This window comes from Chrysemys picta, unplaced genomic scaffold (genome assembly GCF_011386835.1).
Source record: "Chrysemys picta bellii isolate R12L10 unplaced genomic scaffold, ASM1138683v2 scaf29, whole genome shotgun sequence".
NCBI lineage: Eukaryota > Metazoa > Chordata > Testudines > Emydidae > Chrysemys > Chrysemys picta.
In genome coordinates, this window is record NW_027052736.1 from 175,978 (window position 1) to 247,345 (window position 71,368).

The window sequence follows — 71,368 nt, forward strand, 5'->3', positions numbered from 1 at the left end:
TAGCTACTTCTTTGGTAGTCATTTTCCTGTTTTCTTGTGCTGGGTCACCCCCTCTGCAGTTGACTGAAACTGGGAAGCTCTCAGCTCTGGCTGCTGCTGAGTTAAGAGAGACTTTCTAACTAGCTACTCCCGAGGATGTAAAAAGAAAAAAAAACCAATTCAGCTTGTAAATTCCTTTTACCCTGTCGTTTGCTCATTTGAACACTTCTCTTAACAAAGGACCTTGTTAAAAAAACTTAACACCTCTGCCTTCAGGCAAGGAGAGAGAAGATATGCATCTATCTCCAGCTCTGCTTTTCAAGCAGCTAGAAAGAAAAAAAAATCTCACTGGCTTTGGGTTTAAAATGATCCCACCTCTACCACCATGTCAAGGCTGTATCCCCACTTTGAACTTTAGGGTACAAATGTAGGGGCCTGCATGAAAACTTCTAAGCTTAACTACCAGCTTAGCTCTGGTCCGCTGCCACCATCCCAAGGCTAATTTCCTTCCCTGGGTAGCCTTGAGAGACCTTCACCAATTCCCTGGTGAATACAGATCCAAACCCCTTGGATCTTAAAACAAGGAGAAATTAACCATTCCCACTTCTTTCTCCCACCAACTCCTGGTGAATACAGATCCAACCCCCTTGGATCTAAAACAAGGAAAAATCGATCAGGTTCTTAAAAAGAAGGTTTTTAATTAAAGAAAAAGGTAAAAATCATCTCTGTAAAATCAGTATGGAAATAACCATACAGGGTAATCAAACTTAAAGAGCTCAGAGGACTCCCCTCTAGTTTTAGGTTCAAAGTACAGCAAACAAAGATAAACACTCTAGTAAAAGGTACATTTACATGTTGAGAAAACAAAGGAAAACTAACACGCCTTGCCTGGCTATTTACTTAGAAGTTAGAAATAGGAGAGACTTGTTTAGAAAGATGTGGAGAACCTGGATTGATGTCTGGTCCCCCTCAGTCCCGAGAGCAAACGCACAACCAAAACAAAGAACACAAACAAAAGCCTTCCCCTCCCCACGGCCAAAGTGATGCACCAGCTCCGCAACATCTGGCACTTGTGCCAGGTGCCTGAGACACTGCAGGGGCTGTTCCTCTGAGGCCTTAGCAACTCCCTCTCCCTGCTGCAGGTACTGCTCTGGCTCACTGTAAATGGGGAGCTAGTGGAAGGGGAAATGGAGCCCCCTCGCACTCACTAAAAGGGAAAGTGGTGGATTCTCCATCTCTTGATGTCATTTAATCAAGACAAGATGCCTTTCTGGAATGTGTATGCCCAAAAAGTAACTATTGTACTATACAGGAAGCCTATGATATGCAGGGGCTTAGATTAGATGCTCTAAAGGTCTCTTCTGCCCATCAAGTCTACTAATTTTGGAAACACTGAGTGTAGCATTGGGAGCAGCCTCTGATGTTTTACTGTTTGGCCGGCTTGCTTCGTAGAATGAAGACGCATGGAGTGGGGTGATCCCCAGAGAGTAGCTCAAACCTTCATAGTGTCAGGCCAGCAGCAGGACATTAGCACTTCAGGGGATGGTTGGGTGTGACAGTGACATCACAAAGGACTTTTGCAGGAGCTCAGCCTATTGGTCAAAGTTGTTAGGGAGGTGGTGACCTCAGAGAGAGATGCTGACATCAGCCAGGCATGACAGGAGCACAGGGCCAGGGAAACCTCAGAGACACCTGTGGCTTTGCTTCAGCAAGTCTCCTTCTCGAGGTCTCTCTTTGAGGACTGAGAGAGAATTAGGGCTGACGTATGTGAGTGCGAGCAGGAGCCTCTTTCGAGATTTCTCCTTTCTCTTTACTGATTTTACTAGAAAACAGACGTCCCTGTTAAGAAGGTAAGAGCCTCGGAGAGGTTTGTAACCTTTTCAGTCTGATCCACCTGGTGCCAGCTGAATTCTAGGCATGGAAAACACTAGCTCAAGGTGGCAGAATTTTATTCCCTCCCTGGGATTTTGTCCCGTGGAATCACTGGGGACATTAGGTTTTGTCCTTTTTGTTTTACCTTTTCCTCCATCCCTCCTTCCTTTCTCTTCAACTCTTACTTCTTTTGTCCTTTCTCCTGTTCCCCTCCCACCACCAGGAGTGGGGTGTGTGTGTGTTGCTGGGGGTGCTCTTCACCTCCCCTTGTGGAAAGTTGATCCAATACTGTGAGGTTGAAATAGTGCTTCGACTCCACTGACACTAGATGCTGCCATCCTGTGGCTTAGCATTAGTGTCTGGGATGACTTGGAGCAAGATCTCAACCTCCCCGCAACCCACTTCACTGCTGCCAGAATCCCTCCTGCCCCCCCTGCTAGAGCCACCTCCCTGCCCAACCTGGGTGGGGGTGGAGAAGAGGGTTTTGATAACTTGAGCTGTGGTTTGGAGGTGGAACAGCTGTCAAGGGCACTGAGGGGGAGGTAGCAGATGCTAATCCTACAAGGATGGGGGTTGGCACTGGAGGTTACCGGAAAGGAGAAGAAGACTCCATTCTGGTGTTGAGGAGGAGAATTCATCACTCAGTGGTGGGCAGGTGCTGGGTGTAAATACTGCTGCTTCCAGGTGGCCTTAATTCCCCCTGATACCTCTGGGCGTTTGAGTCTCTGACAGGTTCTCGTTCCCTTCCAGCAGGAGGACGTCACGGCCAAAGTGATGCACCAGCTCCGCATCATCCGGCACTTGCGCCAGGTGCCTGTGACGCTGCAGGGGCTGTGCCTCTGAGGCCTTCAGCAACTCCTGCTCCCTGCTGCAGGTACTGTTCTGGCTCACTGTAAATGGGGAGCTAGTGGAAGGGGAAATGGAGCCCCCTGGCACTCACTAAAATGGAAAGTGGTGGATTCTCCATCTCTTGATGTCATTGATTGAAGATTACATGCCTCTCTGGAATGTGTGTGCCCAAAAAGTAACTATTATACTATACTGGAAGCCTATGATATGGAGGGGGTTAGATGAGATGCTCTAAAGGTCTCTTGTGGCCATAAAGTCTCCTAATTTTGGAAACACTGAGTGTAGCATTGGGAGCAGCCTCTGATCTTTTACTGTCTAGCCGGCTTGCTTCCTAGAATGAAGACGCATTGAGTGGGGTGATCCACAGAGAGTAGCTCAAACCTTCAAAGTGTCAGGCCAACAGCAGGACATGAGCACTTTAGGGTTTGGTTGGGTGTGGCAGTGATATCACAAAGGCTTTTTCAAGGACCTCAGCGTACTGGTCAAAGGTGTTAGGAAGGTGGTGACCTCAGAGAGAGATGCTGACATGAGCCAGGCAGGACAGGGGGGCAGGGCCAGGGAAACCTCAGAGACCCCTGTGGCTTTGCTTCAGCAAGTCTCATTCTCGAGGTCTCTCTTTGAGGACTGAGAGAGTATTAGGGTTCACGTATGTGAGTGCGAGCAGGAGCCTCTCTCCAGTTTTCTCCTTTCCTTTTACTGATTTTCCTAGAAAACAGACGTCCCTGTTTAGAAGGTAAGAGGCTCCAAGAGGTTTTGGATCCTGCTCAGTCTGATATGTCTCGTGCCAGCTGAATTCTAGGCATGGAAAACACTCGTTTAAGGTGGCAGAATTTTATTCCCTCCCTGGGATTTTGTCCCGTGGAATCACTGGGGACATTAGGTTTTGTCCTTTTCGTTTTACCTTTTCCTCCATCCCTCCTTCCTTTCTCTTCAACTCTTACTTCTTTTGTCCTTTCTCCTGTTCCCCTCCCACCACCAGGAGTGGGGTGTGTGTGTGTTGCTGGGGGTGCGCTTCACCTCCCCTTGTGGAAAGTTGATCCAATACTGTGAGGTTGAAATAGTGCTTGGACCCCACTGACACTAGATGCTCCCATCCTGTGGCTTAACATTACTGTCTGGGATGACTTCGGGCAAGGTCTCAACCTCCCCGCAACGCACTTTTCTGCTTTCAGAATCCCTGCTGCCCCCCCTCCTAGATCCGCCTCCCTGCCCAACCTGGGTGGGGGTGGAGAAGAGGGTTCTGATAACTTGAGCTGTGGTTTGGAGGTGGAACAGCTGTCAAGGGCACTGAGCGGGAGGTAGCAGGAGCTCATCCTACAAGGAGTGGGGTTGGCACTGGAGGTTACTAGAAAGGTCAAGAAGATTCCATTCTGGGGTTGAGGAGGTGAATTGCTCAAAGGTGTTAGGGAGGTGGTGACCTCCGAGAGAGATGCTGACATGAGCCAAGCAGGACAGGGGGGCAGGGCCAGGGAAACCTCAGAGACCCCTGTGATTTTGCTTCAGCAAGTCTCCTTCTCGAGGTCTCTCTTTGAGGACTGACAAAGTATTAGGGTTCACGTATGTGAGTGGGAGCAGGAGCCTCTTTCGAGTTTTCTCCTTTCCTTTTACTGATTTTACTAGAAATCAGTTAGAAGCAACAAAGCACATTTGGTGATTTTTTGATGGTTGGGGTCTCTGGTGATTGGTTCCATATAAGATGGGGGGAAAAAATGGAGTCTCCTTCCTTGGAGGTTTTTAAGGCCCGGCTTGACAAAGCCCTGGCTGGGATGATTTAGCTGGGAATTGGTCCTGCTCTGAGCAGGGGGTTGGACTAGATGACCTCTTGAGGTCCCTTCCAACTCTGATATTGTATGATTTTGTGATTCTATGAAAACAGACTTCCCTGTTGAGAAGGTAAGAGCCTCCAATAGGTTTTGCAACCTCCACAGTCTGATCCATCTGGTGCCAGCTGAATTCTAGGCATGGAAAACACTAGTTCAAGGTGGCAGAATTTTATTCCGTCCCTGGGATTTTATCCCGTAGAATCACTAGGGATATTAGCGTTTGTCCTTTTCATTTTACCTTTTCCTCCATCCCTCCTTCCTTTCTCTTCATCTCTTACTTCTTTTGTCCTTTCTCTTGTTCCCCTCCCACCACCAGGAGTGGTGTGTGTGTGTGTGTGTGTCTGTGTGTGTATTGCTGGGGGTTCTCTTCACCTCTCCCTGTGGGAAGTTCCTCTAAAACTGTGGGGTTGAAATAGTGCTTGGACTCCACTGACACAAGATGCTGCCATCCTGTGGCTTAGCATTAGTGTCTGGGATGACTTGGGGCAAGATCTCAACCTCCCCTCAACCCACTTAACTTCTGGCAGAATCCCTCTTGCCCCCCCGCTAGAGCCGCCTCCATGCCCAAACTGGTTGGGGGTGCAGAAGAGGGTTCTGATAACTTGAGGTTTGGTTTGGAGGTGGAACAGCTGTCAAGAACACTGAGTGGGAGGAAGCAGGAGCTCACCCTAGAACGAGGGGGGTTGGCACTGGAGGTTACTAGAAAGGACAAGAAGACTCCATTCTGGGGTTCAGGAGGTGAATTTATCCCTCAGTGGTGGGCAGGTGATGGGTGGAAGTAGTGCTGGTTCCAGGTGCCCTTAATTCCCGCTGATTCCTCGGGGCGTTTGAGCCTCTGACAGGTTCTCGTTCCCTTGCAGCAGGAGGACGTCACGGCCAAAGTGATGCACCAGCTCCGCATCATCCGGCATTTGTGCCAGGTGCCTGAGACACTGCAGGGGCTGTGCCTCTGAGGCCATCAGCAACTCCCGCTCCCTGCTGCAGGTACTGCTCTGGCTCACTGTAAATGGGGAGCTAGTGGAAGGGGAAATGGAACCCCCTGGCACTCACTAAAAGGGAAAGTGGTGGATTCTCCATCTCTTGATGTCATTGAATGAAGACTAGATGCCTTTCTGGAATGTGTGTGCCCAAAGAGTAACTATTGTACTATACAGGAAGCCTATGATATGCAGGGGCTTAGATTAGATGCTGAGTGTAGCATTGGGAGCAGCCTCTGATGTTTTACTGTCTAGCCCACTTGCTTCCTAGAATGAAGACGCATTGAGTGGGGTGATCCACAGAGAGTAGCTCAAACCTTCATAGTGTCAGGCCAGCAGCAGGACATTAGCACTTAAGGGTTTGATTGGTGGCAGTGATATCACAAAGGTCTTTTGCAGGACCTCAGCATATTGGTCAAAGGTGTTAGGGAGGTGGTAACCTCAGAGAGAGATGCTGCCATCAGCGAGGCAGGACAGGGGCGCATGGCCAGGGAAACCTCAGAGACCCCTGTGGCTTTGCTTCAGCAAGTCTCCTTCTCGAGGTTTCTCTTGAGGACTGAGAGAGTATTAGGATTCACGTATTTGAGTGAGAGCAGGAGCCTCTTTCGAGTTGTCTCCTTTCCTTTTACTGATTTTACTAGAAAACAGACATCCCTGTTTAGAAAGTAAGAGCCTCCAAGAGGTTTTGGAACCTGCTCAGTCTGATCCATCTGGTGCCAGCTGAATTCTAGGCATGGAAAACACTAGCTCAAGGTGGCAGAATTTTATTCCCTCCCTGTAATATTGTCTGGTAGAATCACTGGGGACATTAGGGTTTGTCCTTTTCATTTTACCTTTTCCTCCATCCCTCCTTCCTTTCTCTTTATCTCTTACTTCTTTTGTCCTTTCTCTTGTTCCCCTCCCACCACCAGGAGTGGTATATATGTGTGTGTGTGTGTGTGTGTGTGTGTGTGTGTGTGTGTGTGTGTGTGTGTGTGTGTGTTGCTGGGGGTGCTCTTCACCTCCCCTTGTTGGGAGTTGATCCAAAACTGTATGGTTGAAATAGTGCTTGGACTCCACTGACACTAGATGCTGCCATCGTGTGGTTTAGCATTAGTGTCTGGGATGACTTGGGGCAAGATCTCAACCTCCCCGCAACCCACTTCACTGCTGCCAGAATCCCACCTGCCCCCCCTGCTAGATCCGCCTCCCTGCCCAACCTGGGTGGGGGTGGAGAAGAGGGTTCTGATAACTTGAGCTGTGGTTTGGAGGTGGAACAGCTGTCAAGGGCACTGAGCGGGAGGTAGCAGGAGCTCACCCTACAAGGACGGGGGTTGGCACTGGAGATTACTAGAAAGGAGAAGACGACTCCATTCTGGGGTTCAGGAGGTGAATTCATCCCTCAGTGGTGGGCAGGTGCTGGGTGTAAATACTGCTGGTTCCAGGTGTTCTTAATTGCCCCTGATTCCTCGGGGCATTTGAGTCTCTGACAAGTTCTCGTTCCCTTGCAGGAGGAGGACGTCTCGGCCAAAGGGATGCACCAGCTCCGCATCATCCGGCACTTACGCCATGTGCCTGAGACACTACAGGGGCTATTCCTCTGAGGCCTTAGCAACTCCCTCTCCCTGCTGCAGGTACTGCTCTGGCTCACTGTAAATGGGGAGCTAGTGGAAGGGGAAATGGAGCCCCCTGGCACTCACTAAAAGGGAAAGTGGTGGATTCTCCAACTCTTGATGTCATTGATTGAAGACTAGATGCCTTTCTGGAATGTGTGTGCCGAAAAAGTAACTTTTGTACTATACTGGAAGCCTATGATATGGAGGGGGTTAGATGAGATGCTCTAAAGGTCTCTTGTGGCCATAAAGCCTACAAATTTTGGAAACACTGAGTGTAGTATTGGGAGCAGCCTCTGATGTTTTACTGTCTAGCCGGCTTGCTTCCTAGAATGAAGACGCATTGAGTGGGGTGATCCACGCAGAGTAGCTCAAACCTTCAAAGTGTCAGGCCAGCAGCAGGACATTAGCACTTCCGGGGATGGGTGTGTGTGGCAGTGACATCACAAAGGCCTTTTCAGGACCTCAGCCTATTGGTCAAAGGTGTTAGGGAGGTGGTAACCTCAGAGAGAGATGCTGACATCAGCCAGGCAGGACAGGGGCTTAGGGCCAGGGAAACCTCAGAGACCCCTGTGACTTTCATAGAATCATAGAATATTAGGGTTGGAAGGGACCTCAAGAGGTCATCTACTCCAACCCCGTCCTCAAAGCAGGACCAATTCCCAACTAAATCATCCCAGCCAGGGCTTTGTCAAGCCGGGCCTTAAAAACCTCCCAGGAAGGAGACTCCACCACCTCCCTAGTTAACGCATTCCAGTGCTTCACCACCTTCCTAGTGAAATAGTGTTTCCTAATATCCAACCTGGACCTCCCCCACTGCAACTTGAGACCATTGCTCCTTGTTCTGTCATCTGCCACCACTGAGAACAACCGAGCTCCATCCTCTTTGGAACCCCCCTTCACGTAGTTGAAGGCTGCTATCAAATCCCCCCTCATTCTTCTCTTCTGGAGACTAAACAATCCCAGTTCCCTCAGCCTCTCCTCATAAGTCATGTGCTCCAGACCCCTAATCATTTTTGTTGCTCTCCATTGGACTCTTTCCAATTTTTCCACATCCTTCTTGTAGTGTGGGGCCTGTCGGAGAAAAACAGAGTTCTCACTATTTGTTTAGGTACAGCAAGTCAGATGCTTTATTAACTCTCACAATTGCCCAGAGGGAGAGAGCTAAGCAGGTCTCTCCCAGGTAACTAATTACAGCAAGCATTTATACCTTTCATTACAGAAATAACGAGGGACAGCTGCGTTTTGTTTATACATAGGCCATCTTGATATCTCATTTCTTCACTTGTTTTGACTCTTGCCAACATACAATATTTTCTATACCTTATCTACACAAGGTCTTCTACACCTTATCTATACCAGGTCATAATGACTTCTTACACAGTTCTTTCTCACCCGCCTCACACATTCCTCGCTTCTACAAATCTCGCGTTATTAGGGTTACAGTTAGCCTAACTCTTGCTAACGAACTGTCATGCATTGCATCCCCTTCCTGTCAGCTCTTTCTCTGCTTCCACAGGCCCAAAACTGGACACAGTATTCCAGATGAGGCCTCACCAATGTCGAATAAAGGGGAACGATCACGTTCCTCGATCTGCTGGCAATGCCCCTACTTATACAGCCCAAAATGCCGTTAGCCTTCTTGGCAACAAGAGCACACTGTTGACTCATATCCAGCTTCTCGTCCACTGTGACCCCTAGGTCCTTTTCTGCAGAACTGCTACCTAGCCATTCGGTCCCTAGTCTGTAGCAGTGCATGGGATTCTTCCGTCCTAAGTGCAGGACTCTGCACTTGTCCTTGTTGAACTTCATCAGGTTTTTTTTGGCCCAATCCTCTAATTTGTCTAGGTCCCTCTGTATCCGATCCCTACTCTCTAGCGTATCTACCACGCCTCCTAGTTTAGTGTCATCTGCAAACTTGCTGAGAGTGCAGTCCACACCATCCTCCAGATCATTAATAAAGATATTAAACAAAACCGACCCCAGGACCGACCCTTGGGGCACTACTCCGCTTGAAACCGGCTGCCGACTAGACATGGAGCCATTGATCACTACCCGTTGAGCCCGACGATCCAGCCAGCTTTCTATCCACCTTACAGTCCATTCATCCATCCCATACTTCTTTAACTTGGTGGCAAGAATACTGTGGGAGAGCGTATCAAAAGCTTTGCTAAAGTCAAGGAATAACACATCCACTGCTTTCCCCTCATCCACAGAGCCAGTTATCTCATCATAGAAGGCAATTAGGTTAGTCAGGCACGACTTCCCCTTGGTGAATCCATGCTGACTGTTCCTGATCACTTTCCTCTCCTCTAAGTGTTTCATCATTGATTCCTTGAGGACCTGCTCCATGATTTTTCCAGGGACTGAGGTGAGGCTGACTGGCCTGTAGTTCCCCGGATCCTCCTCCTTCCCTTTTTTAAAGATGGGCACTACATTAGCCTTTTTCCAGTCATCCGGGACCTCCCTCGATCGCCATGAGTTTTCAAAAATAATGGCTAATGGCTGTGCAATCTCATCCGCCAAGTCCTTTAGCACCTTCGGATGCAGCGCATCCAGCCCCATGGAGTTGTGCACGTCCAGTTTTTCTAAATAGTCCCGAACCACTTCTTTCTCCACAGAGGGCTGGTCACCTTCTCCCCATATTGTGCTGCCCAGTGCAGCAGTCTGGGAGCTGACCTTGTTCGTGAAGACAGAGGCAAAAAAAGCATTGAGTACATTAGCTTTTTCCACATCCTCAGTCACTAGGTTGCCTCCCTCATTCAGTAAGGGGCCCACACTTTCCTTGACTTTCTTCTTGTTGCTAACATACCTGAAGAAACCCTTCTTGTTACTCTTAACATCTCTTGCTAGCTGCAACTCCAAGTGTGATTTGGCCTTCCTGATTTCACTCCTGCATGCCTGAGCAATATTTTTATACTCCTCCCTGGTCATTTGTCCAATCTTCCACTTCTTGTAAGCTTCTTTTTTGCGTTTAAGATCAGCAAGGATTTCACTGTTTAGCCAAGCTGGTCGCCTGCCATATTTACTATTCTTTCTACACATCGGGATGGTTTGTTCCTGCAACCGCAATAAGGATTCTTTAAAATACAGCCAGCTCTCCTGGACCCCTTTGCCCTTCATGTTATTCTCCCAGGGGATCCTGCCCATCTGTTCCCTGAGGGAGTCAAAGTCTGCTTTTCTGAAGTCCAGGGTCCGTATTCTGCTGCTCTCCTTTCTTCCTTGTGTCAGGATCCTGAACTCGACCATCTCATGGTCACTGCCTCCCAGGTTCCCATCCACTTTTGCTTCCCCTACTAATTCTTCCCTGTTTGTGAGCAGCAGGTCGAGAAAAGCTCTGCCCCTAGTTGGTTCCTCCAGCACTTGCACCAGGAAATTGTGCCCTACACTTTCCAAAAACTTCCTGGATTGTCTGTGCACCGCTGTATTGCTCTCCTAGCAGATATCAGGGTGGTTAAAGTCTCCCATGAGAACCAGGGCCTGCGATCTAGCAACTTCTGCTAGTTGCCAGAAGAAAGCCTCGTCCACCTCATCCCCCTGGTCTGGTGGTCTATACCAGACTCCAACCGTGACATCCCCCTTGTTGCTCACACTTCTCAACTTTATCCAGAGACTCTCAGGTTTTTCTACAGTTTCATACCGGACCTCTGAGCACTCATACTCCTCTCTTACATACAATGCAACTCCCCCACCTTTTCTGCCCTGCCTGTCCTTCCTGAACAGTTTATATCCATCCATGACAGTACTCCAGTCATGTGAGTTATCCCACCAAGTGTCTGTTATTGCTTCAGCAAGTCTCCTTCTCGAGGTCTCTCTTTGAGGACTGAGAGAGTATTAGTGTTCACATGTGTGAGTGCGAGCAGGAGCCTCTTTGGAGTTTTCTCCTTTCCTTTGACGGATTTTACTAGAAAACAGACGTCCCTATTTAGAAGGTAAGAGCCTCCAAGAGGTTTTGGAACCTGCTCAGTCTGATCCATCTGGTGCCAGCTGAATTCTAGGCATGGAAAACACTAGGTTAAGGTGGCAGAATTTTATTCCCTCTGTGGGATTTTGTCCCGTAGAATCACAGGGGACATTAGTGTTTGTCATTTTCGTTTTATCTTTTCCTCCATCCCTCCTTCCTTTCTCTTCATCTCTTACTTCTTTTGTCCTTTCTCCTGTTCACCTGCCACCACCAGGAGTGGGGTGTGTGTGTGTGTGTGGGTGTGTTGCTGGGGGTGCTCTTCACCTCCCCTTGTGGGAAGTTGATCCAAAACTGTAAGGTTGAAATAGTGCTTGAACTCCAATGACACTAGATGCTGCCATCCTGTGGCTTAGCATTAGTGTTTGGGATGATTGGGGCAAGATCTCAACCTCCCCGCAACCCACTTCACTGCTGGCAGAATCCCTCCTGCCCCCCCTGCTAGAGCCGCCTTCCTGCCCAACCTGGGTGGGGGTGGAGAAGAGGGTTCTGATAACTTGAGCTGTGGTTTGGAGGTGGAACAGCTGTCAAGGGCACTGAGGGGGAAGTAGCAGGATCTCATCCTTCAAGGAGGGGGGTTGGCACTGGAGGTTACTAGAAAGGACAAGAAGACTCCATTCTGGGGTTCAGGAGGTGAATTCATCCCTCAGTGGTGGGGAGGTGCTGGGTGGAAATACTGCTGGTTCCAGATGCCCTTAATTCCCCCTGATTCCTCGGGGCGTTTGAGTCTTTGACAGGTTCTCGTTCCCTTGCAGCAGGAGGACGTCATGGCCAGAGTGATGCACCAGCTCTGCATCATCCGGCACTTGTGCCAGGTGCCTTAGACACTGCAGGGGCTGGGCCTCTGAGGCCATCAGCAACTCCCGCTCCCTGCTGCAGGTACTGCTCTGGTTCACTGTAAATGGGGAGCTAGTGGAAGGGGAAATGGAGCCCCCTGACACTCAGTAAAAGGGAAAGTGGTGGATTCTCCATCTCTTGATGTCATTTCATGAAGACTAGATGCCTTTCTGGAATGTGTGTGCCCAAAAAGTACCTATTGTACTATACAGGAAGCCTATGATATGCAGGGGGTTAGATGAGATGTTCTAAAGGTCTCAGAGAGTAGCTGAAACCTTCAAAGTGTCAGGCGAGCAGCAGGACATTAGCACTTCAGGGGATGGGTGGGTGTGGCAGTGACATCACAAAGGCCTTTTGCAGTGTTGTAGTTAGGGCCCAGACCTTTGGGTAGGGGCTGAGCACACAATTAGCAGTTCGGCGCTCAGGCCTTTGTGCAGGGACTGAGCACACAATCAACAGTTCAGAGCTCAGGCCCTTATGCAGGGACTGAGCACACAATCAACAGCTCCGGCCCTGGGTCAGGGCGGGGAACAAACCAGTAGTCAGTCAGCGGCCCAGGCCTTGTAGCAGGAGCTGGGTCAGTTTGGGTTAGCCCAGGCCCTAGGTCAGGGCGGGGCAGCAAACCAATCGTCAGTCAGAGGCCCAGGCCCCTTGGACAAGGAGGAGGAGAGACTGCCACCCAGCACAGGGTGGCAGGGGGGAACACAGGCCCACCCACTCCACTGTGTTCCAGCCCGGGGCCCTATCCGCAGCAGTCCGTCTGCCGCGCAGTCAGTGGGGATCCTGACCGCAACACACTGACATGGGTTCGGGGTCTGCTATCCCCGGGCCACTTCCCATCTCCTCCTCCATGGGTACCTGTTCCTCCTGAGTTCCATCTGCTGGGTCGCAGATCATGGGCTCCTCCGGGCCCCGAGCAGCAGGTAGATCTGTCACTCCCTCTGGGCCCTTGGCGGGGGAAGCTCAGACCGTTCCTCAGGATACCGGGCTCTCGGCAGGCTCAGGTCCGCGGGAGCTCGGGCACCAGCGTCTGTCCTCTCCCGCTGCCGGCCAGCTACTGAGCGCTGTGGCTTGGCCTTTATACTTCCTGTCCCGCCCCTTGACTTCCGGGGGGTGGGGACAGGCCGCGGTGGCCTTGACTTCCTGGGGCGCCTAGGAGCCAGGCCGCCCCGCTACATGCAGTATATCAGCATATTGGTCAAAGGTGTTAGGGAGGTGGTGACCTCAGAGAGAGATGCTGACATCAGTCAGGGGCGCAGGGACAGGGAAACCTCAGAGACCCCTGTGGCTTTGCTTTAGCAAGTCTCCTTCTCGAGGTCTCTCTTTGAGTACTGAGAGAGTATTAGGGTTCACGTATGTGAGTGCGAGCAGGAGCCTCTTTCGAGTTTTCTCCTTCCCTTTTACTGATTTTACTAGAAAACAGACGTCCCTGTTTAGAAGGTAAGAGCCTCCAAGAGGTTTTTGAACCTGCTCAGTCTGATCCACCTGGTGCCCGTTGAATTCTAGGCATGGAAAACACTAGTTCAAGGTGACAGAATTTTGTAGTCCACACGGGATTTTGTCCCGTGAAATCACTGGGGACATTAGGGTTTGTCCTTTTCATTTTACCTTTTCCACCATCCCTCCTTCCTTTCTCTTCATCTCTTACTTCTTTTGTCCTTTCTCCTGTTCCCCTCCCACCACCAGGAGTGGGGTGTGTGTGTGTGTGTGTGTGTGTGTTGCTGGGGGTGATCTTCACCTCCTCTTGTGGGAAGTTCATCCAAAACTGTGGGGTTGAAATAGTGCTTGGACTCCACAGACACTAGATGCTGCCATCCTGTGGCTTAGCGTTAGTGTCTCGGATGACTTGGGCAAGATCTCAACCTCCCCGCAACCCACTTCACTGCTGCCAGAATCCCTCCTGCCCCCACTGCTAGACCCGCCTCCCAGCCCAACCTTGGTGGGGGTCTAGAAGAGGTTTCTGATGACTTAAGCTGTGGTTTGGAGGTGGAACAGCTGTCAAGGACACTGAGGGGGAGGTAGCAGGAGCTCACCCTAGAAGGAGGGGGATTGGCACTGGAGGTTACTAGAAAGGACAAGAAGACTCCATTCTGGGTTTCAGGAGGTGAATTTATCCCTCAGTGTTGGGCAGGTGCTGAGTGGAAATACTGCTGGTTCCAGGTGCCCTTAATTCCCCCTGATTCCTCGGGGCGTTTGAGTCTGACTGGTTCTCATTCCCTTGCAGCAGGAGGGCGTCACGGCCAAAGTGAGGCACCAGCTCCGCATCATCCATCACTTGCGCCAGGTGCCAGAGACACTGCAGGGGTTGTGCCTCTGAGGCCTTCAGCAACTCCCGCTCCCTGTTGCAGGTACTGCTCTGGCTCACTGTAAATGGGGAGCTAGTGGAAGGGGAAATGGAGCCCCCTGGCACTCAGTGAAAGGGAAAGTGGTGGATTCTCCATCTCTTGAAGTCATTGAATGAAACTAGATGCCTTTCTGGAATGTTTGTGCCCAAAAAGTAACTATTGTCCTATACAGGAAGCCTATGATATGCAGGGGGTTAGATGAGATGCTCTAAAGGTCTCTTCTGGCCATAAAGTGTATTAATTTTGGAAACACTGAGTGTAGCATTGGGAGCAGCCTCTAATGTTTTACTGTCTAACCGGCTTGCTTCCTAGAATGAAGACGCATTGAGTGGGGTGATCCACAGAGAGTAGCTCAAACCTTCAAAGTGTCAGGCCAGCAGCAGGATATTAGCACTTCAGGGGATGGGTGGGTGTGGCAGTGACATCACAAAGGCCTTTTGCAGGAGCTCAGCCTATTGGTCAAAGTTGTTAGGGAGGTGGTGACCTCAGAGAGAGATGCTCACATCAGCCAGGCAAAACAGGGGCGCAGGGCCAGGGAAACCTCAGAGACCCCTGTGGCTTTGCTTCAGCAAGTCTCCTTCTCGAGCTCTCTTTGAGGACTGAGAGAGTATTAGGGTTCACATATGTGAGTGTGAGCAGGAGCCTCTTTTGAGTTTTCTCCTTTCCTTTTACCCATTTTACTAGAAAACAGAAGTCCCTGTTGAGAAAGTAAGTGCCTCGGAGAGGTTTGTAACCTGTTCAGTCTGATCCACCTGGTGCCATCTGAATTCTAGGCATGGAAAACACTAGTTTAAGGTGGCAGAATTTTATTCCCTCCCTGGGATTTTGTCCCGTAGAATCACTGGGGATATTAGGAAAACAACAAGGAGTCTGGTGGCACCTTGAAGACTAACAGATTTATTTGGGCATAAGCTTTCGTGAGTAAAAACCTCACTTCTTCGGATGCATAGAGTGAAAGTTACAGATGCAGGCATTATATACTGACACATGGAGAGCAGGGAGTTACTTCACAAGTGGAGAACCAGTGTTGACAGGGCCAATTCAAAAATCAGGGTGGATGTAGTCCACTCCCAATAATAGATGAGGAGGTGTCAATTCCAGGAGAGGAAAAGCTGCTTCTGTAGTGAGCCAGCCACTCCCAGTCCCTATTCAAGCCCAGATTAATGGTGTTGAATTTGCAAATGAATTTTAGTTCTGCTGTTTCTCTTTGAAGTCTGTTTCTGAAGTTTTTTTGTTCAATGATAGTGACTTTTAAATCTGTAATAGAATGACCAGGGAGATTGAAGTGTTCACATACTGGCTTATATATGTTACCATTCCTGATGTCTGACATGGGGACATTAGGGTTTGTCCTTTTCCTTTTACCTTTTCCTCCATCCCTCCTTCCTTTCTCTTCATCTCTTACTTCTTTTGTCCTTTCTCTTGTTCCCCTCACACCACCAGGAGTGGTGTGTGTGTGTGTGTGTGTGTGGTGCTGATGGTTCTCTTCTCCTCCCCTTGTGGGGAGTTGATCCAAAACTGTGGGGTTGAAATAGTGCTTGGACCCCACTGACAGTAGATGCTGCCATTGTGTGACTTAGCATTAGTGTCTGGGATGACTTGGGTCAAGATCTCAACCTCCCTGCAACCCACTTCACTGCTGTCAGAATCCCTCCTGCACACCCTGTTAGAGCCGCCTCCCAGCCCAACCTGTGTCGGGGTGGAGAAGAGGGTTCTGATGACTTGAGCTGTGGTTTGGAGGTGGAATATCTGTGAAGGGCACTGAGCAGGAGGTAACAGGAGCTCACCCTACAAGGAGGGGGGTTGGCTCTGGAGGTTTCTAGAAAGGACAAGAAGACTCCATTTTGGGGTTCAGGAGGTGAATTCATCTCTCATTGATGGGCAGGTGCTGGGTGGAAATACTGCTGGTTCCAGGTTCCCTTAATTCCCCCTGATTCCTCGGGGCGTTTGAGTCTCTGACAGGTTCTTGTTCCCTTGCAGCAGGAGGACGTCACGGCCAAAAGTGATGCACCAGCTCCCCATCATCCGGCACTTGCGCCAGATTCCTGAGACACTGCAGGGGCTGTGCCTCTGAGGCCATCAGCAACTCCCGCTCCCTGCTGCAGGTACTGCTCTGGCTCACTGTAAATGGGGAGCTAGTGGAAGGGGAAATGGAGCCCCCTGGCACTCACTAAAAGGGAAAGTGGTGGATTCTCCATCTCTTGATGTCATTGAATGAAGACTAGATGCCTTTTTGGAATGTGTGTGCCCAAAGAGTAACTATTGTACTATACAGGAAGCCTATGATATGCAGGGGCTTAGATTAGATGCTCTAAAGGTCTCTTGTGGCCATAAAGTCTACTAATTTTGGAAACACGGAGTGTAGCATTGGGAGCAGCCTCTGATGTTTTACTGTCTAGCCCACTTGCTTCCTAGAATGAAGACGCATTGAGTGGGGTGATCCACAGAGAGTAGCTCAAACCTTCATAGTGTCAGGCCAGCAGCAGGACATTAGCACTTAAGGGTTTGATTGGTGGCAGTGATATCACAAAGGTCTTTTGCAGGACCTCAGCATATTGGTCAAAGGTGTTAGGGAGGTGGTAACCTCAGAGAGAGATGCTGCCATCAGCGAGGCAGGACAGGGGCGCATGGCCAGGGAAACCTCAGAGACCCCTGTGACTTTGCTTCAGCAAGTCACCTTCTCGAGGTTTCTCTTGAGGACTGAGAGAGTATTAGGATTCACGTATTTGAGTGAGAGCACGAGCCTCTTTCGAGTTCTCTCCTTTCCTTTTACTGATTTTACTAGAAAACAGACATCCCTGTTTAGAAAGTAAGAGCCTCCAAGAGGTTTTGGAACCTGCTCAGTCTGATCCATCTGGTGCCAGCTGAATTCTAGGCATGGAAAACACTACTTCAAGGTGGCAGAATTTTAATCCCTCCCTGTAATTTTGTCTGGTAGAATCACTGGGGACATTAGGGTTTGTCCTTTTCGTTTGACCTTTTCCTCCATCCCTCCTTCCTTTCTCTTCATCTCTTACTTCTTTTGTCCTTTCTCTTGTTCCCCTCCCACCACCAGGAGTGGTATATGTGTGTGTGTGTGTGTGTTGCTGGGGGTGCTCTTCACCTCCCCTTGTTGGGAGTTGATCCAAAACTGTATGGTTCAAATAGTGCTTGGACTCCACTGACACTAGATGCTGCCATCCTGTGGCTTAGCATTAGTGTCTGGGACAACTTGGGGCAAGGTGCACTGCAGGGGCTGTTCCTCTGAGGCCTTAGCAACTCCCTCTCCCGGCTGCAGGTACTGCTCTGTCTCACTGTAAATGGGGAGCTAGTGGAAGGGGAAATGGAGCCCCCTGGCACTCACTAAAAGGGAAAGTGGTGGATTCTCCAACTCTTGATGTCATTGATTGAAGACTATATGCCTTTCTGGAATGTGTGTGCCCAAAATGTAACTATTGTACTATACTGGAAGCCTATGATATGGAGGGGGTTAGATGAGATGCTGTAAAGGTCTCTTCTGGCCAGAAAGTCTCCTACTTTTGGAAACACTGAGTGTAGTATTGGGAGCAGCCTCTGATGTTTTACTGTCTAGCTAGCTTGCTTCCTAGAATGAAGACGAATTTTGTGGTGTGATCCACAGAGCGTAGCTCAAACCTTCAAAGTGTCAGGCCAGCAGCAGGACATGAGCACTTTAGGGTTTGGTTGGGTGTGGCAGTGATATCACAAAGGCTTTTTCAAGGACCTCAGCGTACTGGTCAAAGGTGTTAGGGAGGTGGTGACCTCAGAGAGAGATGCTGTCTTCAGCCAGGGAGGACAGGGGCTTACAACCAGGGAAACCTCAGAGACTCCTGTGGCTTTGCTTCAGCAAGTCTCCTTCTCGAGGTTTCTTTTTGAGGACTGAGAGAGTGTTAGGGTTGACGTATGTGAGTGCGAGCAGGAGCCTCTTTCGAGTTTTCTCCTTTCCTTTTACTGATTTTACTTGAAAATTAGAAGGTAAGAGCCTCCAAGAGGTTTTGGAACCGCTCAGTCTGATCCATCTGGTGCCAGCTGAATTCTCGGCATGGAAAACAGTAGTTTAAGGTGGCAGAATTTTCTTCCCTCCCTGGAATTTTGTCCCGTGGAATCACTGGGGACACTAGGGTTTGTCCTTTTCGTTTTACCTTTTCCTCCATCCCTCCTTCCTTTCTCTTCATCTCTTACTTCTTTTGTCCTTTCTCTTGTTCCCCTCCCACCTCCAGGAGTGGTGTGTGTGTTGCTGGGGGTGCTCTTCACCTCCCCTTGTGGGAAGTTGATCCAAAACTGTCGGGTTCAAATAGTGCTTGGACTCCACTGACACTAGATGCTGCCATCCTGTGGCTTAGCATTAGTGTCTGGGACAACTTGGGGCAAGATCTCAACTTCCCCGCAACCCACTTCACTGCTGGCAGAATCCCTCCTGCCCCCCCTGCTAGGTCCTCCTCCCTGCGCAACCTGGGTTGGGGTGGAGAAGAGGGTTCTGATAACTTGAGCTGTGGTTTGGAGGTAGAACAGCTGTCAAGGGTACTGAGGGGGAGGTAGCAGGAGCTCACCCTACAGGGTGGTGGGTTGGCACTGCAGGTTACTAGAAAGGACAAGAAGACTCCATTCTGGGGTTCAGGAGGTGAATTCATCCCTCAGTGGTGGGCAGGTAGTCAGTTTAAATACTGCTGGTTCCAGGTGCCCTTAATTCCCCCTGATTCCTCGGGGCGTTTGAGTCTCTGACAGGTTCTCGTTCCCTTGCAGGAGGAGGACGTCACGGCCAAAGTGATGCACCCGCATCATCCGGCACTTGCGCCAGGTGCCTGAGACACTGCAGGGGCTGTGCCTCTGAGGCCATCAGCAACTCCCGCTCCCTGCTGCAGGTACTGCTCTGTCTCCCTGTAAATGGCGAGCTAGTGGAAGGGGAAATGGAGCCCCCTGGCACTCACTAAAAGGGAAAGTGGTGGATTCTCCATCTCTTGATGTCATTGAATGAAGACTAGATGCCTTTCTGGAATGTGTGTGCCCAAAATGTAACTATTGTACTATACAGGAGGCCTATGATATGCAGGGGCTTAGATGAGATGCTCTAAAGGTCTCTTGTGGCCATAAAGTCTACAAATTTTGGAAACACCGAGTGTAGTATTGGGAGCAGCCTGTGATGTTTTACTGTCTAGCCGGCTTGCTTCCTAGAATGAAGACGCATTGAGTGGGGTGATCCACAGAGAGTACCTGTGTCAAGGCTGTATCCCCACTTTGAAGTTTAGGGTACAAATGTAGGGGCCTGCATGAAAACCTCTAAGCTTAACCACCATCCCAAGGCTAATTTCCTCCCCTGGGTAGCCTTGAGAAACCTTTCACCAATTCCCTGGTGAATACAGATCCAAACCCCTTGGATCTTAAAACAAGGAGAAATAAACCATCCCCCCTCCTTCCTCCCACCAACTTCTGGTGAATACAGATCCAACCCCCTTGGATCTAAAAGAAGGAGAAATTAACCATTCCCCTCCTTCCTCCCACCAACTCCTGGTGAATCAAGATCCAAACTCCTTGGATCTTAAAACAAGGAAAAATCAATCAGGTTCTTAAAAATAAGGCTTTTAATTAAAGAAAAAGGTAAAAATCATCTCTGTAAAATCAGTATGGAAATTAACCTTACAGGGTAATCAAACTTAAAGAGCTCAGAGGACTCCCCTCTAGTCTTAGGTTCAAAGTACAGCAAACAAAGATAAACACTCTCGTAAAAGGTACATTTACAAGTTGAGAAAACAAAGGAAAACTAACACGCCTTGTTTGAAATAGGAGAGACTTGTTTAGAAAGATGTGGAGAACCTGGATTGATGTCTGGTCCCTCTCAGTCCCGAGGGCGAACACCCACACAAACAAAGAACACAAACAAAAGCCTTCCCCTCCCCAAGATTTGAAAGTATCTTGTCCCCTTATTGGTCCTTTAGGTCAGATGCCAGCCAGGTTACCTGAGCTTCTTAACCCTTTACAGGGAAAAGGATTTTGGAGTCTCTGTCTAGGAGGATTTTATAGTACTGTACACAGGACAGCTGTTACCCTTCCCTTTATAGTTATGACAACCTCAAACCTTCAAAGTGTCAGGCCAGCACCAGGACATGAGCACTTCAGGGTTTGGTTGGGTGTGTCAGTGACATCACAAAGGCCTTTTGCAGGATGTCAGCTTATTGGTCAAATGTGTTAGGGAGGTGGTGACCTCAGAGAGAGATGCTGACATCAGCCTGGCAGGACAGGAGCACAGGGCCAGGGAAACCTCAGAGACCCTGTGGCTTTGCTTCAGCAAGTCTCCTTCTCGGGGTCTTTCCTTGAGGACTGAGAGAGTATTAGGGTTCACGTACGTGAGTGCGTGCAGGAGCCTCTTTCGAGTTTTCTCCTTTCCTTTTACTGATTTTACTAGAAAACAGACGTCCCTGTTTAGAAGGTAAGAGCCTCCAAGAGGTTTTGGCAGCTGCTCAGTCTGATCCACGTGGTGCCAGCTGAATTCTAGGCATGGAAAACAGTAGTTTAAGATGGCAGAATTTTATTCCATCCCTTGGATTTTGTGCCGTAGAATCACTGGGGACATTAGGGTTTGTCCTTTTTGTTTTACCTTTTCCTCCATCCCTCCTTCCTTTCTCTTCATCTCTTACTTCTTTTGTCCTTTCTCCTGTTCCTCGAAAACTGTGGGGTTGAAATAGTGTTTGGACTCCACTAACACTAGATGCTGCCATCCTGTGGCTTAGCATTAGTGTCTGGGATGACTTGGGTCAAGATCTCAACTTCCCCGCAACCCACTTCACTGCTGCCAGAATCCCTCCTGCCCCCCCTGCTAGAGCCGCCTCCCTGGCCAACCTGGGTGGGGGTGGAGAACAGTGTTTTTTTCATACATTCATAGATTATCGGACTGGAAGGGACCTCGAGAGGTCATCGAGTCCAGTCCCCTGCCCGCGTGGCAGGACCAAATACCATCTAGACCATCCCTGATAGACATTTATCTAACCTACTCTTAAATATCTCAAGAGATGGAGATTCCACAACCTCCCTCGGCAATTTATTCCAGTGTTTAACCACCCTGACAGTTAGGAACTTTTTCCTCATGTCCAACCTAGACCTCCCTTGCTGCACTTTAAACCCATTGCTTCTGGTTCTATCCTTAGAGGCTAAGGTGAACAAGTTTTCTCCCTCCTCCTTATGACACCCTTTTAAATACCTGAAAACTGCTATCATGTCTCCTCTCAGTCTTCTCTTTTCCAAACTAAACAAAGCCAATTCTTTCAGCCTTCCTTCATAGGTCATGTTCTCAAGACCTTTAATCATTCTTGTTGCTCTTCTCTGGACCCTTTCCAATTTCTCCACATCTTTTTTAAAATGCGGTGCCCAGAACTGGACACAATACTCCAGCTGAGGCCTAACCAGAGCAGAGTAGAGCGGAAGAATGACTTCTCGTGTCTTGCTCACAACACACCTGTTAATACATCCCAGAATCAGGTTTGCTTTTTTTGCAACAGCATCACACTGTTGACTCATATTTAGCTTGTGGTCCACTATAACCCCTAGATCCCTTTCTGCCGTACTCCTTCCTAGACAGTCTCTTCCCATTCTGTATGTGTGAAACTGATTGTTCCTTCCTAAGTGGAGCACTTTGCATTTGTCTTTGTTAAACTTCATCCTGTTTAACTCAGACCATTTCTCCAATTTGTCCAGATCATTTTGAATTATGACCCTGTCCTCCAAAGCAGTTGCAATCCCTCCCAGTTTGGTATCATCCGCAAACTTAATAAGCGTACTTTCTATGCCAATATCTAAGTCGTTGATGAAGATATTGAACAGCGCCGGTCCCAAAACAGACCCCTGCGATACCCCACTCGTTATGGCTTTCCAGCAGGATTGGGAACTATTAATAACAACTCTCTGAGTACGGTTATCCAGCCAGTTATGCACCCACCTTATAGTAGCCCCATCTAAATTGTATTTGCCTAGTTTATCAATAAGAATATCATGCGAGACCGTATCAAATGCCTTACTAAAGTCTAGGTATACCACATCCACAGCCTCACCCTTATCCACAAGGCTCGTTATCCTATCAAAGAAAGCTATCAGATTGGTTTGACATGATTTGTTCTTCACAAATCCATGCTGGCTGTTCCCTATCACCTTACCACCTTCCAAGTGTTTGCAGATGATTTCCTTAATTACTTGCTCCATTATCTTCCCTGGCACAGAAGTTAAACTCACTGGGGTCTGTAGTTTCCTGGGTTGTTTTTATTTCCCTTTTTATAGATGGGCACTATATTTGCCCTTTTCCAGTCTTCTGGAATCTCTCCCGTCTCCCATGATTTTCCAAAGATAATAGCTAGAGGCTCAGATACCTCCTCTATTAGCTCCTTGAGTATTCTAGGATGCATTTCATCAGGCCCGGGTGACTTGCAGGCATCTAACTTTTCTAAGTGATTTTTAACTTGTTCTTTTTTTATTTTATCTGCTAAACCTACCCCCTTCCCATTAGCATTCACTATGTTAGGCATTCCTTCAGACTTCTCGGTGAAGACCGAAACAAAGAAGTCATTAAGCATCTCCGCCATTTCCAAGTTTCCTGTTACTGTTTCTCCCTCTTCACTAAGCAGTGGGCCTACCCTGTCTTTGGTCTTCCTCTTGCTTCTAATGTATTGATAAAAAGTCTTCTTGTTTCCCTTTATTCCCGTAGCTAGTTTGAGCTCATTTTGTGCCTTTGCCTTTCTAATCTTGCCCCTGCATTCCTGTGTTGTTTGCCTATATTCATCCTTTGTAATCTGTCCCAGTTTCCATTTTTTATATGACTCCTTTTTATTTTTTAGATCATGCAAGATCTCATGGTTAAGCCAAGGTGGTCTTTTGCCACATTTTCTATCTTTCCTAACCAGCGGAATAGCTTGCTTTTGGGCCCTTAATAGTGTCCCTTTGAAAAACTGCCAACTCTCCTCAGTTGTTTTTCCCCTCAGTCTTGATTCCCATGGGACCTTACCTATCAGCTCTCTGAGCTTACCAAAATCTGCCTTCCTGAAATCCATTGTCTCTATTTTGCTGTTCTCCCTTCTACCCTTCCTTAGAATTGCAAACTCTATGATTTCATGATCACTTTCACCCAGGCTGCCTTCTACTTTCAAATTCTCAACGAGTTCCTCCCTATTTGTTAAAATCAAGTCTAGAACAGCTTCCCCCCAGTAGCTTTTTCAACCTTCTGAAATAAAAAGTTGTCTCCAATGCAGTCCAGGAATTTGTTGGATAGTCTGTGCCCCGCTGTGTTATTTTCCCAACATATAGCCGGATAGTTGAAGTCCCCCATCACCACCAAATCTTGGGCTTTGGATGATTTTGTTAGTTGCTTAAAAAAAGCCTCATCCACCTCTTCCACCTGGTTAGGTGGCCTGTAGTAGACTCCTAGCATGACATCTCCCTTGTTTTTTACCCCTTTTAGCCTAACCCAGAGACTCTCAACACTTCCGTCTCCTATGTCCATCTCTACCTCAGTCCAAGTGTGTACATTTTTAATATACAAGGCAACACCTCCTCCCTTTTTCCCCTGTCTATCCTTCCTGAGCAAGCTGTACCCATCCACACCAACATTCCAATCACGTGTATTATCCCACCAAGTTTCAGTGATGCCAACAATGTCATAGTTGTATTTATTTATTAGCACTTCCAGTTCTTCCTGCTTATTCCCCATACTTCTCGCATTTGTATATAGGCATCTAAGATACTGGTTTGATCTTTCCTCCCAGTTTTGTCCTGACCCTCCTTTCTCTCTGACAATATAGCCCACACTCCTTCTCGTTTTTGACCCATCTCCCCGGTCTCCATGTTCCCCACTTACCTGTGGGCTTTGCTCACCTGTCCCCGTCGAACCTAGTTTAAAGCCCTCCTCACTAGGTTAGCCAGTCTGTGTCCAAAGGTACTAATAACTTGAGCTGTGGTTTGGAGGTGGAACAGCTGTCAATGGCACTGAGGGGGAGATAGCAGGAGCTCATCCTTCAAGGAGGGGGGTTGTCACTGGAGGTTACTAGAAAGGACAAGAAGACTCCATTCTGGGGTTCAGGAGGTGAATTTATCCCTCAGTGGTGGGCAGGTGATGGGTGGAAGTAGTGCTGGTTCCAGGTGCCCTTAATTCCCGCTGATTCCTCGGGGCGTTTGAGTCTCTGACAGGTTCTCGTTCCCTTGCAGCAGGAGGACGTCACGGCCAAAAGTGATGCACCAGCTCCGCATCATCCGGCACTTGCGCCAGATTCCTGAGACACTGCAGGGGCTGTGCCTCTGAGGCCATCAGCAACTCCCGCTCCCTGCTGCAGGTACTGCTCTGGCTCACTGTAAATGGGGAGCTAGTGGAAGGGGAAATGGAGCCCCCTGGCACTCACTAAAAGGGAAAGTGGTGGATTCTCCATCTCTTGATGTCATTGAAGGAAGACTAGATGCCTTTCTGGAATGTGTTTGCCCAAAAAGTAACTATTGTACTATACAGCAAGCCTATGGTATGCAAGGGGTTAGATGAGATGCTCTAAAGGTCTCTTGTGGCCATAAAGTCTACAAATTTTGGAAACACTGAGTGTAGTATTGGGAGCAGCCTGTGATGTTTTACTGTCTAGCCGGCTTGCTTCCTAGAATGAAGACGCATTGAGTGGGGTGATCCACACAGAGTAGCTCAAACCTTCAAAGTGTCAGGCCAGCAGCAGGACATTAGCACTTCCGGGGATGGGTGGGTGTGGCAGTGACATCACAAAGGCCTTTTCAGGACCTCAGCCTATTGGTCAAAGGTGTTAGGGAGGTGGTGACCTCCGAGAGAGATGCTGACATCAGCCAGGCAGGACAGGGGCTTAGGGCCAGGGAAACCTCAGAGACCCCTGTGACTTTCATAGAATCATAGAATCATAGAATATCAGGGTTGGAAGGGACCTCAAGAGGTCATCTAGTCCAACCCCGTCCTCAAAGCAGGACCAATTCCCAACTAAATCATCCCAGCCAGGGCTTTGTCAAGCCGGGCCTTAAAAACCTCCAAGGAAGGAGACTCCACCACCTCCCTAGTTAACGCATTCCAGTGCTTCACCACCCTCCTAGTGAAATAGTGTTTCCTAATATCCAACCTGGACCTCCCCCACTGCAACTTGAGACCATTGCTCCTTGTTCTGTCATCTGCCACCACTGAGAACAACCGAGCTCCATCCTCTTTGGAACCCCCCTTCACGTAGTTGAAGGCTGCTATCAAATCCCCCCTCATTCTTCTCTTCTGGAGACTAAACAATCCCAGTTCCCTCAGCCTCTCCTCATAAGTCATGTGCTCCAGACCCCTAATCATTTTTGTTGCTCTCCACTGGACTCTTTCCAATTTTTCCACATCCTTCTTGTAGTGTGGGGCCTGTCGGAGAAAAACAGAGTTCTCACTATTTGTTTAGGTACAGCAAGTCAGATGCTTTATTAACTCTCACAATTGCCCAGAGGGAGAGAGCTAAGCAGGTCTCTCCCAGGTAACTAATTACAGCAAGCATTTATACCTTTCATTACAGAAATAACGAGGGACAGCTGCGTTTTGTTTATACATAGGCCATCTTGATATCTCATTTCTTCACTTGTTTTGACTCTTGCCAACATACAATATTTTCTATACCTTATCTACACAAGGTCTTCTACACCTTATCTATACCAGGTCATAATGACTTCTTACACAGTTCTTTCTCACCCGCCTCACACATTCCTCGCTTCTACAAATCTCGCGTTATTAGGGTTACAGTTAGCCTAACTCTTGCTAACGAACTGTCATGCATTGCATCCCCTTCCTGTCAGCTCTTTCTCTGCTTCCACAGGCCCAAAACTGGACACAGTATTCCAGATGAGGCCTCACCAATGTCGAATAAAGGGGAACGATCACGTTCCTCGATCTGCTGGCAATGCCCCTACTTATACAGCCCAAAATGCCGTTAGCCTTCTTGGCAACAAGAGCACACTGTTGACTCATATCCAGCTTCTCGTCCACTGTGACCCCTAGGTCCTTTTCTGCAGAACTGCTACCTAGCCATTCGGTCCCTAGTCTGTAGCAGTGCATGGGATTCTTCCGTCCTAAGTGCAGGACTCTGCACTTGTCCTTGTTGAACTTCATCAGGTTTTTTTTGGCCCAATCCTCTAATTTGTCTAGGTCCCTCTGTATCCGATCCCTACCCTCTAGCGTATCTACCACGCCTCCTAGTTTAGTGTCATCTGCAAACTTGCTGAGAGTGCAGTCCACACCATCCTCCAGATCATTAATAAAGATATTAAACAAAACCGGCCCCAGGACCGACCCTTGGGGCACTACTCCGCTTGAAACCGGCTGCCAACTAGACATGGAGCCATTGATCACTACCCGTTGAGCCCGACGATCCAGCCAGCTTTCTATCCACCTTACAGTCCATTCATCCATCCCATACTTCTTTAACTTGGTGGCAAGAATACTGTGGGAGAGCGTATCAAAAGCTTTGCTAAAGTCAAGGAATAACACATCCACTGCTTTCCCCTCATCCACAGAGCCAGTTATCTCATCATAGAAGGCAATTAGGTTAGTCAGGCACGACTTCCCCTTGGTGAATCCATGCTGACTGTTCCTGATCACTTTCCTCTCCTCTAAGTGTTTCATAATTGATTCCTTGAGGACCTGCTCCATGATTTTTCCAGGGACTGAGGTGAGGCTGACTGGCCTGTAGTTCCCCGGATCCTCCTCCTTCCCTTTTTTAAAGATGGGCACTACATTAGCCTTTTTCCAGTCATCCGGGACCTCCCTCGATCGCCATGAGTTTTCAAAAATAATGGCTAATGGCTGTGCAATCTCATCCGCCAAGTCCTTTAGCACCCTCGGATGCAGCTCATCCCGCCCCATGGAGTTGTGCACGTCCAGTTTTTCTAAATAGTCCCGAACCACTTCTTTCTCCACAGAGGGCTGGTCACCTTCTCCCCATATTGTGCTGCCCAGTGCAGCAGTCTGGGAGCTGACCTTGTTCGTGAAGACAGAGGCAAAAAAAGCATTGAGTACATTTTCCACATCCTCAGTCACTAGGTTGCCTCCCTCATTCAGTAAGGGGCCCACACTTTCCTTGACTTTCTTCCTGTTGCTAACATACCTGAAGAAACCCTTCTTGTTACTCTTAACATCTCTTGCTAGCTGCAACTCCAAGTGTGATTTGGCCTTCCTGATTTCACTCCTGCATGCCTGAGCAATATTTTTATACTCCTCCCTGGTCATTTGTCCAATCTTCCACTTCTTGTAAGCTTCTTTTTTGCGTTTAAGATCAGCAAGGATTTCACTGTCTAGCCAAGCTGGTCGCCTGCCATATTTACTATTCTTTCTACACATCGGGATGGTTTGTTCCTGCAACCGCAATAAGGGTTCTTTAAAATACAGCCAGCTCTCCTGGACCCCTTTGCCCTTCATGTTATTCTCCCAGGGGATCCTGCCCATCTGTTCCCTGAGGGAGTCAAAGTCTGCTTTTCTGAAGTCCAGGGTCCGTATTCTGCTGCTCTCCTTTCTTCCTTGTGTCAGGATCCTGAACTCGACCATCTCATGGTCACTGCCTCCCAGGTTCCCATCCACTTTTGCTTCCCCTACTAATTCTTCCCTGTTTGTGAGCAGCAGGTCGAGAAAAGCTCTGCCCCTAGTTGGTTCCTCCAGCACTTGCACCAGGAAATTGTGCCCTACACTTTCCAAAAACTTCCTGGATTGTCTGTGCACCGCTGTATTGCTCTCCTAGCAGATATCAGGGTGATTAAAGTCTCCCATGAGAACCAGGGCCTGCGATCTAGCAACTTCTGCTAGTTGCCAGAAGAAAGCCTCGTCCACCTCATCCCCCTGGTCTGGTGGTCTATACCAGACTCCAACCGTGACATCCCCCTTGTTGCTCACACTTCTCAACTTTATCCAGAGACTCTCAGGTTTTTCTACAGTTTCATACCGGACCTCTGAGCACTCATACTCCTCTCTTACATACAATGCAACTCCCCCACCTTTTCTGCCCTGCCTGTCCTTCCTGAACAGTTTATATCCATCCATGACAGTACTCCAGTCATGTGAGTTATCCCACCAAGTGTCTGTTATTGCTTCAGCAAGTCTCCTTCTCGAGGTCTCTCTTTGAGGACTGAGAGAGTATTAGTGTTCACATGTGTGAGTGCGAGCAGGAGCCTCTTTGGAGTTTTCTCCTTTCCTTTGACGGATTTTACTAGAAAACAGACGTCCCTATTTAGAAGGTAAGAGCCTCCAAGAGGTTCTGGAACCGGCTCAGTCTGATCCATCTGGTGCCAGCTGAATTCTAGGCATGGAAAACACTAGTTTAAGGTGGCAGAATTGTATTCCCTCTGTGGGATTTTGTCCCGTAGAATCACAGGGGACATTAGTGTTTGTCATTTTCGTTTTACCCTTTCCTCCATCCCTCCTTCCTTTCTCTTCATCTCTTACTTCTTTTGTCCTTTCTCCTGTTCACCTGCCACCACCAGGAGTAGTGTGTGTGTGTGTGTGTGTGTGTGTGTGTGTTGCTGGGGGTGCTCTTCAACTCCCCTTGTGGGAAGTTGAACCAAAACTGTGGGGTTGAAATAGTGCTTGAACTCCAATGACACTAGATGCTGCCATCCTGTGGCTTAGCATTAGTGTCTGGGATGATTGGGGCAAGATCTCAACCTCCCCGCAACCCACTTCACTGCTGGCAGAATCCCTCCTGCCCCCCCTGCTAGAGCCGCCTCCCTGCCCAACCTGGGTGGGGGTGGAGAAGAGGGTTCTGATAACTTGAGCTGTGGTTTGGAGGTAGAACAGCTGTCAAGGGTACTGAGGGGGAGGTAGCAGGAGCTCACCCTACAAGGTGGTGGGTTGGCACTGGAGGTTACTAGAAAGGACAAGAAGACTCCATTCTGGGGTTCAGGAGGTGAATTCATCCCTCAGTGGTGGGCAGGTAGTCAGTTTAAATACTGCTCGTTCCAGGTGCCCTTAATTCCCCCTGATTCCTCGGGGCGTTTGAGTCTTTGACAGGTTCTCATTCCCTTGCAGCAGGAGGGCGTCACGGCCAAAGTGAGGCACCAGCTCCGCATCATCCATCACTTGCGCCAGATTCCTGAGACACTGCAGGGGTTGTGCCTCTGACGCCTTCAGCAACTCCCGCTCTCTGTTGCAGGTACTGCTCTGGCTCACTGTAAATGGGGAGCTAGTGGAAGGGGAAATGGAGCCCCCTGGCACTCAGTGAAAGGGAAAGTGGTGGATTCTCCATCTCTTGAAGTCATTGAATGAAACTAGATGCCTTTCTGGAATGTTTGTGCCCAAAAAGTAACTATTGTCCTATACAGGAAGCCTATGATATGCAGGGGGTTAGATGAGATGCTCTAAAGGTCTCTTCTGGCCATAAAGTGTATTAATTTTGGAAACACTGAGTGTAGCATTGGGAGCAGCCTCTAATGTTTTACTGTCTAACCGGCTTGCTTCCTAGAATGAAGACGCATTGAGTGGGGTGATCCACAGAGAGTAGCTCAAACCTCCAAAGTGTCAGGCCAGCAGCAGGATATTAGCACTTCAGGGGATGGGTGGGTGTGGCAAGTGACATCACAAAGGCCTTTTGCAGGAGCTCAGCCTATTGGTCAAAGTTGTTAGGGAGGTGGTGACCTCAGAGAGAGATGCTCACATCAGCCAGGCAAAACAGGGGCGCAGGGCCAGGGAAACCTCAGAGACCCCTGTGGCTTTGCTTCAGCAAGTCTCCTTCTCGAGCTCTCTTTGAGGACTGAGAGAGTATTAGGGTTCACATATGTGAGTGTGAGCAGGAGCCTCTTTTGAGTTTTCTCCTTTCCTTTTACCCATTTTACTAGAAAACAGAAGTCCCTGTTGAGAAAGTAAGTGCCTCGGAGAGGTTTGTAACCTGTTCAGTCTGATCCACCTGGTGCCATCTGAATTCTAGGCATGGAAAACACTAGTTTAAGGTGGCAGAATTTTATTCCCTCCCTGGGATTTTGTCCCGTAGAATCACTGGGGATATTAGGAAAACAACAAGGAGTCTGGTGGCACCTTAAAGACTAACAGATTTATTTGGGCATAAGCTTTCGTGAGTAAAAACCTCACTTCTTCGGATGCATAGAGTGAAAGTTACAGATGCAGGCATTATATACTGACACATGGAGAGCAGGGAGTTACTTCACAAGTGGAGAACCAGTGTTGACAGGGCCAATTCAAAAATCAGGGTGGATGTAGTCCACTCCAAATAATAGATGAGGAGGTGTCAATTCCAGGAGAGGAAAAGCTGCTTCTGTAGTGAGCCAGCCACTCCCAGTCCCTATTCAAGCCCAGATTAATGGTGTTGAATTTGCAAATGAATTTTAGTTCTGCTGTTTCTCTTTGAAGTCTGTTTCTGAAGTTTTTTTGTTCAATGATAGTGACTTTTAAATCTGTAATAGAATGACCAGGGAGATTGAAGTGTTCACTTACTGGCTTATGTATGTTACCACTCCTGATGTCCGATTTGTGTCCATTTATTCTTTTGCGGAGGGACCGTCCGGTTTGGCCAATGTACATGGGAGAGGGGCATTGCTGGCACATGATGGCATATATGACATTAGTGGATGTGCAGGTGAATGAGTCCCTGATGGTGTGGCTGATGTGGTTGGGTCCTCTGATGCTGTTGCCAGAGTAGATATGGGGACAGAGTAGGCAACAAGGTTTGCTACGGGGATAGGTTCCTGGGTTGGTGTTTCTGTGGTGTGGTGTGTAGTTGCTGGTGAGTATTTGCTTCAGGTTGGGGGGGTTGTCTGTAAGCGAGGACTGGCCTGCCTCCCAAGGTCTGTGAGAGTGAGGGATCATTTTCCAGGATAGGTTGTAGATCGTGGATAATGCGCTGGAGAGGTTTTAGCTGGGGGCTGTATGTGATGGCCAGTGGTGTTCTGTTATTGTCCTTGTTGGGCCTGTCCTGTAGTAGGTGATTTCTGGGTACCCGTCTTGCTCTGTCAATCTGTTTCCTCACTTCCCCAGGTGGGTATTGTAGTTTTACGAATGCTTGATAAAGATCTTGTAGGTGTTTGTCTCTGTCTGAGGGGTTGGAGCAAATTCGGTTGTATCTTAGGGCTTGGCTGTAGACAATGGATCGTGTGATGTGTCTTGGATGGAAGCCGGAGGCATGTAGGTACGTATAGCGGTCAGTAGGTTTCCGGTAGAGGGTGGTGTTTATGTGACCATCACTTATTTGTACTGTAGTGTCCAGGAAGTGGATCTCTTGTGTGGACTGGTCCAGGCTGAGGTTGATGGTGGGGTGGAAATTGTTGAAGTCCAGGTGGAATTCTTCAAGGGCCTCCTTTCCGTGGGTCCATATGATGAAGATGTCGTCAATGTAGCGCAAGTAGAGGAGGGGCACTAGGGGACGAGAGCTGAGGAAGCGTTGTTCTAAGTCAGCCATAAAAATGTTGGCATACTGTGGGGCCATGCGAGTACCCATAGCAGTGCCACTGACTTGAAGGTATAAGTTGTCCCCAAATCTGAAGTGGTTGTGGGTGAGGACAAAGTCACAAAGCTCAGCCACCAGGCTTGCTGTGGCCTCATCAGGGATACTGTTCCTGACAGCTTGTAGTCCATCCTCATGTAGAATATTGGTATAAAGTGCTTCTACATGCATGGTGGCCAGGATGGTGTTTCCAGGAAGAACATCAATGCATTGTAGTTTCCTCAGGAAGTTGGTGGTGTCTCGAAGATAGCTGGGAGTGCTGGTAGCATAGGGCCTGAGGAGAGAGGCCAAATAGCCAGATAATCCTGCCGTCAGAGTGCCAATGCCTGAGATGATGGGGCGTCCAGGGTTTCCGGGTTTATGGATCTTGGGTAGCAGATAGAATACCCCTGGTCGGGGTTCTGGGGGTGTGTCCATGTAGATTTGTTCCCGTACTGTAGCTGGGAGTTTCTTGAGCAGATGGTGTAGTTTCTTTTGGTATTCCTCAGTGGGATCAGAGGATAGTGGCCTGTAGAATGTGGTCTTGGAGAGTTGCCTGGCAGCCTCCTGTTCATAATCTGACCTGTTCATTATGACTACAGCACCTCCTTTGTCAGCCCCTTTGATGATAATGTCAGAGTTGTTTCTGAGGCTGTGGATGGCATTGCGTTCTGTACGGCTGAGGTTATGGGACAAGTGATGTTGTTTGTCCACAATTTCAGCCTGTGCACGTCTGCGGAAACACTCTATGTAGAGGTCCAGTCTGTCATTTCGACCGTCAGGAGGAGTCCACGCAGAATTCTTCTTTTTGTAGTGTTGGTAGGAGGGTTCCTGTGGGTCAGTGCACTGTTCAGTGGTGCGTTGAAAATATTCCTTGAGTCGGAGACGAGGAAAGTAGGCTTCCAGATCACCGCAGAACTGTATCATGTTCGTGGGGACGGTGGGACAGAAAGAGAGTCCCCGAGATAGGACAGACTCTTCTGCTGGGCTAAGCGTGTGGTTGGAAAGATTGACAATGTTGTTAGATGAGTTGAGGGTACCATTGTTATAGCCCCTAGTGGCAGGTATTAGTTTAGATAACTTACAGTCCTTTTTCCTCTGTAGAGAAGTGAAGTGTGCATTGTAAATGGCTTGTCTCATTTTTGTAAAGTCCAGCCACGTGGAAGTTTGTGTAGAAGGCTGGTATTGTATGAGAGTCTCCAGTTCTGAGAGCTCATTCTTGATCTTCTCCTGTCTGCTGTACAGGATGCTGATCAGGTGGTTCCTCAGTTTCTTTGAGAGAGTGTGTGGCACAATCTCTCACCATACTCAGTGTAGTATGTTGATTACAATGGATTTTTTACCTTCAGTCCTTTTGGTATGATGTCCATCTGTTTGCATTTGGAGAGGAAGATGATGTCTGTCTGTATCTGTGCAAGTTTTTTGTTGAGGTTGATGGATTTCCACTCCATACGGCTAAATTTAGTGCCTTGCATGGTGTCAAGTATCAGGGGGTAGCCATGTTAGTCTGTATCTACAAAAACAACAAGGAGTCTGGTGGCACCTTAAAGACTAACAGATTTATTTGGGCATAAGCTTTCGTGAGTAAAAACCTCACTTCTTCGGATGCATAGAGTGAAAGTTACAGATGCAGGCATTATATACTGACACATGGAGAGCAGGGAGTTACTTCACAAGTGGAGAACCAGTGTTGACAGGGCCAATTCAAAAATCAGGGTGGATGTAGTCCACTCCCAATAATAGATGAGGAGGTGTCAATTCCAGGAGAGGAAAAGCTGCTTCTGTAGTGAGCCAGCCACTCCCAGTCCCTATTCAAGCCCAGATTAATGGTGTTGAATTTGCAAATGAATTTTAGTTCTGCTGTTTCTCTTTGAAGTCTGTTTCTGAAGTTTTTTTTGTTCAATGATAGTGACTTTTAAATCTGTAATAGAATGACCAGGGAGATTGAAGTGTTCACATACTGGCTTATGTATGTTACCATTCCTGATGTCCGACATGGGGACATTAGGGTTTGTCCTTTTCCTTTTCCCTTTTCCTCCATCCCTCCTTCCTTTCTCTTCATCTCTTACTTCTTTTGTCCTTTCTCTTGTTCCCCTCACACCACCAGGAGTGGTGTGTGTGTGTGTGTGTGTGGTGCTGATGGTTCTCTTCTCCTCCCCTTGTGGGGAGTTGATCCAAAACTGTAGGGTTGAAATAGTGCTTGGACCCCACTGACAGTAGATGCTGCCATTGTGTGACTTAGCATTAGTGTCTGGGATGACTTGGGTCAAGATCTCAACCTCCCTGCAACCTACTTCACTGCTGTCAGAATCCCTCCTGCACACCCTGTTAGAGCCGCCTCCCAGCCCAACCTGTGTCGGGGTGGAGAAGAGGGTTCTGATGACTTGAGCTGTGGTTTGGAGGTGGAATATCTGTGAAGGGCACTGAGCAGGAGGTAGCAGGAGCTCACCCTACAAGGAGGGGGGTTGGCTCTGGAGGTTTCTAGAAAGGACAAGAAGACTCCATTTTGGGGTTCAGGAGGTGAATTCATCTCTCATTGATGGGCAGGTGCTGGGTGGAAATACTGCTGGTTCCAGGTTCCCTTAATTCCCCCTGATTCCTCGGGGCGTTTGAGTCTCTGACAGGTTCTCGTTCCCTTGCAGCAGGAGGACGTCACGGCCAAAATGATGCACCAGCTCCGCATCATCCTGCACTTACGCCACGTGCCTGAGACACTGCAGGGGCTGCGCCTCTGAGGCCTTCAGGAACTCCCGCTCCCTGCTGCAGGTACTGCTCTGGCTCACTGTAAATGACGAGCTAGTGGAAGGGGAAATGGAGCCCCCTGGCACTCACTAAAAGGGAAAGTGATGGATTCTCCATCTCTTAATGTCATTTAATTTAGACTAGATACCTTTCTGGAATGTTTGTACCCAAAAAGTAACTATTGTACTATACAGGAAGCCCATGATATGCAGGGGCTTAGATTAGATGCTCTAAAGGTCTCTTCTGGCCATAAAGTGTAGTAATTTTGGAAACACGGAGTGTAGCATTGGGAGCAGCCTCTGATGTTTTATTGTCTAGCCGGCTTGCTTCCTAGAATGAAGACCCATTGAGTGGGGTGATTCACACAGAGTAGCTCAAACCTTCAAAGTGTCAGGCCAGCAGGAGGACATTAGCACTTCAGGGTTTGGTTGGGTGTGGCAGTGACATCACAAAGGCCTTTTGCAGGACGTCAGCTTATTGGTCAAATGTGTTAGGGAGGTGGTGACCTCAGAGAGAGATGCTGACATCAGAGAGAGATGCTGACATGAGGGCCAGGGAAACCTCAGAGACCCCTCTGGCTTTGCTTCAGCAAGTCTCCTCCTTGAGGTCTCTCTTTGAGGAAAGTAAGTGCCTCGGAGAGGTTTGTATCCTGTTCAGTCTGATCCACCTGGTGCCAGCTGAATTCTAAGCATGGAAAACACTAGTTCAAGCTGGCAGAATTTTATTCCCTCCCTGTGATTTTGTCCCGTAGAATCACTGGGGACATTAGTGTTTGTCCTTTTCGTTTTACCTTTTCCTCCCTCCCTCCTTCCTTTCTCTTCATCTCTTACTTCTTTTGTCCTTTCTCCTGTTCCCCTCCCACCACCGGGAGTGGTTTGTGTGTCTGTGTGTGTTTGTGTGTTGCTGGGGGTGCTCTTCACCTTCCTTTGTGGGGAGTTCATCCAAACCTGTGTGGTTGAAATAGTGCTTGGACTCCACGGACACTAGATGCTGCCATCGTGTGGATTAGCATTGGTGTCTGGGATGACTTGGGGCAAGATCTCAACCTCCCCGGAACCCACTTCACTGCTAGCAGAATCCCTCCTGCCACCCCTGCTAGAGCCGCCTCCCTGGCCAACCTGGTTGGGGGTGGAGAAGAGGGTTCTGATAACTTGAGCTGTGGTTTGGTGGTGGAACATCTGTCAAGGGCACTGAGAGGGAGGTAGCAGCAGCTCACCCTTCAAGGAGGGGATTTGGCACTGGAGGTTACTAGAAAGGACAAGAAGACTCCATTCCGGGGTTCAGGAGGTGAATTCATCCCTCAGTGGTGGGCAGGTGCTGAGTGGAAATACTGCTGGTTCCCGGTGTCCTTAATTCCCCCTGATTCCTCGGGGCGTTTGAGTCTCTGACAGGTTCTCGTTCCCTTGCAGCAGGAGGACGTCACGGCCAAAGTGATGCACCCGCATCATCCGCCACTTGCGCCAGGTGCCTGAGACACTGCATGGGTTGTTCCTCTGAGTCTTTCAGCAACTCCCGCTCCCTGTTGCAGGTACTGCTCTGTCTCACTGTAAATGGGGAACTAGTGGAAGGGGAAATGGAGCCCCCTGGCCCTCACTAAAAGGGAAAGTGGTGGATTCTCCATCTCTTGATGTCATTGAATGAAGACTAGATGCCTTTCTGGAATGTGTGTGCCCAAAAAGTAACTATTGTACTATACAGGAGGCCTATGATATGCAGGGGCTTAGATGAGATGCTCTAAAGGTCTCTTCTGGCCATAAAGTCTACAAATTTTGGAAACACTGAGTGTAGTATTGGGAGCAGCCTGTGATGTTTTACTGTCTAGCCGGCTTGCTTCCTAAATGAAGACGCATTGAGTGGGGTCATCCACAGAGAGTAGCTCAAACCTTCATAGTGTCAGGCCAGCAGCAGGACATTAGCACTTAAGGGTTTGATTGGTGGCAGTGATATCACAAAGGTCTTTTGCAGGACCTCAGCATATTGGTCAAAGGTGTTAGGGAGGTGGTAACCTCAGAGAGAGATGCTGCCATCAGCGAGGCAGGACAGGGGCGCATGGCCAGGGAAACCTCAGAGACCCCTGTGGCTTTGCTTCAGCAAGTCTCCTTCTCGAGGTTTCTCTTGAGGACTGAGAGAGTATTAGGATTCACGTATTTGAGTGAGAGCAGGAGCCTCTTTCGAGTTGTCTCCTTTCCTTTTACTGATTTTACTAGAAAACAGACATCCCTGTTTAGAAAGTAAGAGCCTCCAAGAGGTTTTGGAACCTGCTCAGTCTGATCCATCTGGTGCCAGCTGAATTCTAGGCATGGAAAACACTAGTTCAAGGTGGCAGAATTTTAATCCCTCCCTGTAATTTTGTCTGGTAGAATCACTGGGGACATTAGGGTTTGTCCTTTTCGTTTTACCTTTTCCTCCATCCCTCCTTCCTTTCTCTTTATCTCTTACTTCTTTTGTCCTTTCTCTTGTTCCCCTCCCACCACCAGGAGTGGTATATATGTGTGTGTGTATGTGTGTGTGTGTGTTGCTGGGGGTGCTCATTACCTCTCCTTGTGGGAAGTTCATCGAAAACTGTGGGGTTGAAATAGTGTTTGGACTCCACTGACACTAGATGCTGCCATCCTGTGGCTTAGCATTAGTGTCTGGGATGACTTGGGTCAAGATCTCAACTTCCCCGCAACCCACTTCACTGCTGCCAGAATCCCTCCTGCCCCCCCTGCTAGAGCCGCCTCCCTGCCCAACCTGGGTGGGGGTGGAGAAGAGGGTTCTGATAACTTGAGCTGTGGTTTGGAGGTGGAACAGCTGTCAAGGGCACTGAGAGGGAGGTAGCAGGAGCTCACCCTATAAGGACGGGGGTTGGCACTGGAGATTACTAGAAAGGAGAAGACGACTCCATTCTGGGGTTCAGGAGGTGAATTCATCCCTCAGTGGTGGGCAGGTGCTGGGTGTAAATACTGCTGGTTCCAGGTGTCCTTAATTGCCCCTGATTCCTCGGGGCATTTGAGTCTCTGAAAGGGTTCTCGTTCCCTTGCAGGAGGAGGACGTCACGGCCAAAGGGATGCACCAGCTCCGCATCATCCGGCACTTACGCCATGTGCCTGAGACACTGCAGGGGCTGTTCCTCTGAGGCCTTAGCAACTCCCTCTCCCTACTGCAGGTACTGCTCTTGCTCACTGTAAATGGGGAGCTAGTGGAAGGGGAAATGGAGCCCCCTGGCACTCACTAAAAGGGAAAGTGGTGGATTCTCCAACTCTTGATGTCATTGATTGAAGACTAGATGCCTTTCTGGAATGTGTGTGCCCAAAAAGTAACTATTGTACTATACTGGAAGCCTATGATATGGAGGGGGTTAGATGAGATGCTGTAAAGGTCTCTTCTGGCCAGAAAGTCTCCTACCTTTGGAAACACTGAGTGTAGTATTGGGAGCAGCCTCTGATGTTTTACTGTCTAGCTAGCTTGCTTCCTAGAATGAAGACGAATTTTGTGGTGTGATCCACAGAGCGTAGCTCAAACGTTCAAAGTGTCAGGCCAGCAGCAGGACATGAGCACTTTAGGGTTTGGTTGGGTGTGGCAGTGATATCACAAAGGCTTTTTCAAGGACCTCAGCGTACTGGTCAAAGGTGTTAGGGAGGTGGTGACCTCAGAGAGAGATGCTGTCTTCAGCCAGGGAGGACAGGGGCTTACAACCAGGGAAACCTCAGAGACCCCTGTGGCTTTGCTTCAGCAAGTCTCCTTCTCGAGGTTTCTTTTTGAGGACTGAGAGAGTGTTAGGGTTGACGTATGTGAGTGCGAGCAGGAGCCTCTTTCGAGTTTTCTCCTTTCCTTTTACTGATTTTACTTGAAAATTAGAAGGTAAGAGCCTCCAAGAGGTTTTGAAACCTGCTCAGTCTGATCCATCTGGTGCCAGCTGAATTCTCGGCATGGAAAACAGTAGTTTAAGGTGGCAGAATTTTCTTCCCTCCCTGGAATTTTGTCCCGTGGAATCACTGGGGACACTAGGGTTTGTCCTTTTCGTTTTACCTTTTCCTCCATCCCTCCTTCCTTTCTCTTCATCTCTTACTTCTTTTGTCCTTTCTCTTGTTCCCCTCCCACCTCCAGGAGTGGTGTGTGTGTTGCTGGGGGTGCTCTTCACCTCCCCTTGTGGGAAGTTGATCCAAAACTGTCGGGTTCAAATAGTGCTTGGACTCCACTGACACTAGATGCTGCCATCCTGTGGCTTAGCATTAGTGTCTGGGACAACTTGGGGCAAGATCTCAACTTCCCCGCAACCCACTTCACTGCTGGCAGAATCCCTCCTGCCCCCCCTGCTAGGGCCGCCTCCCTGCGCAACCTGGGTTGGGCTGGAGAAGAGGGTTCTGATAACTTGAGCTGTGGTTTGAAGGTAGAACAGCTGTCAAGGGTACTGAGGGGGAGGTAGCAGGAGCTCACCCTACAGGGTGGTGGGTTGGCACTGGAGGTTACTAGAAAGGACAAGAAGACTCCATTCTGGGGTTCAGGAGGTGAATTCATCCCTCAGTGGTGGGCAGGTAGTCAGTTTAAATACTGCTGGTTCCAGGTGCCCTTAATTCCCCCTGATTCCTCGGGGCGTTTGAGTCTCTGACAGGTTCTCGTTCCCTTGCAGGAGGAGGACGTCACGGCCAAAGTGATGCACCCGCATCATCCGGCACTTGCGCCAGGTGCCTGAGACACTGCAGGGGCTGCGCCTCTGAGGCCTTCAGCAACTCCCGCTCCCTGCTGCAGGTACTGCTCTGTCTCCCTGTAAATGGCGAGCTAGTGGAAGGGGAAATGGAGCCCCCTGGCACTCACTAAAAGGGAAAGTGGTGGATTCTCCATCTCTTGATGTCATTGAATGAAGACTAGATGCCTTTCTGAAATGTGTGCGCCCAAAAAGTAACTATTGTACTATACAGGAGGCCTATGATATGGAGGAGATTAGATGAGATGCTGTAAAGGTCTCTTGTGGCCAGAAAGTCTCCTACTTTTGGAAACACTGAGTGTAGTATTGGGAGCAGCCTCTGATGTTTTACTGTCTAGCCGACTTGCTTCCTAGAATGAAGACGCATTGAGTGGGGTGATCCACAGAGAGTACCTGTGTCAAGGCTGTATCCCCACTTTGAAGTTTAGGGTACAAATGTAGGGGCCTGCATGAAAACTTCTAAGCTTAACCACCATCCCAAGGCTAATTTCCTCCCCTGGGTAGCCTTGAGAAACCTTTCACCAATTCCCTGGTGAATACAGATCCAAACCCCTTGGATCTTAAAACAAGGAGAAATTAACTATCCCCCCTCCTTCCTCCCACCAACTTCTGGTAAATACAGATCCAACCCCCTTGGATCTTAAAACAAGGAGAAATTAACCATCCCCCCTCCTTCCTCCCGCCAACTCCTGGTGAATCAAGATCCAAACTCCTTGGATCTTAAAACAAGGATAAATCAATCAGGTTCTTAAAAATAAGGCTTTTAATTAAAGAAAAAGGTAAAAATCATCTCTGTAAGATCAGTATGGAAATTAACCTTACAGGGTCATCAAACTTAAAGAGCTCAGAGGACTCCCCTCTAGTCTTAGGTTCAAAGTACAGCAAACAAAGATAAACACTCTAGTAAAAGGTACATTTACAAGTTGAGAAAACAAAGGAAAACTAACACGCCTTGTTTGAAATAGGAGAGACTTGTTTAGAAAGATGTGGAGAACCTGGATTGATGTCTGGTCCCTCTCAGTCCCGAGGGCGAACACCCACACAAACAAAGAACACAAACAAAAGCCTTCCCCTCCCCAAGATTTGAAAGTATCTTGTCCCCTTATTGGTCCTTTAGGTCAGATGCCAGCCAGGTTACCTGAGCTTCTTAACCCTTTACAGGGAAAAGGATTTTGGAGTCTCTGGCCAGGAGGGATTTTATAGTACTGTACACAGGACAGCTGTTAACCTTCCCTTTATAGTTATGACAACCTCAAACCTTCAAAGTGTCAGGCCAGCAGCAGGAAATTAGCACTTCAGGGTTTGGTTGGGTGTGGCAGTGACATCACAAAGGCCTTTTGCAGGATGTCAGCTTATTGGTCAAATGTGTTAGGGAGGTGGTGACCTCAGAGAGAGATGCTGACATCAGCCAGGCAGGACAGGGGCCCAGGGCCAGGGAAACCTCAGAGACCCCTGTGGCTTTGCTTCAGCAAGTCTCCTTCTCGAGGTCTCTCTTTGAGGACTGAGAGAGTATTAGGGCTGACGTATGTGAGTGCGTGCAGGAGCCTCTTTCGAGTTTTCTCCTTTCCTTTTACTGATTTTACTAGAAAACAGACGTCCCTGTTAAGAAGTTAAGAGCCTCGGAGAGGTTTGTAACCTTTTCAGTCTGATCCACGTGGTGCCAGCTGAATTCTAGGCATGAAAAACACTAGCTCAAGGTGGCAGAATTTTATTCCCTCCCTGGGATTTTGTCCCGTGGAATCACTGGGGACATTAGGTTTTGTCCTTTTCGTTTTACCTTTTCCTCCATCCCTCCTTCCTTTCTCTTCATCACTTACTTCTTTTGTCCTTTCTCCTGTTCCCCTCCCACCACCAGGAGTGTGTGTGTGTGTGTGTGTGTGTGTGTTGTTGGCGGTGCTCTTCACCTCCCCTTGTGGAAAGTTGATCCAATACTGTGAGGTTGAAATAGTGCTTGGACTCCACTGACACTAGATGCTCCCATCCTGTGGCTTAACATTACTGTCTGCGATGACTTGGGGCAAGGTCTCAACCTCCCCGCAACGCACTTTTCTGCTTTCAGAATCCCACCTGCCCCCCCTGCTAGAGCCGCCTCCCTGCCCAACCTGGGTGGGGGTGGAGAAGAGGGTTCTGATAACTTGAGCTGTGGTTTGGAGGTGGAACAGCTGTCAAGGGCACTGAGCTGGAGGTAGCAGGAGCTCATCCTACAAGGAGTGGGGTTGGCACTGGAGGTTACTAGAAAGGACAAGAAGACTCCATTCTGGGGTTGAGGAGGTGAATTGCTCAAAGGTGTTAGGGAGATGGTGACCTCAGAGAGAGATGCTGACATGAGCCAGGCATGACAGGAGCACAGGGCCAGGGAAACCTCAGAGACCCCTGTGGTTTTGCTTCAGCAAGTCTCCTTCTCGAGGTCTCTCTTTGAGGACTGACAGAGTATTAGGGTTCACGTATGTGAGTGGGAGCAGGAGCCTCTTTCGAGTTTTCTCCTTTCCTTTTACTGATTTTACTAGAAATTAGTTAGAAGCAACAAAGCACATTTGGGGATTTTTCGATGGTTGGGGTCTCTGGTGATTGGTTCCATATAAGATGGGGAAAAAAAAATGGAGTCTCCTTCCTTGGAGGTTTTTAAGGCCCGGCTTGACAAAGACCTGGCTGGGATGATTTAGCTGGGAATTGGTCCTGCTCTGAGCATGGGGTTGGACTAGATGACTTCTTGAGGTCCCTTCCAACTCTGATATTCTATGATTCTATGATTCTATGAAAACAGACTTCCCTGTTGAGAAGGTAAGAGCCTCCAATAGGTTTTGGAACCTCCACAGTCTGATCCATCTGGTGCCAGCTGAATTCTAGGCATGGGAAACACTAGTTCAAGGTGGCAGAATTTTATTCCGTCCCTTGGATTTTATCCCGTAGAATCACTAGGGATATTAGCGTTTGTCCTTTTCATTTTACCTTTTCCTCCATCCCTCCTTCCTTTTTCTTCATCTCTTACTTCTTTTGTCCTTTCTCTTGTTCCCCTCCCACCACCAGGAGTGGTGTGTGTGTGTGTGTCTGTGTGTGTATTGCTGGGGGTTCTCTTCACCTCTCCTTGTGGGAAGTTCCTCTAAAACTGTGGGGTTGAAATAGTGCTTGGACTCCACTGACACAAGATGCTGCCATCCTGTGTCTTAGCATTAGTGTCTGGGATGACTTGGGGCAAGATCTCAACCTCCCCTCAACCTCTTCACTTCTGGCAGAATTCCTTCCGGCCCCCCCGCTAGAGCCGCCTCCATGCCCAACCTGGTTGGGGGTGGAGAAGAGGGTTCTGATAACTTGAGGTTTGGTTTGGAGGTGGAACAGCTGTCAAGAACACTGAGTGGGAGGAAGCAGGAGCGCACCCTAGAAGGAGGGGGGTTGGCACTGGAGGTTACTAGAAAGGACAAGAAGACTCCATTCTGGGGTTCAGGAGGTGAATTCATCCCTCAGTGGTGGGCAGGTGCTGAGTGGAAATACTGCTGGTTCCAGGTGCCCTTAATTCCCCCTGATTCCTCGGGGCGTTTGAGTCTCTGACAGGTTCTCGTTCCCTTGCAGGAGGAGGACGTCACGGCCAAAGTGATGCACCCGCATTATCCGCCACTTGCGCCAGGTGCCTGAGACACTGCAGGGGCTGCGCCTCTGAGGCCTTCAGCATCTCCTGCTCCCTGCTGCAGGTACTGCTCTGTCTCCCTGTAAATGGCGAGCTAGTGGAAGGCGAAATGGAGCCCCCTGGCACTCACTAAAAGGGAAAGTGGTGGATTCTCCATCTCTTGATGTCATTGAATGAAGACTAGATGCCTTTCTGGAATGTGTGTGCCCAAAAAGTAACTATTCTACTATACAGGAGGCCTATGATATGCAGGGGCTTAGATGAGATGCTCTAAAGGTCTCTTGTGGCCATAACGTCTACACATTTTGGAAACACTGAGTGTAGTATTGGGAGCAGCCTCTGATGTTTTACTGTCTAGCTAGCTTGCTTCCTAGAATGAAGACGAATTTTGTGGTGTGATCCACAGAGCGTAGCTCAAACCTTCAAAGTGTCAGGCAAGCAGCAGGACATGAGCACTTTAGGGTTTGGTTGGGTGTGGCAGTGATATCACAAAGGCTTTTTCAAGGACCTCAGCGTACTGGTCAAAGGTGTTAGGGAGGTGGTGACCTCAGAGAGAGATGCTGTCTTCAGCCAGGGAGGACAGGGGCTTACGACCAGGGAAACCTCAGAGACCCCTGTGGCTTTGCTTCAGCAAGTCTGCTTCTCGAGGTTTCTTTTTGAGGACTGAGAGAGTATTAGGGTTCACGTATTTAAGTGCGAGCAGGAGCCTCTTTCGAGTTTTCTCCTTTCCTTTTACTGATTTTACTTGAAAATTAGAAGGTAAGAGCCTCCAAGAGGTTTTGGAACCTGCTCAGTCTGATCCATCTGGTGCCAGCTGAATTCTCGGCATGGAAAACAGTAGTTTAAGGTGGCAGAATTTTATTCCCTCCCTGGAATTTTGTCCCGTAGAATCACTGGGGACACTAGGGTTTGTCCTTTTCGTTTTACCTTTTCCTCCATCCCTCCTTCCTTTCTCTTCATCTCTTACTTCTTTTGTCCTTTCTCTTGTTCCCCTCACACCACCAGGAGTGGTGTGTGTGTGTGTGTGTGTGTGTGTGTGTGTGTGTGTGGTGCTGTTGGTTCTCTTCACCTCCCCTTGTGGGGAGTTGATCCAAAACTGTGGGGTTGAAATAGTGCTTGGACCCCACTGACAGTAGATGCTGCCATTGTGTGACTTAGCATTAGTGTCTGGGATGACTTGGGTCAAGATCTCAACCTCCCTGCAACCCACTTCACTGCTGTCAGAATCCCTCCTGCACACCCTGTTAGAGCCGCCTCCCAGCACAACCTGTGTCGGGGTGGAGAAGAGGGTTCTGATGACTTTAGCTGTGGTTTGGAGGTGGAATGTCTGTGAAGGGCACTGAGCAGGAGGTAGCAGGAGCTCACCCTACAAGGAGGGGGGTTAGCTCTGGAGGTTTCTAGAAAGGACAAGAAGACTCCATTCTGGGGTTCAGGAGGTGAATTCATCTCTCATTGATGGGCAGGTGCTGGGTGGAAATACTGCTGGTTCCAGGTTCCCTTAATTCCCCCTGATTCCTCGGGGCCTTTGAGTCTCTGACAGGTTCTCGTTCCCTTGCAGCAGGAGGACGTCAGGGCCAAAATGATGCACCAGCTCCGCATCATCCTGCACTTACGCCACGTGCCTGAGACACTGCAGGGGCTGCGCCTCTGAGGCCTTCAGGAACTCCCGCTCCCTGCTGCAGGTACTGTTCTGGCTCACTGTAAATGGGGAGCTAGTGGAAGGGGAAATGGATCCCCTGGCACTCACTAAAAGGGAAAGTGATGGATTCTCCATCTCTTAATGTCATTTAATTTAGACTAGATACCTTTCTGGAATGTTTGTGCCCAAAAAGTAACTATTGTACTATACAGGAAGCCCATGATATGCAGGGGCTTAGATTAGGTGCTCTAAAGGTCTCTTCTGGCCATAAAGTGTAGTAATTTTGGAAACACGGAGTGTAGCATTGGGAGCAGCCTCTGATGTTTTACTGTCTAGCCGGCTTGCTTCCTAGAATGAAGACGCATTGACTGGGGTGATCCACACAGAGTAGCTCAAACCTTCAAAGTGTCAGGCCAGCACCAGGACATTAGCACTTCAGGGTTTGGTTGGGTGTGGCAGTGACATCACAAAGGCCTTTTGCAGGACGTCAGCTTATTGGTCAAATGTGTTAGGGAGGTGGTGACCTCAGAGAGAGATGCTGACATGAGGGCCAGGGAAAGCTCAGAGACCGCTCTGGCTTTGCTTCAGCAAGTCTCCTCCTTGAGGTCTCTCTGTGAGGAAAGTAAGTGCCTCGGAGAGGTTTGTATCCTGTTCAGTCTGATCCACCTGGAGCCAGCTGAATTCTAGGCATGGAAAACACTAGTTCAAGGTGGCAGAATTTTATTCCCTCCCTGTGATTTTGTCCCGTAGAATCACTGGGGACATTAGTGTTTGTCCTTTTCGTTTTACCTTTTCCTCCCTCCCTCCTTCCTTTCTCTTCATCTCTTACTTCTTTTGTCCTTTCTCCTGTTCCCCTCCCACCACCGGGAGTGGTTTGTGTGTGTGTGTGTGTGTTGCTGGGGGTGCTCTTCACCTTCCTTTGTGGGGAGTTCATCCAAACCTGTGTGGTTGAAATAGTGCTTGGACTCCACGGACACTAGATGCTGCCATCGTGTGGATTAGCATTGGTGTCTGGGATGACTTGGGGCAAGATCTCAACCTCCCCGCAACCCACTTCACTGCTGGCAGAATCCCACCTGCCACCCCTGCTAGAGCCGCCTCCCTGGCCAACCTGGGTGGGGGTGGAGAAGAGGGTTCTGATAACTTGAGCTGTGGTTTGGTGGTGGAACAGCTGTCAAGGGCACTGAGAGGGAGGTAGCAGCAGCTCACCCTTCAAGGAGGGGATTTGGCACTGGAGGTTACTAGAAAGGACAAGAAGACTCCATTCTGGGGTTCAGGAGGTGAATTCATCCCTCTGTGGTGGGCAGTTGCTGAGTGGAAATATTGCTGATTCCCGGTGCCCTTAATTCCCCCTGATTCCTCGGGGCGTTTGAGTCTCTGACAGGTTCTCGTTCCCTTGCAGCAGGAGGACGTCACGGCCAAAGCTATGCACCAGCTCCGCATCATCCATCACTTGCGCCAGGTGCCTGAGACACTGCAGGGGTTGTGCCTCTGAGGCCATCAGGAACTCCCGCTCCCTGCTGCAGGTACTGCTTTGGTTTACTGTAAATGGGGAGCTAGTGGAAGGGGAAATGGAGCCCCCTGGCACTCACTAAAAGGGAAAGTGGTGGATTCTCCATCTCTTGATGTCATTTAATGAAGACTAGATGCCTTTCTGGAATGTGTGTGCCCAAAAAGTAACTATTGTACTATACTGGAAGCCTATGATATGGAGGGGGTTAGATTAGATGCTCTAAAGGTCTCTTCTGACCATAAAGTCTACTAATTTTGGAAACACTGAGTGTAGCATTGGGTGCAGGCTCTGATGTTTTACTGTCTAGCCCGCTTGCTTCCTAGAATGAGGATGCATTGAGTGGGGTGATCCACAGAGAGTAGCTCAAACCTTCAAAGTGTCAGGCCAGTAGCAGGACATTAGCACTTTAGGGTTTGGTTGGGTGTGGCAGTGATATCACAAAGGCCTTATCCTGGACCTCAGCCTATGGGTCAAAGGTGTTAGGGAGGTGGTTACCTGAGAGAGAGATGCTCACATCAGCCAGGCAGGACAGGAGCGCAGGGCCAGGGAAACCTCAGAGACCCCTTTGGCTTTGCTTTAGCAAGTCTCCTTCTCGAGGTCTCCCTTTTTAGGACTCAGAGAGTATTAGGGTTCAAGTATGTGAGTGCGAGGAGGAACCTCTTTCGAGTTTCTCCTTTTATTGATTTTACTAGAAAACAGACGTGCCTGTTGAGAAGGTAAGAACCTTGGAGAGGTTTTTAACCTGTTCAATCTGCAGTCTGATCCATCTGGTGCCAGCTGAATTCTAGGCATGGAAAACAGTAGTTCAAGGTGGCAGAATTTTATAGCCCACCTGGGATTTTGTGCCGTAGAATCACTGGGGACATTAGGGTTTGTCCTTTTCGTTTTACCTTTTCCTCCATCCCTCCTTGCTTTCTCTTGTTCCCCTCCCACCACCAGGAGTGGTGTGTGTGTGTGTGTGTGTTGCTGGGGGTGCTCTTCACCTCCCCTTGTGGGAAGTTGACACTGCAAGGGCTGTGCCTCTGTGGACATCAGCAACTCCCACTCCCTGCTGCAGGTACTGCTCTGGCTCACTGTAAATGGGGTGCTAGTGGAAGGGGAAATGGAACCCCCTGGCACTCACTAAAAGGGAAAGTGGTGGATTCTCCATCTCTTGATGTCATTGAAGGAAGACTAGATGCCTTTCTGGAATGTGTGTGCCCAAAGAGTAACTATTGTACTATACAGGAAGCCTATGATATGCAGGGGCTTAGAATAGATGCTCTAAAGGTCCCTTGTGGCCATAAAGTCTACTAATTTTGGAAACACTGAGTGTAGCATTGGGAGCAGCCTCTGATGTTTTACTGTCTAGCCCACTTGCTTCCTAGAATGAAGACGCATTGAGTGGGGTGATCCACAGAGAGTAGCTCAAACCTTCATAGTGTCAGGCCAGCAGCAGGACATTAGCACTTAAGGGTTTGATTGGTGGCAGTGATATCACAAAGGTCTTTTGCAGGATGTCAGCTTATTGGTCAAATGTGTTAGGGAGGTGGTGACCTCAGAGAGAGATGCTGACATCAGCCTGGCAGGCCAGGAGCACAGGGCCAGGGAAACCTCAGAGACCCTGTGGCTTTGCTTCAGCAAGTCTCCTTCTCGGGGTCTTTCTTTGAGGACTGAGAGAGTATTAGGGTTCACGTACGTGAGTGCGTGCAGGAGCCTCTTTCGAGTTTTCTCCTTTCCTTTTACTGATTTTACTAGAAAACAGACGTCCCTGTTTAGAAGGTAAGAGCCTCCAAGAGGTTTTGGCAGCTGCTCAGTCTGATCCACGTGGTGCCAGCTGAATTCTAGGCATGGAAAACAGTAGTTTAAGATGGCAGAATTTTATTCCATCCCTTGGATTTTGTGCCGTAGAATCACTGGGGACATTAGGGTTTGTCCTTTTTGTTTTACCTTTTCCTCCATCCCTCCTTCCTTTCTCTTCATCTCTTACTTCTTTTGTCCTTTCTCCTGTTCCTCGAAAACTGTAGGGTTGAAATAGTGTTTGGACTCCCCTAACACTAGATGCTGCCATCCTGTGGCTTAGCCTTAGTGTCTGGGATGTCTTGGGGCAAGATCTCAACTTCCCCGCAACCCACTTCACTGCTGCCAGAATCCCTCCTGCCCCCCCTGCTAGAGCCGCCTCCCTGGCCAACCTGGTGGGGGTGGAGAACAGTGTTTTTTTCATACATTCATAGATTATCGGACTGGAAGGGACCTCGAGAGGTCATCGAGTCCAGTCCCCTGCCCGCATGGCAGGACCAAATACCATCTAGACCATCCCTGATAGACATTTATCTAACCTACTCTTAAATATCTCAAGAGATGGAGATTCCACAACCTCCCTCGGCAATTTATTCCAGTGTTTAACCACCCTGACAGTTAGGAACTTTTTCCTAATGTCCAACCTAGACCTCCCTTGCTGCACTTTAAACCCATTGCTTCTGGTTCTATCCTTAGAGGCTAAGGTGAACAAGTTTTCTCCCTCCTCCTTATGACACCCTTTTAAATACCTGAAAACTGCTATCATGTCTCCTCTCAGTCTTCTCTTTTCCAAACTAAACAAAGCCAATTCTTTCAGCCTTCCTTCATAGGTCATGTTCTCAAGACCTTTAATCATTCTTGTTGCTCTTCTCTGGACCCTTTCCAATTTCTCCACATCTTTTTTAAAATGCGGTGCCCAGAACTGGACACAATACTCCAGCTGAGGCCTAACCAGAGCAGAGTAGAGCGGAAGAATGACTTCTCGTGTCTTGCTCACAACACACCTGTTAATACATCCCAGAATCAGGTTTGCTTTTTTTGCAACAGCATCACACTGTTGACTCATATTTAGCTTGTGGTCCACTATAACCCCTAGATCCCTTTCTGCCGTACTCCTTCCTAGACAGTCTCTTCCCATTCTGTATGTGTGAAACTGATTGTTCCTTCCTAAGTGGAGCACTTTGCATTTGTCTTTGTTAAACTTCATCCTGTTTAACTCAGACCATTTCTCCAATTTGTCCAGATCATTTTGAATTATGACCCTGTCCTCCAAAGCAGTTGCAATCCCTCCCAGTTTGGTATCATCCGCAAACTTAATAAGCGTACTTTCTATGCCAATATCTAAGTCGTTGATGAAGATATTGAACAGCGCCGGTCCCAAAACAGACCCCTGCGATACCCCACTCGTTATGGCTTTCCAGCAGGATTGGGAACTATTAATAACAACTCTCTGAGTACGGTTATCCAGCCAGTTATGCACCCACCTTATAGTAGCCCCATCTAAATTGTATTTGCCTAGTTTATCAATAAGAATATCATGCGAGACCGTATCAAATGCCTTACTAAAGTCTAGGTATACCACATCCACAGCCTCACCCTTATCCACAAGGCTCGTTATCCTATCAAAGAAAGCTATCAGATTGGTTTGACATGATTTGTTCTTCACAAATCCATGCTGGCTGTTCCCTATCACCTTACCACCTTCCAAGTGTTTGCAGATGATTTCCTTAATTACTTGCTCCATTATCTTCCCTGGCACAGAAGTTAAACTCACTGGGGTCTGTAGTTTCCTGGGTTGTTTTTATTTCCCTTTTTATAGATGGGCACTATATTTGCCCTTTTCCAGTCTTCTGGAATCTCTCCCGTCTCCCATGATTTTCCAAAGATAATAGCTAGAGGCTCAGATACCTCCTCTATTAGCTCCTTGAGTATTCTAAGATGCATTTCATCAGGCCCGGGTGACTTGCAGGCATCTAACTTTTCTAAGTGATTTTTAACTTGTTCTTTTTTTATTTTATCTGCTAAACCTACCCCCTTCCCATTAGCATTCACTATGTTAGGCATTCCTTCAGACTTCTCGGTGAAGACCGAAACAAAGAAGTCATTAAGCATCTCCGCCATTTCCAAGTTTCCTGTTACTGTTTCTCCCTCTTCACTAAGCAGTGGGCCTACCCTGTCTTTGGTCTTCCTCTTGCTTCTAATGTATTGATAAAAAGTCTTCTTGTTTCCCTTTATTCCCGTAGCTAGTTTGAGCTCATTTTGTGCCTTTGCCTTTCTAATCTTGCCCCTGCATTCCTGTGTTGTTTGCCTATATTCATCCTTTGTAATCTGTCCCAGTTTCCATTTTTTAGATGACTCCTTTTTATTTTTTAGATCATGCAAGATCTCATGGTTAAGCCAAGGTGGTCTTTTGCCACATTTTCTATCTTTCCTAACCAGCGGAATAGCTTGCTTTTGGGCCCTTAATAGTGTCCCTTTGAAAAACTGCCAACTCTCCTCAGTTGTTTTTCCCCTCAGTCTTGATTCCCATGGGACCTTACCTATCAGCTCTCTGAGCTTACCAAAATCTGCCTTCCTGAAATCCATTGTCTCTATTTTGCTGTTCTCCCTTCTACCCTTCCTTAGAATTGCAAACTCTATGATTTCATGATCACTTTCACCCAGGCTGCCTTCTACTTTCAAATTCTCAACGAGTTCCTCCCTATTTGTTAAAATCAAGTCTAGAACAGCTTCCCCCCAGTAGCTTTTTCAACCTTCTGAAATAAAAAGTTGTCTCCAATGCAGTCCAGGAATTTGTTGGATAGTCTGTGCCCCGCTGTGTTATTTTCCCAACATATAGCCGGATAGTTGAAGTCCCCCATCACCACCAAATCTTGGGCTTTGGATGATTTTGTTAGTTGCTTAAAAAAAGCCTCATCCACCTCTTCCACCTGGTTAGGTGGCCTGTAGTAGACTCCTAGCATGACATCTCCCTTGTTTTTTACCCCTTTTAGCCTAACCCAGAGACTCTCAACACTTCCGTCTCCTATGTCCATCTCTACCTCAGTCCAAGTGTGTACATTTTTAATATACAAGGCAACACCTCCTCCCTTTTTCCCCTGTCTATCCTTCCTGAGCAAGCTGTACCCATCCACACCAACATTCCAATCACGTGTATTATCCCACCAAGTTTCAGTAATGCCAACAATGTCATAGTTGTATTTATTTATTAGCACTTCCAGTTCTTCCTGCTTATTCCCCATACTTCTCGCATTTGTATATAGGCATCTAAGATACTGGTTTGATCTTTCCTCCCAGTTTTGTCCTGACCCTCCTTTCCCTCTGACAATATAGCCCACACTCCCTCTCGTTTTTGACCCATCTCCCCGGTCTCCATGTTCCCCACTTACCTGTGGGCTTTGCTCACCTGTCCCCGTCGAACCTAGTTTAAAGCCCTCCTCACTAGGTTAGCCAGTCTGTGTCCAAAGGTACTAATAACTTGAGCTGTGGTTTGGAGGTGGAACAGCTGTCAAGGGCACTGAGGGGGAGATAGCAGGAGCTCATCCTTCAAGGAGGGGGGTTGTCACTGGAGGTTACTAGAAAGGACAAGAAGACTCCATTCTGGGGTTCAGGAGGTGAATTTATCCCTCAGTGGTGGGCAGGTGATGGGTGGAAGTAGTGCTGGTTCCAGGTGCCCTTAATTCCCGCTGATTCCTCGGGGCGTTTGAGTCTCTGACAGGTTCTCGTTCCCTTGCAGCAGGAGGACGTCACGGCCAAAAGTGATGCACCAGCTGCGCATCATCCGGCACTTGCGCCAGATTCCTGAGACACTGCAGGGGCTGTTCCTCTGAGGCCATCAGCAACTCCCGCTCCCTGCTGCAGGTACTGCTCTGGCTCACTGTAAATGGGGAGCTAGTGGAAGGGGAAATGGAGCCCCCTGGCACTCACTAAAAGCGAAAGTGGTGGATTCTCCATCTCTTGATGTCATTGAAGGAAGACTAGATGCCTTTCTGCAATGTGTGTGCCCAAAAAGTAACTATTGTACTATACAGCAAGCCTATGGTATGCAAGGGGTTAGATGAGATGCTCTAAAGGTCTATTCTGGCCATAAAGTCCCCTAATTTTGGAAACACTGAGTGTAGCATTGGGAGCAGCCTCTGATGTTTTACCGTCTGGCCGGCTTACTTCCTAGAATGAACAGGCATTGAGTGGGGTGATCACAGAGAGTAGCTGAAACCTTCAAAGTGTCAGGCCAGCAGCAGGACATTAGCAATTCCGGGGAAGGGTGGGTGTGGCAGTGATATCACAAAGGCCTTTTGCAGGACGTCAGCCTATTGGTCAAAGGTGTTAGGGAGGTGGTGACCTCCGAGAGAGATGCTGACATCAGCCTGGCAGGACAGGAGCACAGGGCCAGGGAAACCTCAGAGACCCCTGTGGCTTTGCTTCAGCAAGTCTCCTTCTCGAGCTCTCTTTGAGGACTGAGAGAGTGTTAGGGTTGACGTATGTGAGTGTGAGCAGGAGCCTCTTTCGAGTTTTCTCCTTTCCTTTGACGGATTTTACTAGAAAACAGACGTCCCTATTTAGAAGGTAAGAGCCTCCAAGAGGTTTTGGAACCTGCTCAGTCTGATCCATCTGGTGCCAGCTGAATTCTAGGTATGGAAAACACTAGTTCAAGGTGGCAGAATTTTAATCCCTCCCTGTAATTTTGTCTGGTAGAATCACTGGGGACATTAGGGTTTGTCCTTTTCGTTTTACCTTTTCCTCCATCCCTCCTTCCTTTCTCTTTATCTCTTACTTCTTTTGTCCTTTCTCTTGTTCCCCTCCCACCACCAGGAGTGGTATATGTGTGTGTGTGTGTGTGTGTGTGTGTGTGTTGCTGGGGGTGCTCTTCACCTCCCCTTGTTGGGAGTTGATCCAAAACTGTGTGGTTGAAATAGTGCTTGGACTCCACTGACACTAGATGATGCCATCGTGTGGTTTAGCATTAGTGTCTGGGATGACTTGGGGCAAGATCTCAACCTCCCCGCAACCCACTTCACTGCTGCCAGAATCCCTCCTGCTCCCCCTGCTAGAGCCGCCTCCCTGCCCAACCTGGGTGGGGGTGTAGAAGAGGGTTCTGATAACTTGAGCTGTGGTTTGGAGGTGGAACAGCTGTCAAGGGCACTGAGGGGGTGGTAGCAGGAGCTCACCCTACAAGGACGGGGGTTGGCACTGGAGATTACTAGAAAGGAGAAGACGACTCCATTTTGGGGTTCAGGAGGTGAATTCATCCCTCAGTGGTGGGCAGGTGCTGGGTGGAAATACTACTGGTTCCAGGTGTCCTTAATTGCCCCTGATTCCTCGGGGCATTTGAGTCTCTGAAAGGGTTCTCGTTCCCTTGCAGGAGGAGGACGTCACGGCCAAAGGGATGCACCAGCTCCGCATCATCCGGCACTTACGCCATGTGCCTGAGACACTGCAGGGGCTGTTCCTCTGAGGCCTTAGCAACTCCCTCTCCCTACTGCAGGTACTGCTCTGGCTCACTGTAAATGGGGAGCTAGTGGAAGGGGAAATGGAGCCCCCTGGCACTCACTAAAAGGGAAAGTAGTGGATTCTCCAACTCTTGATGTCATTGATTGAAGACTAGATGCCTTTCTGGAATGTGTGTGCCCAAAAAGTAACTATTGTACTATACTGGAAGCCTATGATATGGAGGGGGTTAGATGAGATGCTGTAAAGGTCTCTTCTGGCCAGAAAGTCTCCTACCTTTGGAAACACTGAGTGTAGTATTGGGAGCAGCCTCTGATGTTTTACTGTCTAGCTAGCTTGCTTCCTAGAATGAAGACGAATTTTGTGGTGTGATCCACAGAGCGTAGCTCAAACCTTCAAAGGGTCAGGCCAGCAGCAGGACATTAGCACTTCCGGGGATGGGTGGGTGTGGCAGTGACATCACAAAGGCCTTTTCAGGACCTCAGCCTATTGGTCAAAGGTGTTAGGGAGGTGGTGACCTCCGAGAGAGATGCTGACATCAGCCAGGCAGGACAGGGGCTTAGGGCCAGGGAAACCTCAGAGACCCCTGTGACTTTCATAGAATCATAGAATCATAGAATATCAGGGTTGGAAGGGACCTCAAGAGGTCATCTACTCCAACCCCGTCCTCAAAGCAGGACCAATTCCCAACTAAATCATCCCAGCCAGGGCTTTGTCAAGCCGGGCCTTAAAAACCTCCAAGGAAGGAGACTCCACCACCTCCCTAGTTAACGCATTCCAGTGCTTCACCACCCTCCTAGTGAAATAGTGTTTCCTAATATCCAACCTGGACCTCCCCCACTGCAACTTGAGACCATTGCTCCTTGTTCTGTCATCTGCCACCACTGAGAACAACCGAGCTCCATCCTCTTTGGAACCCCCCTTCACGTAGTTGAAGGCTGCTGTCAAATCCCCCCTCATTCTTCTCTTCTGGAGACTAAACAATCCCAGTTCCCTCAGCCTCTCCTCATAAGTCATGTGCTCCAGACCCCTAATCATTTTTGTTGCTCTCCACTGGACTCTTTCCAATTTTTCCACATCCTTCTTGTAGTGTGGGGCCTGTCGGAGAAAAACAGAGTTCTCACTATTTGTTTAGGTACAGCAAGTCAGATGCTTTATTAACTCTCACAATTGCCCAGAGGGAGAGAGCTAAGCAGGTCTCTCCCAGGTAACTAATTACAGCAAGCATTTATACCTTTCATTACAGAAATAACGAGGGACAGCTGCGTTTTGTTTATACATAGGCCATCTTGATATCTCATTTCTTCACTTGTTTTGACTCTTGCCAACATACAATATTTTCTATACCTTATCTACACAAGGTCTTCTACACCTTATCTATACCAGGTCATAATGACTTCTTACACAGTTCTTTCTCACCCGCCTCACACATTCCTCGCTTCTACAAATCTCGCGTTATTAGGGTTACAGTTAGCCTAACTCTTGCTAACGAACTGTCATGCATTGCATCCCCTTCCTGTCAGCTCTTTCTCTGCTTCCACAGGCCCAAAACTGGACACAGTATTCCAGATGAGGCCTCACCAATGTCGAATAAAGGGGAACGATCACGTTCCTCGATCTGCTGGCAATGCCCCTACTTATACAGCCCAAAATGCCGTTAGCCTTCTTGGCAACAAGAGCACACTGTTGACTCATATCCAGCTTCTCGTCCACTGTGACCCCTAGGTCCTTTTCTGCAGAACTGCTACCTAGCCATTCGGTCCCTAGTCTGTAGCAGTGCATGGGATTCTTCCGTCCTAAGTGCAGGACTCTGCACTTGTCCTTGTTGAACTTCATCAGGTTTTTTTTGGCCCAATCCTCTAATTTGTCTAGGTCCCTCTGTATCCGATCCCTACTCTCTAGCGTATCTACCACGCCTCCTAGTTTAGTGTCATCTGCAAACTTGCTGAGAGTGCAGTCCACACCATCCTCCAGATCATTAATAAAGATATTAAACAAAACCGGCCCCAGGACCGACCCTTGGGGCACTACTCCGCTTGAAACCGGCTGCCGACTAGACATGGAGCCATTGATCACTACCCGTTGAGCCCGACGATCCAGCCAGCTTTCTATCCACCTTACAGTCCATTCATCCAGCCCATACTTCTTTAACTTGGTGGCAAGAATACTGTGGGAGAGCGTATCAAAAGCTTTGCTAAAGTCAAGGAATAACACATCCACTGCTTTCCCCTCATCCACAGAGCCAGTTATCTCATCATAGAAGGCAATTAGGTTAGTCAGGCACGACTTCCCCTTGGTGAATCCATGCTGACTGTTCCTGATCACTTTCCTCTCCTCTAAGTGTTTCATAATTGATTCCTTGAGGACCTGCTCCATGATTTTTCCAGGGACTGAGGTGAGGCTGACTGGCCTGTAGTTCCCCGGATCCTCCTCCTTCCCTTTTTTAAAGATGGGCACTACATTAGCCTTTTTCCAGTCATCCGGGACCTCCCTCGATCGCCATGAGTTTTCAAAAATAATGGCTAATGGCTGTGCAATCACATCCGCCAAGTCCTTTAGCACCTTCGGATGCAGCGCATCCAGCCCCATGGAGTTGTGCACGTCCAGTTTTTCTAAATAGTCCCGAACCACTTCTTTCTCCACAGAGGGCTGGTCACCTTCTCCCCATATTGTGCTGCCCAGTGCAGCAGTCTGGGAGCTGACCTTGTTCGTGAAGACAGAGGCAAAAAAAGCATTGAGTACATTAGCTTTTTCCACATCCTCAGTCACTAGGTTGCCTCCCTCATTCAGTAAGGGGCCCACACTTTCCTTGACTTTCTTCTTGTTGCTAACATACCTGAAGAAACCCTTCTTGTTACTCTTAACATCTCTTGCTAGCTGCAACTCCAAGTGTGATTTGGCCTTCCTGATTTCACTCCTGCATGCCTGAGCAATATTTTTATACTCCTCCCTGGTCATTTGTCCAATCTTCCACTTCTTGTAAGCTTCTTTTTTGCGTTTAAGATCAGCAAGGATTTCACTGTTTAGCCAAGCTGGTCGCCTGCCATATTTACTATTCTTTCTACACATCGGGATGGTTTGTTCCTGCAACCGCAATAAGGATTCTTTAAAATACAGCCAGCTCTCCTGGACCCCTTTGCCCTTCATGTTATTCTCCCAGGGGATCCTGCCCATCTGTTCCCTGAGGGAGTCAAAGTCTGCTTTTCTGAAGTCCAGGGTCCGTATTCTGCTGCTCTCCTTTCTTCCTTGTGTCAGGATCCTGAACTCGACCATCTCATGGTCACTGCCTCCCAGGTTCCCATCCACTTTTGCTTCCCCTACTAATTCTTCCCTGTTTGTGAGCAGCAGGTCGAGAAAAGCTCTGCCCCTAGTTGGTTCCTCCAGCACTTGCACCAGGAAATTGTGCCCTACACTTTCCAAAAACTTCCTGGATTGTCTGTGCACCGCTGTATTGCTCTCCTAGCAGATATCAGGGTGGTTAAAGTCTCCCATGAGAACCAGGGCCTGCGATCTAGCAACTTCTGCTAGTTGCCAGAAGAAAGCCTCGTCCACCTCATCCCCCTGGTCTGGTGGTCTATACCAGACTCCAACCGTGACATCCCCCTTGTTGCTCACACTTCTCAACTTTATCCAGAGACTCTCAGGTTTTTCTACAGTTTCATACCGGACCTCTGAGCACTCATACTCCTCTCTTACATACAATGCAACTCCCCCACCTTTTCTGCCCTGCCTGTCCTTCCTGAACAGTTTATATCCATCCATGACAGTACTCCAGTCATGTGAGTTATCCCACCAAATGTCTGTTATTGCTTCAGCAAGTCTCCTTCTCGAGGTCTCTCTTTGAGGACTGAGAGAGTATTAGTGTTCACATGTGTGAGTGCGAGCAGGAGCCTCTTTGGAGTTTTCTCCTTTCCTTTGACGGATTTTACTAGAAAACAGACGTCCCTATTTAGAAGGTAAGAGCCTCCAAGAGGTTTTGGAACCTGCTCAGTCTGATCCATCTGGTGCCAGCTGAATTCTAGGCATGGAAAACACTAGGTTAAGGTGGCAGAATTTTATTCCCTCTGTGGGATTTTGTCCCGTAGAATCACAGGGGACATTAGTGTTTGTCATTTTCGTTTTATCTTTTCCTCCATCCCTCCTTCCTTTCTCTTCATCTCTTACTTCTTTTGTCCTTTCTCCTGTTCACCTGCCACCACCAGGAGTGGGGTGTGTGTGTGTGTGTTGCTGGGGGTGCTCTTCACCTCCCCTTGTGGGAAGTTGATCCAAAACTGTAAGGTTGAAATAGTGCTTGAACTCCAATGACACTAGATGCTGCCATCCTGTGGCTTAGCATTAGTGTTTGGGATGATTGGGGCAAGATCTCAACCTCCCCGCAACCCACTTCACTGCTGGCAGAATCCCTCCTGCCCCCCCTGCTAGAGCCGCCTCCCTGCCCAACCTGGGTGGGGGTGGAGAAGAGGGTTCTGATAACTTGAGCTGTGGTTTGGAGGTGGAACAGCTGTCAAGGGCACTGAGGGGGAAGTAGCAGGATCTCATCCTTCAAGGAGGGGGGTTGGCACTGGAGGTTACTAGAAAGGACAAGAAGACTCCATTCTGGGGTTCAGGAGGTGAATTCATCCCTCAGTGGTGGGGAGGTGCTGGGTGGAAATACTGCTGGTTCCAGATGCCCTTAATTCCCCCTGATTCCTCGGGGCGTTTGAGTCTTTGACAGGTTCTCGTTCCCTTGCAGCAGGAGGACGTCATGGCCAGAGTGATGCACCAGCTCTGCATCATCCGGCACTTGCGCCAGATTCCTGAGACACTGCAGGGGCTGTGTCTCTGAGGCCATCAGCAACTCCCGCTCCCTGCTGCAGGTACTGCTCTGGCTCACTGTAAATGGGGAGCTAGTGGAAGGGGAAATGGAGCCCCCTGACACTCAGTAAAAGGGAAAGTGGTGGATTCTCCATCTCTTGATGTCATTTCATGAAGACTAGATGCCTTTCTGGAATGTGTGTGCCCAAAAAGTACCTATTGTACTATACAGGAAGCCTATGATATGCAGGGGGTTAGATGAGATGTTCTAAAGGTCTCAGAGAGTAGCTGAAACCTTCAAAGTGTCAGGCGAGCAGCAGGACATTAGCACTTCAGGGGATGGGTGGGTGTGGCAGTGACATCACAAAGGCCTTTTGCAGTGTAGTAGTTTCGGGGTGGGGCTCGTCCCTTCCTGGGGTACCTGGGAGCCAGGCCGCCCCGCTACAAAGCGAATAACAGTTAGGGCCCAGACCTTTGGGTAGGGGCTGAGCACACAATTAGCAGTTCGGCGCTCAGGCCTTTGTGCAGGGACTGAGCACACAATCAACAGTTCAGAGCTCAGGCCCTTATGCAGGGACTGAGCACACAATCAACAGCTCCGGCCCTGGGTCAGGGCGGGGAACAAACCAGTAGTCAGTCAGCGGCCCAGGCCTTGTAGCAGGAGCTGGGTCAGTTTGGGTTAGCCCAGGCCCTAGGTCAGGGCGGGGCAGCAAACCAATCGTCAGTCAGAGGCCCAGGCCCCTTGGACAAGGAGGAGGAGAGACTGCCACCCAGCACGGGGTGGCAGGGGGGAACACAGGCCCACCCACTCCACTGTGTTCCAGCCCGGGGCCCTATCCGCAGCAGTCCGTCTGCCGTGCAGTCAGTGGGGATCCTGACCGCAACACACTGACATGGGTTCGGGGTCTGCTATCCCCGGGCCACTTCCCATCTCCTCCTCCATGGGTACCTGTTCCTCCTGAGTTCCATCTGCTGGGTCGCAGATCATGGGCTCCTCCGGGCCCCGAGCAGCAGGTAGGTCTGTCACTCCCTCTGGGCCCTTGGCGGGGGAAGCTCAGACCGTTCCTCAGGATACCGGGCTCTCGGCAGGCTCAGGTCCGCGGGAGCTCGGGCACCAGCGTCTGTCCTCTCCCGCTGCCGGCCAGCTACTGAGCGCTGTGGCTTGGCCTTTATACTTCCTGTCCCGCCCCTTGACTTCCGGGGGGTGGGGACAGGCCGCGGTGGCCTTGACTTCCTGGGGCGCCTGGGAGCCAGGCCGCCCCGATACATGCAGTATCTCAGCATATTGGTCAAAGGTGTTAGGGAGGTGGTGACCTCAGAGAGAGATGCTGACATCAGTCAGGGGCGCAGGGACAGGGAAACCTCAGAGACCCCTGTGGCTTTGCTTTAGCAAGTCTCCTTCTCGAGGTCTCTCTTTGAGTACTGAGAGAGTATTAGGGTTCACGTATGTGAGTGCGAGCAGGAGCCTCTTTCGAGTTTTCTCCTTCCCTTTTACTGATTTTACTAGAAAACAGACGTCCCTGTTTAGAAGGTAAGAGCCTCCAAGAGGTTTTTGAACCTGCTCAGTCTGATCCACCTGGTGCCCGTTGAATTCTAGGCATGGAAAACACTAGTTCAAGGTGACAGAATTTTGTAGTCCACACGGGATTTTGTCCCGTGGAATCACTGGGGACATTAGGGTTTGTCCTTTTCATTTTACCTTTTCCACCATCCCTCCTTCCTTTCTCTTCATCTCTTACTTCTTTTGTCCTTTCTCCTGTTCCCCTCCCACCACCAGGTGTGGTGTGTGTGTGTGTGTGTGTGTGTGTGTGTGTGTGTGTGTTGCTGGGGGTGATCTTCACCTCCTCTTGTGGGAAGTTCATCCAAAACTGTGGGGTTGAAATAGTGCTTGGACTCCACAGACACTAGATGCTGCCATCCTGTGGCTTAGCGTTAGTGTCTCGGATGACTTGGGCAAGATCTCAACCTCCCCGCAACCCACTTCACTGCTGCCAGAATCCCTCCTGCCCCCACTGCTAGACCCGCCTCCCAGCCCAACCTTGGTGGGGGTCTAGAAGAGGTTTCTGATGACTTAAGCTGTGGTTTGGAGGTGGAACAGCTGTCAAGGACACTGAGGGGGAGGTAGCAGGAGCTCACCCTAGAAGGAGGGGGATTGGCACTGGAGGTTACTAGAAAGGACAAGAAGACTCCATTCTGGGTTTCAGGAGGTGAATTTATCCCTCAGTGTTGGGCAGGTGCTGAGTGGAAATACTGCTGGTTCCAGGTGCCCTTAATTCCCCCTGATTCCTCGGAGCCTTTGAGTCTGACTGGTTCTCATTCCCTTGCAGCAGGAGGGCGTCACGGCCAAAGTGAGGCACCAGCTCCGCATCATCCATCACTTGCGCCAGGTGCCAGAGACACTGCAGGGGTTGTGCCTCTGAGGCCTTCAGCAACTCCCGCTCCCTGCTGCAGGTACTGCTCTGTCTCACTGTAAATGGGGAACTAGTGGAAGGGGAAATGGAGCCCCCTGGCACTCACTAAAAGGGAAAGTGGTGGATTCTCCATCTCTTGATGTCATTGAATGAAGACTAGATGCCTTTCTGGAATGTGTGTGCCCAAAAAGTAACTATTGTACTATACAGGAGGCCTATGATATGCAGGGGCTTAGATGAGATGCTCTAAAGGTCTCTTGTGGCCAAAAAGTCTACAAATTTTGGAAACACTGAGTGTAGTATTGGGAGCAGCCTGTGATGTTTTACTATCTAGCCGGCTTGCTTCCTAGAATGAAGACGCATTGAGTGGGGTGATCCACAGAGAGTACCTGTGTCAAGGCTGTATCCCCACTTTGAAGTTTAGGGTACAAATGTAGGGGCCTGCATGAAAACTTCTAAGCTTAACCACCATCCCAAGGCTAATTTCCTCCCCTGGGTAGCCTTGAGAAACCTTTCACCAATTCCCTGGTGAATACAGATCCAACCCCCTTGGATCTTAAAACAAGGAGAAATTAACCATTCCCCTCCTTCCTCCCACCAACTCCTGGTGAATCAAGATCCAAACTCCTTGGATCTTAAAACAAGGAAAAATCAATCAGGTTCTTATAAATAAGGCTTTTAATTAAAGAAAAAGGTAAAAATCATCTCTGTAAAATCAGTATGGAAATTAACCTTACAGGGTAATCAAACTTAAAGAGCTCAGAGGACTCCCCTCTAGTCTTAGGTTCAAAGTACAGCAAACAAAGATAAACACTCTAGTAAAAGGTACATTTACAAGTTGAGAAAACAAAGGAAAACTAACACGCCTTGTTTGAAATAGGAGAGACTTGTTTAGAAAGATGTGGAGAACCTGGATTGATGTCTGGTCCCTCTCAGTCCCGAGGGCGAATACCCACACAAACAAAGAACACAAACAAAAGCCTTCCCCTCCCCAAGATTTGAAAGTATCTTGTCCCCTTATTGGTCCTTTAGGTCAGATGCCAGCCAGGTTACCTGAGCTTCTTAACCCTTTACAGGGAAAAGGATTTTGGAGTCTCTGGCCAGGAGGGATTTTATAATACTGTACACAGGACAGCTGTTACCCTTCCCTTTATAGTTATGACAACCTCAAACCTTCAAAGTGTCAGGCCAGCAGCAGGACATTAGCACTTGAGGGTTTGGTTGGGTGTGTCAGTGACATCACAAAGGCCTTTTGCAGGATGTCAGCTTATTGGTCAAATGTGTTAGGGAGGTGGTGACCTCAGAGAGAGATGCTGACATCAGCCTCGCAGGACAGGAGCACAGGGCCAGGGAAACCTCAGAGACCCCTGTGGCTTTGCTTCAGCAAGTCTCCTTCTCGAGGTCTCTCTTTGAGGACTGAGAGAGTATTAGGGTTCACGTACGTGAGTGCGTGCAGGAGCCTCTTTCGAGTTTTCTCCTTTCCTTTTACTGATTTTACTAGAAAACAGACGTCCCTGTTTAGAAGGTAAGAGCCTCCAAGAGGTTTTGGCAGCTGCTCAGTCTGATCCATCTGGTGCCAGCTGAATTCTAGGCATGGAAAACAGTAGTTTAAGATGGCAGAATTTTATTCCATCCCTTGGATTTTGTGCCGTAGAATCACTGGGGACATTAGGGTTTGTCCTTTTTGTTTTACCTTTTCCTCCATCCCTCCTTCCTTTCTCTTCATCTCTTACTTCTTTTGTCCTTTCTCCTGTTCCTCAAAAACTGTGGGGTTGAAATAGTGTTTGGACTCCACTAACACTAGATGCTGCCATCCTGTGGCTTAGCATTAGTGTCTGGGATGACTTGGGTCAAGATCTCAACTTCCCCGCAACCCACTTCACTGCTGCCAGAATCCCTCCTGCCCCCCCTGCTAGAGCCGCCTCCCTGGCCAACCTGGGTGGGGGTGGAGAACAGTGTTTTTTTCATACATTCATAGATTATCGGACTGGAAGGGACCTCGAGAGGTCATCGAGTCCAGTCCCCTGCCCGCGTGGCAGGACCAAATACCATCTAGACCATCCCTGATAGACATTTATCTAACCTACTCTTAAATATCTCAAGAGATGGAGATTCCACAACCTCCCTCGGCAATTTATTCCAGTGTTTAACCACCCTGACAGTTAGGAACTTTTTCCTAATGTCCAACCTAGACCTCCCTTGCTGCATTTTAAACCCATTGCTTCTGGTTCTATCCTTAGAGGCGAAGGTGAACAAGTTTTCTCCCTCCTCCTTATGACACCCTTTTAAATACCTGAAAACTGCTATCATGTCTCCTCTCAGTCTTCTCTTTTCCAAACTAAACAAAGCCAATTCTTTCAGCCTTCCTTCATAGGTCATGTTCTCAAGACCTTTAATCATTCTTGTTGCTCTTCTCCGGACCCTTTCCAATTTCTCCACATCTTTTTTAAAATGCGGTGCCCAGAACTGGACACAATACTCCAGCTGAGGCCTAACCAGAGCAGAGTAGAGCGGAAGAATGACTTCTCGTGTCTTGCTCACAACACACCTGTTAATACATCCCAGAATCAGGTTTGCTTTTTTTGCAACAGCATCACACTGTTGACTCATATTTAGCTTGTGGTCCACTATAACCCCTAGATCCCTTTCTGCCGTACTCCTTCCTAGACAGTCTCTTCCCATTCTGTATGTGTGAAACTGATTGTTCCTTCCTAAGTGGAGCACTTTGCATTTGTCTTTGTTAAACTTCATCCTGTTTAACTCAGACCATTTCTCCAATTTGTCCAGATCATTTTGAATTATGACCCTGTCCTCCAAAGCAGTTGCAATCCCTCCCAGTTTGGTATCATCCGCAAACTTAATAAGCGTACTTTCTATGCCAATATCTAAGTCGTTGATGAAGATATTGAACAGCGCCGGTCCCAAAACAGACCCCTGCGATACCCCACTCGTTATGGCTTTCCAGCAGGATTGGGAACTATTAATAACAACTCTCTGAGTACGGTTATCCAGCCAGTTATGCACCCACCTTATAGTAGCCCCATCTAAATTGTATTTGCCTAGTTTATCAATAAGAATATCATGCGAGACCGTATCAAATGCCTTACTAAAGTCTAGGTATACCACATCCACAGCCTCACCCTTATCCACAAGGCTCGTTATCCTATCAAAGAAAGCTATCAGATTGGTTTGACATGATTTGTTCTTCACAAATCCATGCTGGCTGTTCCCTATCACCTTACCACCTTCCAAGTGTTTGCAGATGATTTCCTTAATTACTTGCTCCATTATCTTCCCTGGCACAGAAGTTAAACTCACTGGGGTCTGTAGTTTCCTGGGTTGTTTTTATTTCCCTTTTCATAGATGGGCACTATATTTGCCCTTTTCCAGTCTTCTGGAATCTCTCCCGTCTCCCATGATTTTCCAAAGATAATAGCTAGAGGCTCAGATACCTCCTCTATTAGCTCCTTGAGTATTCTAGGATGCATTTCATCAGGCCCGGGTGACTTGCAGGCATCTAACTTTTCTAAGTGATTTTTAACTTGTTCTTTTTTTATTTTATCTGCTAAACCTACCCCCTTCCCATTAGCATTCACTATGTTAGGCATTCCTTCAGACTTCTCGGTGAAGACCGAAACAAAGAAGTCATTAAGCATCTCCGCCATTTCCAAGTTTCCTGTTACTGTTTCTCCCTCTTCACTAAGCAGTGGGCCTACCCTGTCTTTGGTCTTCCTCTTGCTTCTAATGTATTGATAAAAAGTCTTCTTGTTTCCCTTTATTCCCGTAGCTAGTTTGAGCTCATTTTGTGCCTTTGCCTTTCTAATCTTGCCCCTGCATTCCTGTGTTGTTTGCCTATATTCATCCTTTGTAATCTGTCCCAGTTTCCATTTTTTATATGACTCCTTTTTATTTTTTAGATCATGCAAGATCTCATGGTTAAGCCAAGGTGGTCTTTTGCCACATTTTCTATCTTTCCTAACCAGCGGAATAGCTTGCTTTTGGGCCCTTAATAGTGTCCCTTTGAAAAACTGCCAACTCTCCTCAGTTGTTTTTCCCCTCAGTCTTGATTCCCATGGGACCTTACCTATCAGCTCTCTGAGCTTACCAAAATCTGCCTTCCTGAAATCCATTGTCTCTATTTTGCTGTTCTCCCTTCTACCCTTCCTTAGAATTGCAAACTCTATGATTTCATGATCACTTTCACCCAGGCTGCCTTCTACTTTCAAATTCTCAACGAGTTCCTCCCTATTTGTTAAAATCAAGTCTAGAACAGCTTCCCCCCAGTAGCTTTTTCAACCTTCTGAAATAAAAAGTTGTCTCCAATGCAGTCCAGGAATTTGTTGGATAGTCTGTGCCCCGCTGTGTTATTTTCCCAACATATAGCCGGATAGTTGAAGTCCCCCATCACCACCAAATCTTGGGCTTTGGATGATTTTGTTAGTTGCTTAAAAAAAGCCTCATCCACCTCTTCCACCTGGTTAGGTGGCCTGTAGTAGACTCCTAGCATGACATCTCCCTTGTTTTTTACCCCTTTTAGCCTAACCCAGAGACTCTCAACACTTCCGTCTCCTATGTCCATCTCTACCTCAGTCCAAGTGTGTACATTTTTAATATACAAGGCAACACCTCCTCCCTTTTTCCCCTGTCTATCCTTCCTGAGCAAGCTGTACCCATCCACACCAACATTCCAATCATGTGTATTATCCCACCAAGTTTCAGTGATGCCAACAATGTCATAGTTGTATTTATTTATTAGCACTTCCAGTTGTTCCTGCTTATTCCCCATACTTCTCGCATTTGTATATAGACATCTAAGATACTGGTTTGATGTTTCCTCCCAGTTTTGTCCTGACCCTCCTTTCCCTCTGACAATATAGCCCACACTCCCTCTCGTTTTTGACCCATCTCCCCGGTCTCCATGTTCCCCACTTACCTGTGGGCTTTGCTCACCTGTCCCCGTCGAACCTAGTTTAAAGCCCTCCTCACTAGGTTAGCCAGTCTGTGTCCAAAGGTACTAATAACTTGAGCTGTGGTTTGGAGGTGGAACAGCTGTCAAGGGCACTGAGGGGGAGATAGCAGGAGCTCATCCTTCAAGGAGGGGGGTTGGCACTGGAGGTTACTAGAAAGGACAAGAAGACTCCATTCTGGGGTTCAGGAGGTGAATTTATCCCTCAGTGGTGGGCAGGTGATGGGTGGAAGTAGTGCTGGTTCCAGGTGCCCTTAATTCCCGCTGATTCCTCGGGGCGTTTGAGTCTCTGACAGGTTCTTATTCCCTTGCAGCAGGAGGACGTCACGGCCAAAAGTGATGCACCAGCTCCGCATCATCCGGCACTTGCGCCAGATTCCTGAGACACTGCAGGGGCTGTGTCTCTGAGGCCATCAGCAACTCCCGCTCCCTGCTGCAGGTACTGCTCTGGCTCACTGTAAATGGGGAGCTAGTGGAAGGGGAAATGGAGCCCCCTGGCACTCACTAAAAGGGAAAGTGGTGGATTCTCCATCTCTTGATGTCATTGAAGGAAGACTAGATGCCTTTCTGGAATGTGTGTGCCCAAAGAGTAACTATTGTACTATACAGCAAGCCTATGGTATGCAGCGGGTTAGATTAGATGCTGTAAAGGTCTCTTCTGACCATAAAGTCTACTAATTTTGGAAACACTGAGTGTAGCATTGGGAGCAGCCTCTGATGTTTTACTGTCTAGCCCGCTTGCTTCCTAGAATGAGGATGCATTGAGTGGGGTGATCCACAGAGAGTAGCTCAAACCTTCAAAGTGTCAGGCCAGTAGCAGGACATTAGCACTTTAGGGTTTGGTTGGGTGTGGCAGTGATATCACAAAGGCCTTATCCTGGACCTCAGCCTATGGGTCAAAGGTGTTAGGGAGGTGGTTACCTGAGAGAGAGATGCTGACATCAGCCAGGCAGGACAGGAGCGCAGGGCCAGGGAAACCTCAGAGACCCCTTTGGCTTTGCTTTAGCAAGTCTCCTTCTCGAGGTCTCCATTTTTAGGACTCAGAGAGTATTAGGGTTCAAGTATGTGAGTGCGAGGAGGAACCTCTTTCGAGTTTCTCCTTTTATTGATTTTACTAGAAAACAGACGTGCCTGTTGAGAAGGTAAGAATCTTGGAGAGGTTTTTAACCTGCTCAGTCTGCAGTCTGATCCATCTGGTGCCAGCTGAATTCTAGGCATGGAAAACACTAGTTCAAGGTGGCAGAATTTTATAGCCCACCTGGGATTTTGTGCCGTAGAATCACTGGGGACATTAGGGTTTGTCCTTTTCGTTTTACCTTTTCCTCCATCCCTCCTTGCTTTCTCTTGTTCCCCTCCCACCACCAGGAGTGGTGTGTGTGTGTGTGTTGCTGGGGGTGCTCTTCACCTCCCCTTGTGGGAAGTTGACACTGCAAGGGCTGTGCCTCTGTGGACATCAGCAACTCCCACTCCCTGCTGCAGGTACTGCTCTGGCTCACTGTAAATGGGGTGCTAGTGGAAGGGGAAATGGAACCCCCTGGCCCTCACTAAAAGGGAAAGTGGTGGATTCTCCATCTCTTGATGTCATTGAATGAAGACTAGATGCCTTTCTGGAATGTGTGTGCCCAAAGAGTAACTATTGTACTATACAGGAAGCCTATGATATGCAGGGGCTTAGATTAGATGCTCTAAAGGTCCCTTGTGGCCATAAAGTCTACTAATTTTGGAAACACTGAGTGTAGTATTGGGAGCAGCCTCTGATGTTTTACTGTCTAGCCCACTTGCTTCCTAGAATGAAGACGCATTGAGTGGGGTGATCCACAGAGAGTAGCTCAAACCTTCATAGTGTCAGGCCAGCAGCAGGACATTAGCACTTAAGGGTTTGATTGGTGGCAGTGATATCACAAAGGTCTTTTGCAGGACCTCAGCATATTGGTCAAAGGTGTTAGGGAGGTGGTAACCTCAGAGAGAGATGCTGCCATCAGCGAGGCAGGACAGGGGCTTAGGGCCAGGGAAACCTCAGAGACCCCTGTGGCTTTGCTTCAGCAAGTCTCCTTCTCGAGGTTTCTCTTGAGGACTGAGAGAGTATTAGGATTCACGTATTTGAGTGAGAGCAGGAGCCTCTTTCGAGTTGTCTCCTTTCCTTTTACTGATTTTACTAGAAAACAGACATCCCTGTTTAGAAAGTAAGAGCCTCCAAGAGGTTTTGGAACCTGCTCAGTCTGATCCATCTGGTGCCAGCTGAATTCCAGGCATGGAAAACACTAGTTCAAGGTGGCAGAATTTTAATCCCTCCCTGTAATATTGTCTGGTAGAATCACTGGGGACATTAGGGTTTGTCCTTTTCGTTTTACCTTTTCCTCCATCCCTCCTTCCTTTCTCTTTATCTCTTACTTCTTTTGTCCTTTCTCTTGTTCCCCTCCCACCACCAGGAGTGGTATATATGTGTGTGTGTGTGTGTGTGTGTGTGTGTGTCTGTTTGTGTGTGTGTTGCTGGGGGTGCTCTTCACCTCCCCTTGTTGGGAGTTGATCCAAAACTGTATGGTTGAAATAGTGCTTGGACTCCACTGACACTAGATGCTGCCATCGTGTGGTTTAGCATTAGTGTCTGGGATGACTTGGGGCAAGATCTCAACCTCCCCGCAACCCACTTCACTGCTGCCAGAATCCCACCTGCCCCCCCTGCTAGAGCCGCCTCCCTGCCCAACCTGGGTGGGGGTGGAGAAGAGGGTTCTGATAACTTGAGCTGTGGTTTGGAGGTGGAACAGCTGTCAAGGGCACTGAGGGGGAGGTAGCAGGAGCTCACCCTACAAGGACGGGGGTTGGCACTGGAGATTACTAGAAAGGAGAAGACGACTCCATTCTGGGGTTCAGGAGGTGAATTCATCCCTCAGTGGTGGGCAGGTGCTGGGTGTAAATACTGCTGGTTCCAGGTGTTCTTAATTGCCCCTGATTCCTCGGGGCATTTGAGTCTCTGACAGGTTCTCGTTCCCTTGCAGGAGGAGGACGTCTCGGCCAAAGGGATGCACCAGCTCCGCATCATCCGGCACTTACGCCATGTGCCTGAGACACTGCAGGGGCTATTCCTCTGAAGCCTTAGCAACTCCCTCTCCCTGCTGCAGGTACTGCTCTGGCTCACTGTAAATGGGGAGCTAGTGGAAGGGGAAATGGAGCCCCCTGGCACTCACTAAAAGGGAAAGTGGTGGATTCTCCAACTCTTGATGTCATTGATTGAAGACTAGATGCCTTTCTGGAATGTGTGTGCCGAAAAAGTAACTTTTGTACTATACTGGAAGCCTATGATATGGAGGGGGTTAGATGAGATGCTCTAAAGGTCTCTTGTGGCCATAAAGCCTACAAATTTTGGAAACACTGAGTGTAGTATTGAGAGCAGCCTCTGATGTTTTACTGTCTAGCCGGCTTGCTTCCTAGAATGAAGACGCATTGAGTGGGGTGATCCACGCAGAGTAGCTCAAACCTTCAAAGTGTCAGGCCAGCAGCAGGACATTAGCACTTCCGGGGATGGGTGTGTGTGGCAGTGACATCACAAAGGCCTTTTCAGGACCTCAGCCTATTGGTCAAAGGTGTTAGGGAGGTGGTAACCTCAGAGAGAGATGCTGACATCAGCCAGGCAGGACAGGGGCTTAGGGCCAGGGAAACCTCAGAGACCCCTGTGACTTTCATAGAATCATAGAATCATAGAATATCAGGGTTGGAAGGGACCTCAAGAGGTCATCTACTCCAACCCCGTCCTCAAAGCAGGACCAATTCCCAACTAAATCATCCCAGCCAGGGCTTTGTCAAGCCGGGCCTTAAAAACCTCCAAGGAAGGAGACTCCACCACCTCCCTAGTTAACGCATTCCAGTGCTTCACCACCCTCCCAGTGAAATAGTGTTTCCTAATATCCAACCTGGACCTCCCCCACTGCAACTTGAGACCATTGCTCCTTGTTCTGTCATCTGCCACCACTGAGAACAACCGAGCTCCATCCTCTTTGGAACCCCCCTTCACGTAGTTGAAGGCTGCTATCAAATCCCCCCTCATTCTTCTCTTCTGGAGACTAAACAATCCCAGTTCCCTCAGCCTCTCCTCATAAGTCATGTGCTCCAGACCCCTAATCATTTTTGTTGCTCTCCACTGGACTCTTTCCAATTTTTCCACATCCTTCTTGTAGTGTGGGGCCTGTCGGAGAAAAAGAGAGTTCTCACTATTTGTTTAGGTACAAGCAAGTCAGATGCTTTATTAACTCTCACAATTGCCCAGAGGGAGAGAGCTAAGCAGGTCTCTCCCAGGTAACTAATTACAGCAAGCATTTATACCTTTCATTACAGAAATAACGAGGGACAGCTGCGTTTTGTTTATACATAGGCCATCTTGATATCTCATTTCTTCACTTGTTTTGACTCTTGCCAACATACAATATTTTCTATACCTTATCTACACAAGGTCTTCTACACCTTATCTATACCAGGTCATAATGACTTCTTACACAGTTCTTTCTCACCCGCCTCACACATTCCTCGCTTCTACAAATCTCGCGTTATTAGGGTTACAGTTAGCCTAACTCTTGCTAACGAACTGTCATGCATTGCATCCCCTTCCTGTGAGCTCTTTCTCTGCTTCCACAGGCCCAAAACTGGACACAGTATTCCAGATGAGGCCTCACCAATGTCGAATAAAGGGGAACGATCACGTTCCTCGATCTGCTGGCAATGCCCCTACTTATACAGCCCAAAATGCCGTTAGCCTTCTTGGCAACAAGAGCACACTGTTGACTCATATCCAGCTTCTCGTCCACTGTGACCCCTAGGTCCTTTTCTGCAGAACTGCTACCTAGCCATTCGGTCCCTAGTCTGTAGCAGTGCATGGGATTCTTCCGTCCTAAGTGCAGGACTCTGCACTTGTCCTTGTTGAACTTCATCAGGTTTTTTTTGGCCCAATCCTCTAATTTGTCTAGGTCCCTCTGTATCCGATCCCTACTCTCTAGCGTATCTACCACGCCTCCTAGTTTAGTGTCATCTGCAAACTTGCTGAGAGTGCAGTCCACACCATCCTCCAGATCATTAATAAAGATATTAAACAAAACCGGCCCCAGGACCGACCCTTGGGGCACTACTCCGCTTGAAACCGGCTGCCGACTAGACATGGAGCCATTGATCACTACCCGTTGAGCCCGACGATCCAGCCAGCTTTCTATCCACCTTACAGTCCATTCATCCAGCCCATACTTCTTTAACTTGGTGGCAAGAATACTGTAGGAGAGCGTATCAAAAGCTTTGCTAAAGTCAAGGAATAACACATCCACTGCTTTCCCCTCATCCACAGAGCCAGTTATCTCATCATAGAAGGCAATTAGGTTAGTCAGGCACGACTTCCCCTTGGTGAATCCATGCTGACTGTTCCTGATCACTTTCCTCTCCTCTAAGTGTTTCATAATTGATTCCTTGAGGACCTGCTCCATGATTTTTCCAGGGACTGAGGTGAGGCTGACTGGCCTGTAGTTCCCCGGATCCTCCTCCTTCCCTTTTTTAAAGATGGGCACTACATTAGCCTTTTTCCAGTCATCCGGGACCTCCCTCGATCGCCATGAGTTTTCAAAAATAATGGCTAATGGCTGTGCAATCTCATCCGCCAAGTCCTTTAGCACCCTCGGATGCAGCGCATCCAGCCCCATGGAGTTGTGCACGTCCAGTTTTTCTAAATAGTCCCGAACCACTTCTTTCTCCACAGAGGGCTGGTCATCTTCTCCCCATATTGTGCTGCCCAGTGCAGCAGTCTGGGAGCTGACCTTGTTCGTGAAGACAGAGGCAAAAAAAGCATTGAGTACATTAGCTTTTTCCACATCCTCAGTCACTAGGTTGCCTCCCTCATTCAGTAAGGGGCCCACACTTTCCTTGACTTTCTTCTTGTTGCTAACATACCTGAAGAAACCCTTCTTGTTACTCTTAACATCTCTTGCTAGCTGCAACTCCAAGTGTGATTTGGCCTTCCTGATTTCACTCCTGCATGCCTGAGCAATATTTTTATACTCCTCCCTGGTCATTTGTCCAATCTTCCACTTCTTGTAAGCTTCTTTTTTGCGTTTAAGATCAGCAAGGATTTCACTGTTTAGCCAAGCTGGTCGCC